The sequence below is a fragment of the Quercus lobata genome, chromosome 1, assembly GCF_001633185.2.
Source record: "Quercus lobata isolate SW786 chromosome 1, ValleyOak3.0 Primary Assembly, whole genome shotgun sequence".
Lineage (NCBI taxonomy): Eukaryota > Viridiplantae > Streptophyta > Magnoliopsida > Fagales > Fagaceae > Quercus > Quercus lobata.
Window position 1 is genome coordinate 32,735,120 of NC_044904.1, and position 71,358 is coordinate 32,806,477.

General features: G+C 36.4%; 5 protein-coding genes across 10 annotated transcripts; 2 read left to right on the forward strand and 3 right to left on the reverse strand.

Moving 5' to 3' along the window:
- The first annotated feature begins 2,711 nt into the window (after window positions 1–2,711).
- Window positions 2,712–3,756, forward strand: LOC115952717 (protein FAR1-RELATED SEQUENCE 5-like). Its single transcript, XM_031069937.1, has 2 exons — window positions 2,712–3,315; window positions 3,401–3,756. The coding sequence occupies exons 1-2, from the start codon at window positions 2,712–2,714 to the stop codon at window positions 3,754–3,756; spliced, it is 960 nt and encodes a 319-aa protein (XP_030925797.1).
- Window positions 3,757–15,598: 11,842 nt separating this feature from the next.
- On the reverse strand, window positions 15,599–16,879 carry LOC115949917 (uncharacterized protein Mb0911c). Of its 2 annotated transcripts, none has more exons than XM_031067203.1 (3): window positions 16,692–16,879; window positions 16,432–16,594; window positions 15,599–16,075 (listed from the first exon to the last, which is right to left on the reverse strand). In XM_031067203.1, the coding sequence occupies exons 1-3, from the start codon at window positions 16,814–16,816 to the stop codon at window positions 15,938–15,940; spliced, it is 426 nt and encodes a 141-aa protein (XP_030923063.1). In that variant the 5' UTR covers window positions 16,817–16,879; the 3' UTR covers window positions 15,599–15,937. The 2 variants fall into 2 exon arrangements, with proteins under 2 accessions (XP_030923063.1, XP_030923108.1); XM_031067248.1 differs by having other exon boundaries at window positions 15,609–16,075; window positions 16,432–16,576; window positions 16,692–16,871.
- Window positions 16,880–25,872: 8,993 nt separating this feature from the next.
- LOC115987383 (protein GAMETE EXPRESSED 1-like) lies at window positions 25,873–29,861 on the reverse strand. 2 transcript variants are annotated; one of them, XM_031110917.1, is made up of 7 exons: window positions 29,420–29,861; window positions 27,872–28,399; window positions 27,185–27,772; window positions 26,976–27,102; window positions 26,663–26,849; window positions 26,412–26,562; window positions 25,873–26,312 (listed from the first exon to the last, which is right to left on the reverse strand). In XM_031110917.1, exons 2-7 carry the CDS (start codon window positions 28,342–28,344, stop codon window positions 26,057–26,059), a joined length of 1,782 nt encoding a protein of 593 aa, XP_030966777.1. In that variant the 5' UTR covers window positions 28,345–28,399; window positions 29,420–29,861; the 3' UTR covers window positions 25,873–26,056. The 2 variants fall into 2 exon arrangements, with proteins under 2 accessions (XP_030966777.1, XP_030966772.1); XM_031110912.1 differs by having other exon boundaries at window positions 29,214–29,861.
- Window positions 29,862–35,411: 5,550 nt separating this feature from the next.
- LOC115987395 lies at window positions 35,412–44,064 on the forward strand. 4 transcript variants are annotated; one of them, XM_031110951.1, is made up of 8 exons: window positions 35,412–35,720; window positions 36,551–36,573; window positions 36,761–37,205; window positions 37,304–37,458; window positions 38,500–38,595; window positions 39,135–39,391; window positions 43,167–43,387; window positions 43,488–44,064. In XM_031110951.1, the coding sequence occupies exons 3-8, from the start codon at window positions 36,852–36,854 to the stop codon at window positions 43,857–43,859; spliced, it is 1,455 nt and encodes a 484-aa protein (XP_030966811.1). In that variant the 5' UTR covers window positions 35,412–35,720; window positions 36,551–36,573; window positions 36,761–36,851; the 3' UTR covers window positions 43,860–44,064. The 4 variants fall into 4 exon arrangements, with proteins under 4 accessions (XP_030966811.1, XP_030966795.1, XP_030966803.1 ...); XM_031110935.1 differs by lacking the exon at window positions 36,551–36,573 and having other exon boundaries at window positions 36,604–37,205; XM_031110943.1 differs by lacking the exon at window positions 36,551–36,573 and having other exon boundaries at window positions 36,632–37,205.
- A 10,150-nt stretch (window positions 44,065–54,214) lies between these two features.
- LOC115952727 lies at window positions 54,215–56,779 on the reverse strand. The gene is made up of 4 exons (XM_031069947.1): window positions 56,435–56,779; window positions 55,454–55,873; window positions 55,064–55,353; window positions 54,215–54,575 (listed from the first exon to the last, which is right to left on the reverse strand). Exons 1-4 carry the CDS (start codon window positions 56,777–56,779, stop codon window positions 54,215–54,217), a joined length of 1,416 nt encoding a protein of 471 aa, XP_030925807.1.
- Between the last annotated feature and the right edge of the window lie 14,579 nt (window positions 56,780–71,358).

The following is a 71,358-nucleotide window of genomic DNA, read 5'->3' on the forward strand; positions in this document are numbered from 1 at the left end:
AAATCAGGAACAATAAAAAAAATTAATTTCACTATACTCGAAAGTGTCAATGTAATTTTTTCGAATAAATTGGAGTTTTGATGACTTTATATTAATAAAAGTTCATAAATAGTAGCCATTTGTCCTCCTAAACGCGTGCAGAGGAAAAAAAAAAAGAAAAAAAAGAAAAGAAAATAAACTCAAAATGCAATAGCCGGATCCAAACACAAACTATATAACGTGATTCTAATCTATTCATGAATTTTATCAATAAAAGAAATTTCACTTTTCATATTTTATTCAAATCATTTTAAAATGAAAAATAAAATCCATCTTTATTTTCAAATGGTGCACGATAAATGATTGATTGATTGATTGATTAGGGTAACAGAATTACCTGTGAAACCAGCAATAATAATAGTCATCACCTAATGAAGCTCTCAAGCCATCCACAAACTTTATGGCTGCGTTCCTGGGAAAAAATGGCACGCTCAAGTTGACCACAGCTTTCACTCGGTCTGGCCTGAACCAGCAAAGTGCCAGGCCATCTTAGCTCCCAAGTCATGACCTACCAAGAAGACCTGGTCGATACCCAAATGGTCAAGCAGGCCAATAAGGTCACCAACAATGTGGAACGAGGTGTAGGAGGAGAAAGAGGGCGGGGCATCAGTGTCGCCATATCCGCGGAGGTCGGGGGCGATGCAGCGGTAGCCATGGGAGGACAGGAAGAGAAGCTGGTGGCGCCATGAGTATCAGAACTCAGGAAAGCCGTGGAGAAAGAGTATGACTGGACCTGTCCCTATTGACGCTACGTGCATGTTTATGCCATTTGTGGCTACTGTTGTGTGCTCTATCTTCTCCATCTTTTGATTTCTGAGTACTCAGTGTGTCTTTGTTATTCTTCTTGCTCTTGGTTTCATGGTCAGGGTCTGCTATATAATAAAAAGTGTGGGGCCTGTGGGCCTTACTTTGATTTCGAAGGTGATGTGATGTTTGAAACATTTGTATATAGTTGCTCACTCGAGCTCCGGATCCCCTCCATGGGCACAAGCCACAAGGGAAAATCCCTATCGAGCCGGCCCCTCTTTTCCTGGCGGCTTGGGTGTGCAAAGTCCCTTGCCATCCTCTCTCGTCATATGTGATGTCAAGTGAGTGGATTCTGATCCTCTCAATTTACCTTGGAAATGGAGAGTGACCATTTTACGGACATGATCTTTTTGAAAACTATCAAGGGTTTTTTGTCACGTCAATTAAAATGTAAACGCACACTTAACTGTAGTTAAACACTTAAACTAGAGGGCTCTTTAACTCAACCGGACAAATTCTACTAAAAAAAAAAAGGAGAGAGAGAGAGAGAGAGAGAGAGAGAGAGAGAGAGAGAGAGGTTACAGCTCTTTTAGGAGGGAAAAGTAAAAACCAAACGTGCACGTTCAAAGCTTCAAAGAACACGTTCAAAGGTTCAAAGAATAAGTTCAGAGCACATCTCTGTTTCTATCTTGCCAAAACAGAGGTATATCCATAAAACTTGTTTATGGTTATCTTATTTGATGTTTGATCATTTTTGTGCATTTATATTGTTGTCTTGGTGAGTTTATATTGTTGTTTTGGTGGCTGGATGCAAGTTAGAGTCTATCTGAATTTTTATTTTTTATTTTTTGAGATAAAGATTGAATCTTTATAATGGATGGATGATTCTTAGAGTCCATCTCATTTTTCTGCATTTATATTGTTGTCTTGGTGAATTTATATTGTTGTTTTGATGGCTGGATGCAAGTTAGAGTTTATTTGAACTTTTTTTTAAAAATTTTTTTTGAGATAAAGATTGAATCTTTATAATGGTTGGATGATTCTTGGAGTTCGTCTCATTTTTCTGCATTTATATTGTTGTCTTGGTGAGTTTATATTGTTGTTTTGATGGCTGGATGCAAGTTAGAGTCTATTTGAATTTTTATTTTTAATTTTTTGAGATAAAGATTGAATCTTTATAATGGCTGGATGATTCTTGGAGTATCTTTTTTATTTTTTTGAGATAAAGATTGAATCTTTATTAGTATATGGCATATTTGATTGCCTGGTCTATCCACACCAATGGTCCCTGTTTTGCCTGGTCTATTTCCCATTTGATTGCTGACATTCAAGACTTGGCTATGTCTTTTGTTTCTTGCAATTTTAGTTGGATTAGTAGATGTCGTAACTCATTCAATAGCCAAATTTTCCCTTGCTTCCAATGACTCTTTCATTTTTACTTTGGCTACTCTTTCATTTTTACTTTGTCTCTTTTTTTTTTTTACATCATATCTGTTTTGAAAACAAATGATAGGTGAAAGTTATAATAAATTTATGATCAATTTTTTCTAGGGATAATGATGACATGTTCCTTCTGATGTGCCCATGGAATCTACCCCATTTAAAGGGATGGAATTTGAAGCGAATGAGATTGCATATGATTTTTATAATGAATATGGCAAAAAGGCTAGTTTTAGTATTAGAAAAGAGTAAGTAAATAAATGTAAAAAGACTGGAGTGGTTACTTCAAGGAGATTTGTGTGTGCAAATGAGGGAGTTTAAGGCAAGGACAAGAGAGATAATAATATAAAGAATCCACGAGCAGAAACAAGATGTGGTTATGAAGCACATTTGGTTATTGTACTTAATCGAGATAGTAAAAATATGTGGTGAATGAATTTATTACTGAGCATAACCACTATCTCCACCTCCCATCAACTATACACATGATGCCATCACAACGGAAAGTGGCTGCAACTCATGCTATTGAAATTGATTTGGCACATGAATCGGGATTAAGATTAAAGCAATCTTATGAGCTTCTTAGTAAGCAAGTTGGTGGATATGATAATCTTGGTTTTACCAAGCAAGATCATAGAAACTATTTATGCACTAAGCGACAGAGAGACATGAAGCATGGGGAAGCTGCTAGCTTGGGAAGATATTTCAGTCGTCAACTTAAGGAAAATCCTTCATATTATTTCGCTACTCAATTGGACTGTGAAGAGTTGATTAATAATATCTTTTGGGCCGATGCAAGAATGATCATTGACCATAGCCACTTCGGTGATGTAATAACGTTTGATACAACGTATAGTACAAATAGAGATGCAAGACCACTTGGAGTATTTTTGGGTCTCAATCACCATAGAGAAACTGTTGTATTTGGAAGTGCACTTTTATATGATGAAACGATTGAATATTTTGTATGGTTATTTAAGACCTTAGAAGCAATGTCTGAAAAGAAGCCAATAACTATTTTCACAGATCAAGATGCAGCAATGTCAGCTACAATAAAAGTAGTCATGCCTAAGACATATCATGCATTGTGTATTTGGCATATATGGCAGAATGCTGAGAGACACTTAAGGTCATTTACTAAAAAATGAGTCTCAATTTAACGATGATTTCTTAGCATGTATTTATGAGTATGATGGTGAAGATGAGTTTCTTACAGCGTGGAATGAAATACTGGATAAGTATGATGTTCGTGAAAATAAATGGCTAATTGGTCCATTTAAATTGAAGGAAAAATGGGCCGAAGTATATGTTAAGAGAACTTTCACTGCAGAAATGAAGACAATCCAACTTAGTGAGATTTTCAATGCTGACTTGAAAGATTGCTTGCGTATTGATCTCAATATAGTAGAGTTTTTCACTAATTTTGAAAGAGTTGACAATCAAAAACGGGATAAGGAGTTAGAAGCAGAATACAACTCTAGACATAAATTTCCAAGATTGAGGCTCAAAGGCTCTCCTATGCTTAACTAAGTAGTAACAGTGTACATGCCTACGTTATTTGATTTATTTCAGACAAAAGTTGAAGAGGTAATGACACTTTCCATCCTAGAACGCAATGTGAGTCAAACACATAGTTATGTGGTTGGAGTTTTCAATCAATATGGAAAATATGAAGTCATGTGGAATCCATTAGATGAGACTCTATCTTGTAGTTGCAGAAAGTTTGAGTCATTTGGTATTTTATGTAGGCATGGTTTGAAAGTTCTTGATGTATTGGATATCAAGTTGATTCTTAATAGATATATCATGAAGAGGTGGAGAAGAGATACAAAAGATGGAAGCAGAAAAAATTGCACAACACATAACATTAAGCCAGATATTCGACTGGAATATGTAGATCGGTATCGAGATTTATGTCCAAAATGTATTCAATTGGTGAATGAGACACGTGAAACTAAAGAAGACCATAATATTCTAAGCTTAGCAATTGCAAATTTGAAAAAAAAAAAACTTTGTGACCTTAGGAATTGCAAAGCTAATGTAGAAGAAGATATCTTTAGGCCTTCCACCGATTTTGCAAACAAAGAAGATCAATTATGTGCTTCGATTACGATTGTACCAAAAGAGATAAAGAAAAGGGAGATTTATTGTAATAAAAAGCGTAGGATGAAATCATGGATAGAAAAGATGTCGAAACCAAAGGAAGGCACATCAAAGAAGCAAACAAAGAAAAGAAAAGTACAGGAGGTAATCTTATAAATTATCCTTATTTTCACCATTCTATTTTATTTTTACATATTAATATAGTATACTGTTATTGTTACTAAACAAGTACAATTTTTACAGGAAATATATGCACATGACATTATGGCACAAAAGAAAACTGAGGATATCTCTTTTGGAAATATTACTAGTTTTACACAACTTTTAATAGTAAAGATATTTACAATTATATATTTTACTTTGATATTAATAATAGTTTAAATGCATGATTTGATAATTTTAATGCTAAACTTGTGATATGTGTAATGTGTAATTGGTTTTTTTGTAGTTGGCTTCTACAAGTTCTACATTACATCAGGGAGGCTCATCAACAAGTGTTGCATTAGCATCATATTTAAAGAGTATATTAAGTGTTGTAGGCTCTAGTGACAAAATTAATGGTGCATGAGGTCTCTTGACTCAAGAAAGTGTTGCAAGTGGAGGGTGCAGGAGGTCTCTTGACTCAAGAAAGTGTTGCAAGTGGAGGTCCCTTGATTCAAGAAAGTGTTACAAGTGGAGGGAATGAGATGGTTCATAAAGTTAAGTTATTTTTCTAGTTTAGGATCATGTTTTATAATCTATGACACATGTTGAGATTAAGTGCTCTTGTTTTGTAATTTTCCTAGTTTAGGATTGGAGTTTTGATGGTCCAAAACTTAGTCACATTTGGTCACATTCAAATGTTCAGATTTTTTATTATTTGGAAAGAATACTTAACTTGCATGTCTGATGTATCTCTGCACGGTGTTAATTTCTACATAATTATTTGTTGCTGCAGAAATTGTTATATTTTTCTACATAATTACTGTTTCTGTAGAATAGGTTCGGTATTGCACATTCTGTAGTAGATTGTCCTGTTTTGTTTTAAAGGTTTTGGATGTATGTTTGTGTTTCTGCAGAAGTTGTTGTTTTCTGCATAATTGTTATGCTATTAGGAGTGGATCAATTTCCCTTTTTGCTATAGATAGTGTCCAGTTTTTGTCTAGGTAGGAGTTGTTGTTTTTATATATAAGTGTTGTTGTTTGGAGCTGTATGCATGTTGATTGATGTGACAATTTTTCTTTTGTTTCCACTCTCACTAAGGAATTTTGAGTTTAAAATTTAGTGTATGTTTCTAAGGCAAGTACCCAATGCCATCAGTGAATATAATGTATTTTGCAATAAAGCAATCTAGTTGCCATTGCACTATTTAAATTTTGAATTTGTGAATCGAATTTGAAATCCAAACGATGTTGCTTCTATGGATTTAACATGTGCAAAGCAGTTTAAGGCCAAAATGCAAATCACTTGGTTTTTGGTTAAATGCACATTCATGTGAACTCTGTGTACTTGCATTGCAAATTGGTAAGGGAGCCAGTTAATCACTTTCTTTTACATTGCTCAGCTAATCTATGTACTTGGGTTGCACCCCTATGAGTTACTTGACATTACAATCAAAATTCAATCCAACAGAGTAAACAATAAGAGAATTTAATACAAAAAAATGAACAAATATTATTAAAATGTACACTTTGATCACATAACAAGAATTCCATTGAAATAAACACTTTGATTATATGATTATAATAACATGAAACTTCTACAATTGGTGTGCTTATTGCTTGACTATACATTCCACCTCTTACTTCTTGATTATACATTCCATCCAAAGTCTACAATTTTCAATCTTAGCTTGAGCACTTCAACTTGCCTCGTGTTAAACAACTTGCCCCATCTCTTGGTATGAATGTATGATGCTTCTTTGTTATGTAAGTTCTTTTGGTATCAAAGCTTTGGGATGTATCATAGCTCCAAAGGCCCTTCCAAATTACTGATGATTAGGATCAATAAAACCTACAAGCAATATTAACAAATCTCAATCCTTCAAAATTATAGAGAAACCAATAGCAGAACCTATCCAAAAAATTGTGCAGACTTTCCAAATGGATAACCAAAAGGCCAATACAAGAACCAATCTACAAAAAGAGAGACACAAAAAACAGTCAAAAAATTCAATTATTCTTCCTATAAGAGCTTTAAAGTTCAAATACCAACCACAAAAGGGTTCTCAACAATTCATATTTTTGAAGATTGAAAATTCATTTGCCTCACCCTAAAAGCTAATGTATATCAGCAGCTAGCAGCCAGTAAACAAAAATCTAGCCATAGGCTGAATGTTTTCTATTACAGTTCATCATCAAAATACAATTATGTGCATTCCCTTCCTACAAAGGACAATTTACACACACCCAGTTCTGCAATCAGTGGCATGACAAGGAAAACAAAGAGATATTCACAATACATTCCCTAAAACGTTTCACAATAAAGTGAACAATTAAAAATAAAATCAAAATCCATGGAAAAGCACAAACATTTTACATAACAGTGAGACCGAAAAAAATACCTACAAACCAAAAAAATGGAACCAAACATTCTAATAACCATAGCATAAAACACACACAATGATCATATATATATATATATATATATTAAGAGAGACCCCAATAAAAATTTTAAGCGTATAAACTAATCCCAATTCCAAAGAAAATCAAAAACCCCAAGAAAAGCACTATCACAAAGCAACAAAAGGCATACAAACATAGATAGATTAGTTGATATTTTTCTAGCGGATGAAGTTGGAGAAAATATTTTGCTTATAGTGTTTGGGTAAAAGCTTGGAGCATAAAAGCTTGATCAAATCGTAGCCTTGGCGTAGGTGGTAGTTGTGGCACCGTGACGGCGGGCAAAGAGAGAACGTCAAACCTTGGAGAAGAGAGAGAAAGAGAGTTTGAAATATTCAAATGGGTTTGGTGAGAGAGAAACTGTTGAGTTAACTGTGGTTTGAATTCAGATCCTAGAGTTTTACATTTTAATTGACGTGGCATGTTTTTTACCCTTAATAGTTTTCAAAAAGATCCTGTCTGTGAAATGGACACTTTCCATTTCAAAGGGAAATGGAGAGGATCCGGATCCGCTCACTTGACATCACATATGACAACAAAGGATGGCAAGGGTGTCAAGATTCTACAAAGAAAGATAGAAAGGATCATGACGGAAGCAAGGATCAAGGGGAGAAGAAGACTCCCAAGTCTGCTACTTAAACGACAATATATATACTCTATACATTGTGTTAGTTTTATTTTATACTACATGTAGCTTTGCATCACTGGTGTTAGTTTTAGTAAGCAAGTGGATAACACGTGTGTGGTAGTTAGTTTTATTAATTAGGTTTTGGGGGAAATCTGGTAGATTAGTTAGTTGATTTGTTAATTCGTTTCCCTTGCTTTCCTTTCCTTGTATATATGTACACTTAGCCTTTGTAATCTTCAATTGAATGCAATACAGAAATTTCTCCAAGTCCAGAATCTTTTTTCTCTGTTTTCCTAATATGGTATCAAAATAGTTTTTAGCTTCTGCTTAAATTTCTCAATTCCTTTTCTTCCCAAAAGTTAGGGTTTTTCTTCTTCTTTTGAATCTCGAAGCTTCATCAATGGCTTCCTTTGATCAAGCTTCTGTAATCATCACCATTGATGAATCGCATCCATTTTTTCTTCATCATGCTGAAAATCCTAGTGCGATATTAGTCTCACAACCACTAATTGGAGGTGAGAATTACCCTACATGGGCGCAATCAATGGAGAGAGCTCTTAGGATCAAGAATAAGTTCTGGTTGATTGATGGATCAGCTTCTCTAACTTCAACCATGGAGAAAATTCCTCTCTTGGTTCAAAGCTGGTCATGATGCAATGAAATTGTGGTTTCTTGGATTGTTAATTGTGTTTCTCCCAGGATAGCCACGAGCATGGTGTATCGTAAGACTGTTAAGGAAGTCTGGAAGAAGCTCCAGAAAATGTTTTCTCAGGGTATTAGACCTAGGGTTTATCAATTACGGAAGGATCTTGCAAGTTTCTCTCAAGGTGAGCTATCTATAACTGAATACTTCACCAATCTTTCAATTCTATGGGATGAATTACAGAACTATGAACCTCTTCCTACATGTTCTTGTGAGAAGTGTGTGTGTCATATAAATGAGAAGATCTCAAATATTCATCACAAAGAAGTTGTTATACAATTTTTGATGGGTCTCAATGACTATTTCTCTCACATTTGAGGACAAATTTTGTTGATGGATCCTATTCCATCTGTTGAGAAAGTCTTTTCCTTGCTGATTCAAGATAAGAAGCAAAGATCAGTTGGGCATGGCAACAATAATGGTCCTTTTGTGTAGTCCACAACACTTGCAGCTAAGACCATGAATCTTGATTCCAAGACCTTCAAGAAAACTAAGGAAAAGCCTACTTGCATCCACTATAGATTGCGTGGTCACACCCTAGAGAAATGCTACAAACTCTATGGCTACCCTCCTGGCTACAAGACCAAGTCAAGGGCTAATCAAGTTTCATCTTTTGATGCTGCTCAAGAGTCTGTTGCTGTTACTACTCAACAAGGATTTCCTTTTACAATGGAGCAATGTCAGAAATTGCTTACCATTATTGGAGGGAATGATGCTTAGGCCAACATTGTTGCCATGGCAAATAATGTTGCTTTCAATCAGGCTTCATGCTCTCAGTCCACACCCCTAGCAGGTAATCTTAAGCACTCCATATTTTCTGCTAAGCTTGTGAACAGAACTGCCTTTGGTATTGATACTTGGGTTATGGATACAGGAGCAAGTGATCATATTGTCTGTTCTGTCTCTCTTTTTTAGTCTTATACTATTGTTTCACATTGTGTTGTTGAATTGCCAAATGGTGAATCAACACATGTTACTCACATTGGCATTGTTAAACTTTCTAATTCTCTTATTCTTGAACATGTTCTTTGTGTTCCTTCTTTCCCATTCACTCTTGTCTGTCAGTCAACTTACTTAAAGATTGCCTTTGTGTCTTGTGTTTTTGTCTCAATATTGTTTCATTCAGGACCTTTCATGTTGGAAGACGACTGGAGTGGGTGAAGTCCATAATAGTTTGTATATGCTACAGAAGAGTACTTCCAAGACTACACCTTCTCTGTTAGATCATCTTTCCAATCACAAGTCCTTAAAGTCAGCTTTTTCCTCTTTTGTTTCTTCTAAAGACATGTCAATCTTGTGGCATTTTAGGTTAGGCCATCCATCCTTGAGCAGAATGTCTGTTTTACAAAATGTTCTACCTTTTTTTTTATCCAAATGTACTGATGTTTGTACCATTTGTCCTTTGGCAAAGCAAAAGAGATTGCATTTTCCTTCTCAAAATAATCTGTGTAATGAACCTTTTTCATTAATACATGTGGATATTTGGGGTCCATATTCTGTTTGCACTCATGATGGTTTTAAGTTTTTCCTTACAATTGTTGATGATGCTACCAGGTCTACTAGGGTGTACCTCATTAAAGCTAAATCAGATGTTAAACATCTTTTAATCTCATTTTATAACATGGTTTACACCCAATTTGACATTGGTATTAAAGTAATCAGGTCATACAATGCTTTTGAATTCTCTTTACCTAATTTTTATAATGCTCATGGCATTGTGCATCAAAAGACTTGTGCTTATACACCACAGCAAAATTCTGTGGGGGAAAGGAAACACCAACATCTTTTGAATGTTACAAGGTCTCTTAAGCTCCAATCTAATCTCCCTTTTGCTGATTGGGGTGATTGCATCCTCACTGCCACTTACCTCATTAATAGGCTGCCTGTTCCTTTGTTACAAAACAAGTCCCCTTTTGAACTTCTTTTCCATAAACCACCTTCATTTGATCACCTTAGAGTTTTTGGATGTTTGTGTCTTATCTCTACTCCTCCTGTTCATATGTTGAAATTTGACTCTAGAGCCCTTCCTTGTGTCTTCCTTGGTTACCCCTTCAATGTGAAAAGTTACAAAGTCCTTAATCTGCATACTTGGAAAATCACTATCTCTAGAGATGTTATATTTCATGAATCAATTTTTCCTTTCTCTCCTTCTTATAAGTCTTTGTTATCTGAGACACCTTCATTGTCAATTCCTTTACCTACTTCTTGTAATCCTGTTTTTGATGATTCTTCTAGTCCTAGTTTTGTTTCTACAGACACACCTTTGAATCTAGGGACTCCTTCATCTAGTCCTTCCTCCATTTTGGTTGGTTCTTTACCAATTCCCTTGCCTGCTGATCCTGATCAGTCCACTTCCATGTCAATTGATTATCTTGCTATGTTGCCTAATTAGCCCTCTTCCATGTCTGGTGATCAACCTCTTGTGTTGCCTGATCAACCCACTTCTTTGTCTAATTCTAATCAGCCTGTTACCCTTAGAAAATCTACTAGGGTCAGTCATAAACTAGCTTACCTAAATGCTTACAAATGTAATCAAGTGTCTTCCCAGTGTCATATTCCCTAAGTTCTATCACCAGGTAGTCACTGATTCCAAGTGGAGAGAAGCTATGGCTGCTGAAATTTCTACCCTTAAAGCTAACCATACTTGGGTTCTCACTCCTTTGCCTTCTCATAAGAAAACTATTAGGTGTAAATGGGTGTATAAGGTGAAATATGGGTCTGATGGGAGTGTTGAGAGATATAAAGCCAGGTTGGTTGCCAAAGGCTTCACTCAAAAGGAAGGCCTTGATTATTTGGAGACTTTTTCTCCTATTGCAAAGTTGGTTTCTGTCAAAAGCCTCCTTGTCGTAGCTATTGTGAAAGGCTGGTTTTTATGTCAGCTTGATGTAAACAATGCCTTCCTTCATGGTGTTTGAAGGAAGAGGTATATATGGACCTTCCACTAGGCTTCCACAGCAAAGGGGGGCTTGTATGCAAACTTGTCAAATCCTTGTATGGTCTGAAACAAGCTTCCAAACAGTGGTTTGCTAAGTTTTCCACTACTCTACTCATGCTAGGTTTTACTCAATTTAGAGCAAACTACTCTTTGTTTACTAAGAAGACTTCTACCTCATTCATTGCTCTTTTAGTATATGTTGATGATATTTTACTTGCTAGTGACAACAAGCAGGCAATGGATGAATTAAAGGTTCTTCTTGATCACCAATTTAAATTGAAGGACTTAGGTGACTTAAAGTTCTTTTTGGGTCTTGAAGTCGCAAGTGGTATTAGCTTGTGTCAAAGGAAGTACATTCTAGATCTATTGAAAGAGGCTGGCATGATGGGGTGTAAACCAGCCAAGATTCCAATGGATTCTAATGTCAAGCTCAGTAAGTATGAAGGTAGGTAAAGCTTTGCAAGATCCTAGTTCCTATAGGAGGCTTATAGGAAGGCTTCTATACTTAACCATAACCAGACCAGATATAACCTTTGCTGTGAATCGTTTGACTCAATTCATGGCATATCCTAAAGAACCACACTTACATGCAGCCAATTAAGTCTTGCAGTACCTCAAGGCAACACCAGGTCAGGGTCTATTCTTTTCAAGTAAGTTAAACCTGCACTTGAAAACCTTCACAGATGCAGACTAGGCTTCTTGTCTCGACACTAAAAGGTCTATGACAGGGTTTTGTGTCTTTCTTGGTGAGTCTCTAGTCTCCTGGAAGTCTAAAAAGCAACAAACAATCTCAAGATCCTAAGCAGAATCAGAGTATCGAGCCATGGTAGTAGCTATTTGTGAGGTCATTTGGCTTCTGTATTTGTTTAGTGATCTTCAAGTCAAGCACCCTCAAGCAGCCCTTCTGTTTTGTGATAGTCAAGCAGCCCTTCACATAGCTGCAAACCTGGTTTTCCACGAAAGAATGAAGCATATTGAAATAGATTGTCATCTAGTGAGGGATAAGGTTTTGGAAGGGTATATCAGAATGTTACATGTTAAAACTAATTCCCAAATTGCAGATTTGTTGACAAAGGCTTTAAATACTCATCAATTTTCCTTTCTTGTGTCCAAGTTGAATACGGTCAACATTTATGCCCCCTCTTCCACTTGAGGGGGGGGGGGGGAGTCAAGATTCTACAAAGAAAGATAGAAAGGATCATGACAGAAGCAAGGATCAAGGAAAGAAGAAGACTCTCAAGTCTGCTACTTAAACGACAATATATATACTCTGTACACTGTGTTAGTTTTATTTTTATACTACATATAGCTTTGCATCACTGGTGTTAGTTTTAGTAAGCACGTGGATAACACGTATGTGGTAGTTAGTTTTATTAATTAGGTTTTGGGGGAAATCTGGTAGATTAGTTAGTTGATTTGTTAATCCGTTTCCCCTGCTTTCCTTTCCTTGTATATATGTACACTTAGCCTCTGTAATCTTCAATTGAATGCAATACAGAAATTTCTCCAAGTCCAGAATCTTCTTTTCTCTGTTTTCCTAATAAAGGGACTTTGCACACCCAAGCCACCAGGAAAAGAGGGGCCGATTCGATAAGGATTTTCCCTTGTTGCTTGTGCCCATGTAACCACAAGTTTCATTTTTGACTAGAGCTCCTTGTTTTCCTTGTGAGATTTTTGTCTTATACTCAGATCTTATCCAGAGAATGAGGGCCCATTTATTACTATTGTTTAAATAATATTACAATTTTTTTTCACACACTTTTTCACCCATAAATATTTCTAAATGATACAAATAATATTACTAGAAATCTCTTACCAAACGGACCCAAATGGTGATTTTGTCAAAATTTGATTGCCTCTTTATTCTAGTAATACTGAATAGTGTACGTATTTGTTGTAAAATAAAAGAAAATGGTTTGCAAGAACAAAGAAAACCAAACATTAATAGTAAGTACATAAATATCAATCTCTCAAGTGGTCATCCACAGTACACGTATTGATTAGATGATATATCTAGATCGAGTACATGTAAATGTAAATCATCTAAGTGATACAATATATCTATCTCTCTACCTTCATTTGCAAGTGAGGGTCATATACATAGCAATGAGGGGCGGCTTTAGACTTTACTATAACTTAATATATAATAGGTGAGAAATGCGGTCATTCGAAGGCCACAAAGTGTCAAGGATGAAATTGCAAATGAAGTGGCTGGGCACTGCTTAACAATATTTGATGGGAAATTTCAATCGGCATAGAATGCTGTATAAGACAAATCTTGCCACCCAATGTTATGTCTTATATCATAACAGTATTTAAATTATCTTTAAAAAATTGGTATATTACAACAAAATTGGAGAAAATGAGCAAATGCCCTTTTCTCCCGAACTAAGCAGCGTTTTGCCCCATTTTCCAAACTAATTAGGGAAATGTTCCTCTTTTATAACTCGATTTGAGATAAATCGAGTTTAAAAAAAAAAAATTCTAGAGCCCTATAGCAGCGTTTTTAAGGACTTATAGCGGCGTTTTTAAGGACCTATAGTGGCATTTTTTAACTCGACCTCCATGAAATCGAGTTATAGGCAATTTTTTTACCTATAACTTGATTTCATAGAGGTCAAGTTACAAAACGTCATTATAGGTTTCTTAAAAACGCCGCTATAAGGCCTAACTCGATTTATTACAAATTGAGTTTCAAAAAAGGGGCATTTCTCTAATTAGTTTGGAAAAGGGGACAAAGAGCTGCTATTTTTGCCCGAAAAGGGCATTTGGCAATTTTTTCCCAACAAAATTAGTGTAGTGTATATAAAAATACTTTAGACTTAGCATGATAACCCTTAGCAGGTGTCTAATTTTGCTTGTTCCCACCATTTAATGCAAATATGCCTTGCAAGGGTAATAGGATGAGGTGGACTATTTTGGACGAAAGTATAATCCTAGTAATAAATCCAAGATATACCAAATAGCACAAAGAAAATTAATGATTTTGAAAATTTGAAACTCCTTCGAGACATAATAAATTTTTTGCTCAAAAGTCTAAAGGAAGAATTTCAATGACGACTCAAAGTAACCCTACAATTATGAAAATCAATATGGGAAATTGGATTTGATGTTGCCATTATTGGCTTTTTGTTTGGACCATTATTGGCTTGTTGAATTGCTTTTAAAGTTGGATACCGATAGAAAAATGCACTGCTTGGTTTTAAATGGATGCACAACTTACATTTTAGATTAGAAAAACTCTAACTATCACCGAACTATTACACAATTTATTGGACTGTTATACAATTTATTTGCCTATGATGTGACAGTGTGAGTGGTAAAAAAAAAAAAATAGTAAGTCTAGTATAAGTGATAACAATCACTCATAATCTATCACGTCAGAATTGTGATAAAAATTGTAACAAAAAGTTGTAGACAATTTATTGGACTTTTACACAATTTATTTGCCAATGATGTGACAAAGTGTGAGTGATGGAAAAAAAAAAGTAGGTCCATATATAAGTAATAACAATCATTTACAATCTATCACATCAGAATTGTGACAAAAATTATAACAGAAAGTTGTGAAATAATTTATAGTCCTAGAACCAATCTTTTGATTATGCACTCGTTGATCAATAGTTTCTAGTCCCAGAACCCATCTTTAGATTATGCATTCGTTAGTTTTTATTGGTGGATGCACAACTAGATTCCTTTTGCTTGTCTTGGAAGTTCTTTGATCTTGTAGCTTTTGTAATGTTAAATGTCCCTCACGTTTTGTATTTTGAAATTTCGCTAAATGCTCTTTGAATTTGTTGAAACTCTAAATTCTTTTTGCTTTTGTTCTTTGCTCGTACGTGTAGCTTTTGTAATGTTAAATTTCCATCATGTTTTATATTTTGAAATTTCGCTAAATGCTCTTTGAACTTGTTGAAACTCTGCTTTGCTCTATTACTTTTGTCAAATAAATGGAGGGATGATTTCATAACAGTCGTATTCATTTCCTCCAAATAATTTCTAGAGGATGTTGAAGAGACAACTTCTCTTTGGTTTTCCATCATTTTTTTAAATTAAAAAAACCCTAATTCAAATGGAAAAAGACGTCATTAGATGAAAATTTTATTTTGAGATAACGAAGAAATTAAAAAAGAAATTGGTATTTTAAGGAATTCGACAACCAAATAACAGAAAAATTTAGGGAAGCATATTATGCTTCTGTAAACAAAAAATAAATAAATACCTTTTTTTTTATTTTTTTATTTTTATATCTCTTTTCGAAGTATATAAATAGGAAAAAAAATATATACAACAAGGCATGTAAAAATATTGATATATATGTTTTATTGGTTATTGCAAAAGGCCAACCGAGACAATATACAACATATGATATGGCAAGTAAAAGAGGGAAAAACAATTAATTCAATACGCCTATCCTGGAACAATTTGAAACGCACAAATTACTAACCTCACCATTCAAAGTAAGTAGAGATGTACACAACTTACTGATCTAACTGACATCATGGAACAAACACGTATTATTGAAAATATAATTTACTAATTAAGCCACATATTAAAGACTATAGTGATTAAAATGACAATTGCGTAGTCTCAAAAACAAAATTTGTCCCTTTTTTTTTTTGGGTTGGGGGTGTTCATGAAAATTGGAATTTGGAAGTACAAGCCACCAAGAGAAATAAAAAAATGTTGATTAGGCATGGAGCTCGATTTTTCTGGCAAAGATAGCTCTTTTTTGTACTTGATCAGTCTTGTTTGGGTGGGTTCACGTAGCTCCCAATCCTTACCACGATCCCGTCAATATCACGCACATACCCAACTTTCTGACCCCATTCTTTTTTCTCTGGCTCGCTCACCGCCACTGCACCATTTTCCACAGCCCTCTATTCCAAAAATCAACTGTTACATTACATTACAAAATATATGCATAGTAGACGACCTTCAATGCATGCCTCATCCGCCAGTGACTCAGCCATAAATGATTTTATATATATATATGAGCACCTAAGGACCTGATTTTGATGAACGTTCTTTTCCATAGATACACGAACAAATACAAAATTGATCATATTATATAGTTTGTATCTCTTAAAAGATCAGTAATCAATCTGATTTTTGGTACACTGTTTGTTAGGGAACATGCCATGCAAATACAATTTCATGAACCAAATTACAACCACTAGAGCTATAGTTTCATGCAAATCACACAAAAACTACTGCTACAACCATGCATATATACCTTGTAGGCAGCATCAACATCTGGGTACGCAAAGCAAACCTCAATTGGCTGTCTCTCGCCTCTGGAACCAGGGGTCTGAACCCTACCGGATAGATCATCGGTCTCATGTTGGTGAAGCGGAGTGAACGCTATTGTGGTCTGCCCACTTTCAAGTTCACCCCATCTACCAAAAAATTTAATCATCAACCAAACCCATTAACATATTTTGGACCATTAATCATTAAATACATTATCAGGGTTTAGATTTTATTGGTTCATACCTGTGTGATTCGTCTAAGCGACGAACATTGTGGCCAAAGGCTTTGGCATAGAAAGCTACTGATTTGGCCACGTCTTTCACATACACCACCGTGTAGGCAAATGCTGGGCTAACGTTAGACGCCATTGATGTTGTTCTTTTTACCTTTAATTTGCTGAATACCAATAATATTGTTCAACTGGCTGATATGAATATGATGGTACAAATTTGATGTTTGAGCGCTTCTTATTGTGGCATTTCTCCAGGCTTTTACACGTGGCAAGCGATTGTAGAAGGTGAAATTTGCACGTGGACTCATGCATGTTCTGAGAAGGTCATTGATGTCCACCTGGCATCAGTGCTTCACTTGGTCCAAATAGATAGAACTCAGATTTTCCCAGTTACATCCAAAATATGAACAGACTTTAATAAAGATTTTTTTCCACATCTACTAATCCTTTTGCTTTTTTAAGTTTTTGCTTGTTTGGATCTTACGTTTTATTTACCAAATCAAGGCTTTTTTATTTGAAATTAAATGGTTTGGATTTAGTTAATAACTTATTTGCTTAAAAGCCATTTTCTATATGAAGTAAAAATAGCTATCAAGCTTCCCAAAAGAACATACATTAACAAAACAAACTAACCGGTGTAAGAATCTCTCTACATTTAATCCTTATTAATATTATTTTATGTTTAAATTGTTAAACATATAAGGTGAATGTCTATATTTAAAGCTACAATTTCACATAAAATAAACCGTATGAGATTTTTTGTTACATTAAAACCCCTCAAAAATTGTGAGTTTCAGTTAGATTAATTAATAAAGTCTTTAATAGTTAAATAAGAGATATTATAGGATTCAACCATTGCCTACACTAAAAACTGATTAGTGTCTTAGTCTGATAATATAGAGCTATCATTAAGAGTAAACACCATAGGCTGAAACTCTCTTTAAAAAAAGAAAAAAAGAAAAAAAGATTAAGTCTTACATTTTATTATTGAAGTATTAATTAATAACTTAAAAGGCCTACTATAATGCATTTGAAGAACATATAAGATACATCAATCTTTTTCATTTCTTAAAAAATCTTACACTTAGGACAAAATTTAGCTACAAAATTAATTATAACCTAAGGCTACAACTTTCTTTTAAAAAAAATAACATTACTACATAATTTAAAAATTTAAATGATGGATTGCATGTTCTTTATGCTCTTAGTACATGTGTCAAATTTTGTTCCAATTGGATATTATTTATTATATGATCTATAAACTTCTATTATATGTATAATTTTAAACTACAAAAACTTGTGTGAGAGTGCTTTTTTTCTTAGTACACAGGCCCAAGTGGAAACAAGGATCTTGGGCCCTTTACTTGTTGTTTAGTGGACTGTGCTTGGTTTACCGTAGCTAAATGGGGGCTGATTACGAACCAAGTTGTGCGCAAGTCACATAAATCTTCTCAAGGCAAAAATGCGATTCCTCCCCGAGCGTATTGTCATGGGATCCCGGGCATACTGTCATGGGATCCCGGGGCGTACTAGGCCTGTAAGAGCCCAGAATGTTGATTCTCTGAACTATATGATCTTTCTTCATGTTTATTATGCAATAAAGTTTTGTCCTTTCCCTTTACCTCTATAGGTACTACATAAAACACACTATATAATACACATATCTTCAAATAATTGTTAGTTTCTTAGATTAGGATATATATTTTAATACATATACATATATGTAAATGAATTTCATGAGAATAATTTAGCCACGAGGATCCTAGCCCTAATTCTCTCAGACTTAGTGCTTTTGCACAAGACTTGTGGGGTTTGGAACTCAAGTCCGAGTGGTTTTGCTTGGGCATTACCTTTCAAGATGGTTAGGTGAGAAGGATTTTTGTGGGAGAGAGAGATATCTGATATGTGTATGTTTTGGCATATGTTTTTTTGGAGGCTAATTATGTCCAAGACCCAAGTTGAAGTGAGGACCCCGGTAAAAGGACTTAGTTTTTGGCTGAGTAAAAGGAAAAACTAACAAGCAAGAATATATGTATCGAGCAGCAAGAAGTAGTAAAGGAAGATAATATAATAAAGAAATACGCGAAGTAATTGTTAGAAATCCTCAAATCAATATGAGATATTTCATTATTTTTCTTAATTGTGGATTACAATGTGCTAACTAAGACATGTTACAAGGTCTAAATAAGCTCAAAAATTACAGACTTAGATGGTTATCTAAGCCTTTAAGACTTGCAAAGTTTGAATCCCTTTGAATTCAAGTATGTTCTATAGTGGCTATTTCTAGGATACTGGGTGCTGTTTTCTGCTTTCTTTGAGTTTTTGACAGAATTTTCTCAACGATTCTTATTTTGATTCCCTATTTCTGAATCCTCTTTCAATGTTGGCTGTCTTCTCCTTTTATAGTGTCATTTTAGGGTTTAGGATACCATTGATTCCCCCCCTTTGGCTCCCTGGATACCAGAGCTTCTGTTATGCCAGCCATTTTTGATAGCTGATTCTTTCTCTGTTTCTCATAGTTTTCTTCTTTTAAATCTGTTTTCCTAAAAGCCACTTACTGACCTTCCATTCTAGGGTGTCCTTGGTGATTTAACCTTCACCCTCTCTTCTTTCAAGACTTTTTACTTTTCAGACTCAGCTTTTGGTTGTCTTTCCTTGCTGTCATTTTTCCCAAGTGAGCGGAATCCATTTCTGCTGGGCTGAAGGTTTTCCCAACCACTTCCCTTTATAGTTCTTCATTCTGGGTTTCTCGATGTACCAGCTTTTTGTTCATGAATTGTCACTTTCCAAGCTTTCTAGTTCTTTGCTGCACCACTGGGTACTTGAGAAGGACATATCTATTCTTCATTTCTTGTATTTCGTGGTACCCCTCTTGAGCTATCTCAATCCCACATTAGCTGTGCTGCACGTCCCAAGGATCCTGGGCCTCTAGCAGCCTCTGGGTATCCCGACCCAGTTCTTTCACTGGATTTTGCTGGATTTTTTAATGGCCTTTTTTGCTGGAAATCTGAACATACATAGGACCTTGATGTTGATTCTTCTTGCTGCACGAATTGTGCCTTCTTTACTTTTCATGAAATGGGCTTTTCTTGTGAAATTTTGGACCTCAACAACTTGCAATTTAAATAATTTATTGATGACATAGTTATTAATTTTTAATTTTCTAGAAATTTTGCAAGTATGGAGGATATAAGAAGAAAATGTAATTCAATGATTGATTGTCAAAATTCACTTCCAATAAAAAAATATTGAGCAAAGTTGTAACCTTAAACTACAACCAGTTTTAATTGTAGCTAAAATTTTTCCTTACACTTATACAATAGTCTTTAAAATCAATATGAAGCAAATCTTCTTTATGTGTTACGATCTATTTCTCTTCTTTTAAACCAATTTTCGCTCCCGTACAAATTTTGATGAAATATATATTAAAACTCAACACTATAAGATTTCTTGGTAGAAAATTCTTTGTTGTACTAAATTAACTTACAGCCATTAACCATATGATCACTTCAATATTTTGGTGCTATTTGGAAAACAGAGAAAAGAGGATTTCGAGCTTGGAGAAATTTCTGTATATTCATCTATCTGATCTGTACAGAGACTAACTATATATATATACACCTGGTAAAGGAAAAACAGGGGAAACGGATCAACTAACTAATCTAACAGATTTCCCTTAAAACCGGATTAATAAAAACTAACTTCCACACACGTGCTATTCACGTGCTTACTAAAACCAAACACCAGTGATACAAAAACTAACACAGCTTATGAAGTTGTCGTTTAAGCAGCAGAGTGTATAGCTGTAGTTTAAGTAGTAGACTTGGGAGTCTTCTTCTTCACTTGACCCTTGCTTCTGTCATGATCCTTTCTATCTTTCTTTGTAGAATCTTGACACCCCCCCTCAAGTGGAAGAGGGGCAAAAATGTTGACCATATTCAACTTGGACACAAGAAAAGAAAATTGATGAGCATTTAAAGCCTTTGTCAACAAATCTGCAATTTGGGAATTAGTTTTAACATGTAACATTCTGATATACCCTTCCAAAACCTTATCCCTCACTAGATGACAATCTATTTCAATATGCTTCGTCCTTTCATGGAAAACCGGGTTTGCAGCTATGTGAAGGGCTGCTTGACTGTCACAAAACAGAAGGGCTGCTTGAGGATGGTTGACTTGAAGATCACTAAGTAAATACAGAAGCCAAACTACCTCACAAACAGCTACTGCCATGGCTCGATATTCTGATTCTGCTGAGAATCTTGGGACTATTTGTTGCTTTTTAGACTTCCAGGAGACTAGAGACTCACCAAGGAAGACACAAAACCCTGTCACAGACCTTCTAGTGTTAGGATAAGAAGCCCAGTCCACATCTGTGAAGGCTTTCAAGTGTAGGTCTGATTTACTTGAAAAGAATAGGCCTTGACCTGGTGTTGCCTTGAGGTATTGCAAGACTTTATTGGCTGCATGTAAGTGTGGTTCTCTAGGATATGCCATGAATTGACTCAAACGATTCACAGCAAAGGTTATATCTGGTCTGGTTATGGTTAAATATAGAAGCCTTCCTATAAGCCTCCTATAGGAACTAGGATCTTGCAAAGCTTTACCTTCATACTTACTAAGCTTGGCATTAGGATCCATTGGAATCTTGGCTGGTTTACACCCCATCATGCCAGCTTCTTTTAATAGGTCTAGGATGTATTTCCTTTGACACAAGCTAATGCCACTTGCAGCCCTTGCCACTTCAAGACCCAAAAAGAACTTCAAGTCACCTAAGTCCTTCAATTTAAACTGTTGATCAAGAAGAACCTTTAATTCATCCACTGCTTGCTTATTGTCACTAGCAAGTAAAATATCATCAACATATACTAAAAGAGCAATGAATGAGGTAGAAGTCTTCTTAGTGAACAAGGAGTAGTCTGCTCTAGATTGAGTAAAACCCAGCATGAGTAAAGCAGTGGAAAACTTAGCAAACCACTGTCTGGAAGCTTGTTTCAGACCATACAAGGATTTGACAAGTTGGCATACAAGCCCCCCCTTGTTGTGGAAGCCTGGTGGAAGGTCCATATATACCTCTTCCTTCAAATCACCATAAAGGAAGGCATTATTTACATCAAGTTGACATAAAAACCAGCCTTGCACAGCAGCTATGGCAAGGAGACTTTTGACAGTAACCAACTTTGCAACAGGAGAAAAAGTCTCCAAATAATCAAGGCCTTCCTTTTGAGTGAAGCCTTTGGCAACCAGCCTAGCCTTATATCTCTCCACACTCCCATCAGACTTATATTTCATCTTATATACCCATTTACACCCAATAGTTTTCTTATGAGAAGGCAAGGGAGTGAGAACCCAAGTATGGTTAGCTTCAAGGGCAGAAATTTCAGCAGCCATAGCTTCTCTCCACTTGGGATCAGTGACTGCCTGGTGATAAAACTTAGGTTCCTCAGTGGAGGAGATCATATTGCAGAAGTGTAAATGTTTAGATGACAACTTGTGGGAAGACAAGTAGGAAGACAAAGGATGGGCAGTACTAGAGGGAGTATGACATTGAGAAGATACTTGATGACATTTGTAAGCATCTAGGTAGGCTGGTTTATGACTGACCCTAGTAGATTTTCTAAGGGTAACAGGCTGATCAGAATTAGATAAGGAAGTGGGCTGATCAGGCAGCACAAGAGGTTGATCATTAGACATGGTGGAAGGTTGCTGATTAGTGAACACAGCAGGATGATCAACTGACATGGAAGTGGACTGATCAGGATCAGCAGGCAAGGGAATTGGTAAAGAACCAACCAAAATAGAGGAAGGACTAGATGAGGGAGTCCTCGGATTCAAAGGTGCGTCTGCAGAAACAGAACTAGGACTAGAAGAACCATCAAAAACAGGATGACAAATAGTATGTAAAGGAATTGACAATGGAAGTGACTCAGATAACAAAGACTTATAAGAAGGAGAGAAAGGAAAAATTGATTCATGAAATATAACATCTCTAGAGATAGTGATTTTCCTAGTATGCAGATTAAGGACTTTGTAACCTTTCACATTGAAGGGGTAACCAAGGAAGACACAAGGAAGGGCTCTAGAGTCAAATTTCAACCTATGAACAGGAGGAGTAGAGATAAAACACAAACATCCAAAAACTCTAAGGTGATCAAATGAAGGTGGTTTATGGAAAAGAAGTTCAAAAGGGGACTTTACACAGATTATTTTGAGAAGGAAAAGGCAATCTCTTTTGCTTTGCCAAAGGACAAATGGTGCAAACATCAGTACATTTGGATGAAAAAGAAGGTAAAACATTCTGTAAAATAGACTTTCTGCTCAAGGATGGATGGCCTAACCTAAAATGCCACAAGATTGACATGTCTTTAGAAGAAACAGAAGAGGAAAAAGCTGACTTGAAGGACCTGTGATTGGAAAGATGATCTGACAGAGAAGGTGTAGTCCTGGATGTACTCTTCTGTAGCAGATACAAACCATTATGGACTTCACCCACTCCAATCATCTTCCAACATGAAAGGTTCTGAATGAAACAATATTGGGACAAAAAAACAAGACACAGAGGCAATTTTTGAGTAAGTTGACTGATAGACAAGAGATTGAATGAGAAGGAAGGAACACAGAGAACATGTTCAAGAATAAGAGAATTAGAAAGTTTAACAATGCCAATGTGAGTAACATGTGCTGATTCACCATTTGGCAATTCAACAACGCAATGTGAAACAATAGTATAAGACTGAAAAAGAGAGACAGAACAGACAATATGATCACTTGCACCTGTATCCATGACCCAAGTATCAACACCAAAGGCAGTTCTGTTAACAAGTTTTGCAAAAAATATGGAGTGCTTGAGATTACCTGCTAGGGGTGTGGACTGAGAGCATGAAGCCTGATTGAAAGCAATATTATTTGCCATGGCAACAGTGTTGGCCTGAGCATCATTCCCTCCAATCATAGCAAGCAATTTCTGGCATTGCTCCATTGTAAAAAGAAATGCTTGATGAGTGGTAACAGGAACAGATTCTTGAGCATCATCAAAATATGAAACCTGATTAGCCCTTGGCTTGGTCTTGTAGCCAGGAGGGTAGCCATGGAGTTTATAGCATTTCTCTAGAGTGTGACCACACAATCCACAGTGGCTGCAAGTAGGCTTTTCCTTAGTTTTCTTGAAGGTCTTGGAATCAAGATTCATGGTCTTAGCTGCAAGTGTTGTGGATTCCACAAAAGGACCATTGTTGCTGCCATGCCTAACTGATCTTTGCTTCTCATCTTGAATCAGCAAGGAGAAGACTTTCTCAACAGATGGAATAGGATCCATCAACAAAATTTGTCCACGAATGTGAGAGAAAGAGTCATTGAGGCCCCTCAAAAATTGCATAACAACCTCTCTGTGATGAATATTTGAGATCTTCTCATTTATATGACACACACACTTCTCACAAGAACATGTAGGAAAAGGTTCATAGTTCTGCGATTCATCCCATAGAATTGAAAGATTGGTGAAGTATTCAGTCACAGATAGCTCACCTTGAGAAAAACTTGCAAGATCCTTCTGTAATTGATAAACCCTAGGTCCATTACCCCGAGAAAACATGTTTTGAAGCTTCTTCCAGACTTCCTTAGCAGTCTTACGGTACACCATACTTGTGGCTAACCTGGGAGAAACACAATTAACAATCCAAGAAACCACAATTTCATTGCATCGTGACCAGCTTTGAACCAATAGAGGAACTTTCTCCATGGCTGAAGTCAGAGAAGCTGATCCATCAATCAACCAAAACTTATTCTTGATCCTTAGAGCTCTCTCCATTGATTGCGCCCATGTAGGGTAGTTCTCACCTCCAATCAGTGGTTGTGAGACTAATATCACACTAGGATTTTCAGCATGATGAAGAAAAAATGGGTGCGATTCGTCAATAGTGAAGATCGCAGAAGCTTGATCAGAAGAAGCCATTGATGAAGCTTCGAGATTCTAAAGAAGAAAAGGAACCCTAACTTTTGGGAAGAAAAGGAATTGAGAAATTTAAGCGGAAGCTAAAAATTGCTCTGATACCAAATTTGGAAAACAGAGAAAAGAGGATTTCGAGCTTGGAGAAATTTCTGTATATTCATCTATCTGATCTGTACAGAGACTAACTATATATATATACACCTGGTAAAGGAAAAACAGGGGAAACGAATCAACTAACTAATCTAATAGATTTCCCTTAAAACTGGATTAATAAAAACTAACTTCCACACACGTGCTATTCACGTGCTTACTAAAACCAAACACCAGTGATACAAAAACTACATGCAGTATAAAATGAAAACTAACACAGCTTATGAAGTTGTCGTTTAAGTAGCAGAGTGTATAGCTGTAGTTTAAGCAGCAGACTTGGGAGTCTTCTTCTTCACTTGATCCTTGCTTCTGTCATGATCCTTTCTATCTTTCTTTGTAGAATCTTGAAAGGTACCCCTTACCTCCATGTTCCTATTGGTCTGAAGCCAGTAAGCCACCCCGTTCAAATGGGATTCTGGGCCATTATGGAAACCCATCAATTGTTTCAATAATACTAGTATATAGATGATGAAGGGTTTATTTTCAAGAACATGAAACTCTGCCCCAATTTTTTTTCAAGAATTCTAAAATTCCAATAGTAAGAGTTCTTCAAATGAAAGATGCTGGTTATATTATAGCAGATATGGTTATGGTTACGTGGAGAAGCAGTGGTTCTGGAGAAGATAGCGCAAGCAAAGCTGATAAAACCAGTGTGTGTGTGTGTGTGTGAGAGAGAGAGAGAGAGAGTGTGTGAGGCAGAGAATGAATGAAAAGCAATAGGGGAAATCTCTGTTTGCTAACTTAAGCTTTTAAATGTAATTTGGCTTGAGGAATTGTCTGGGTGTTTTTAAATTAGACTTATATATATATATACAAAAGGCGGCAGAAGAGAATGTACAATATGAAACTTATCTGGGTGTTGCACAAGTGACTTCTCAGTATTGATCAAGAAATATTAATGGACCTTATTAATAGAATAGATCTCTTGCTTATTAATGGTCAAATTTAGTTTGCCAAAGAACTTCTATTTCATGCTTCTCATTGGAAGCCCTGCACCCACTCCACTCACATCCATCTAAAAAATAATATGAAAATGTTTAAATAAGACAAGGATAAGACAGGAGTTTAGCAAAATCTTTAAACGCTGTATTTTTACCCCCACAATCAAGTAGCATCAAAAAAATTTCTATTGAACATAAAAGTTTACCAAATTAAGAAACCAATACATACACTGTTTGATCTGAAAGTACATTATCGTAAATTTTTGTTGGAAACTAATACTAGCACTAAGAAGATTGTCGAGTTCATGGAAACTAATACTAGCACTCTAGAAGATTCTCAATGAACTCGACGGCTGCGTAGATTATAACGTCTTGTATTTGAAGTGGTCATGATTGAATTTTCTCCAACTTCTTCTGGAACTATGAAGTCAGGGTCTTCAAATTTGCTTACATCTTCCGGTAATTCAGTGTCAATCCATGTTGACCAGTTTACATCACTATCCATGTCCCATGCCAACTCCTTGTATCTTTGCATGCCATTAATCTTCTCAATTAATGTTAGTAGCATCTGATGGTTCAGCACTTCATAGTCTCTGCATGATTTACAAAGCACTCAATTAAATTTGGAATCTAGAAATTAATCTTCTTAGTTGTTACCCAAATTTTTATTTTTTTTCATTATTTCAGCATACCTGTATGTGTATATGGCATGTAGAATCTGAATTGAAGCAAGAAGCAAAAAGAGTGACCTGACCAAATTTATTATCCATGATTTTTGTTCAATATTATCATTCGTTGCAAGCCGAAGTATTGCAACTTCAATGATGAATGTAGCACAAAGTCCTGCAGAAAAAATTAATTTTATGGTAATATTGGTTTCCAAATTTAAAAATGATATATATATATATATATATATAAAATAAGGAAAAGTAGTCAGACATACCGATATATAGCCAGGGTCTGACTTTGTATGTTTGCTTCGTGCTAGTGAACATGTAGATGATAAAGATTGATATACAGTACACAAAGAAAGCTTTGATTAATCGTGATTCAAGCAGCATGGCATTGTGCAAAGCAAACAGCTTATCTACAGCAATAAACATGCTTGCTTGCTTTGATTCAAAAGATTCCTAAAAGCAGAGATGGAGATTCCATATGTCAAAATAATGAATACTAATCCAAGCAACTTCTTTGCTTTTATCTTAAAAAAGAAAAAAAAAAAAAAAAAAAGGTACAGTTCATAAGAAAATGCTAACCTGAGCAGCCAAAATTGACTTCGAATTTTCCATCAAGTTGTCATGAACTCTCTGAATCTGTTCTTGCCGCCGAAGAAGCTCTTCCTGTTGTCTGTGGCCATATTCAGCTAACTGTTGCAGAGTACTCCTGTAATTCATTAGTAAGCAGAAAAATATTCACTGAGATTCAATGGTTTTAATTTAATTTATCATTTAGTTTCCTATTTTACCTGCTCTCCTCCAGTGCTTTGGATTGAAATTTAGTTAAAATTTGAAGACCCTCAAGTGCTGTGGATTGCCCATCTAAAAGTTGTTGCTGCTTGTCTAAGGAAACCCCTGCCATAATCCCAATGTCATCCGCTTTGCTTTGCAGACTTCTCATCTTCGTAGACATTGCATCGCCAACTTTAGTTATCCCCTTCTCTAATTCAATGGCCTCATTTCTTAAATTATCTATTTCTTGGCCCAAAATGTTGTAAGAATCTTTAAGAGTTGCCATCCCATCCACCAAACTTCTTCTCATTTCCACTTGTCCTTCTTGCAACTCTGATTGAGAAGCTGCAAGCTCCTTTGATTGCTCATATAAAACTTCTGAATGCTTGAGAACAACATCTATATGATCTCCTACATCCTTAGTTGTTGAAGCTACTAGTTGAATTCGAGTATCAATGGAACTCAAAGAATCATAAATTTCATTTGAGTTCTGCAATAGAGATTCTGTTTTGCCTTCTATAATTTCTAATTTTTCTTCAGCGAGTTGGGCTGAAGTTTTCAATTCATTCACCAATCTCTCTGTTTGTTGCTTGAATGCGTGAACCCTGAAATTAGCATCCAAAAAAAAAATAAAACCTATGTTTTTAGGTTCATTTAGACAAGGAAAAGAAATTATTTAAACTATGTGAAGAAATAACACTTACTGTAACTGATGGCAGATGGAGTTAGTTTCAAGATAGAATTCAAGATAAACCTTATGCTCATCTTCATTTAAGTTCTTTAAGCATTTAACCATGGCAGATTTTGGGTCACAGAAAGGAAAAGGTGGCCTGCCACAGTCCTTTTGAAAACAATCACCAAGATGCCAAGCAAATCTAGATCGTTTCTCTTCCACCGCAAAAATCTCTGAGCATCCGGCAAAGAGATGCTGGTAAGCATTTTGCCAACAAGAGTTTGTACCAACCAATTTCTTCTTAGCACTTTCTACTAGCCTTTTTCCATTCGGATCATTAAAACCTTCCATGGAGAATTCAGCAAGGCCAGAATTATCCTTTGTAAAAGAATCTTTCTCATCAAACTGATTCTCTGCAGGAGGAGAGAACCAACCCCATGACTGGCACTTCAATGAAAATGAGGTTAAAATTAACAGAAGAAGAAGATGACGATGATGACCCATTTGAGCTTTACACTGAATGTTTAAAGACTCTAGTCGTTCACCCAAATTATAAAACCTGCGCACAGTTCAATTATATAAACTTAGGCTTCCACTACAAACTACATCCACAAACACATACATTGATATGTCTCACTCTGCATATATATTAGCTGGATGGAGACCAACAGACTTGGGGGGCAAGAAAAGAAAGCAGAAAAATTTTCAAACCGAAAAGGACAGGTTGAAAGATAAAGTAGTTTAAAAAATTATATGTAGAAGGGCAACAAGTGGACCTAAAATTATTAAAATAATCATTTTTTATAAATATTTTCTTTCTTTATTTTTCTAATTAACATCAAAACATGTCCTCGTTAAAATACCAGAAATGACAGAAAAGCTTAGGCATGCAAATCAAAAGAGTTCAGAGCCTGCAGAGAACCCAAAAACAAACACGGGAAATTACACAATTTTCCGATGGTTTGGGTCGAGTTTATATTCAATACCAATTAAGGGTTCCAATTTATTGTTGTAAATATTTATTCCAGTCTTCTACTCCCACTAGTATAAAATAAAATAAACAAATGGAAAAAAAAGAAAATCAATTAACACGCACCGCCCTCATATTTTTTTTCCATCTGAATTGTTTATATATTTATTCATTGCATATTCGCACTCAAAATTGATAATCTCAAATCGAACATCTAAAATTTTGTGCCACTCAAGAAAACAATACACTAATTTTATTTAAGACACAATTTTGTGAGATGAAACAATATGAAAATTGTGGTTGCTGATAATGTATCTAGTGCACTAATATTGTATAATTTCAAATAAGAATATAAGAATTGCACGAAAAAAACACACAAAGAGAGAGAGAGAAAGAGAGAGACCTTGGTTGGGAATGGGAATGTTGTTATGATGAAGAAAGAGTAAAACCTCTGTGAATTGTGTTTGGCCGAATTTTTTAGCCCTCGTGTTAAAAGCGAATCAATGAGACACGACACACACAGACATGTTTTAGAATTATATAGGAAGCCGACATAACTCTTCTAAACAAGGAAAATTGCTAAACCATATCATCAAACGGTGCATTTACCTCCAAAAGGCGCGTAACGGTTCGTGTTCATTTCGGTAGTTGTTGACTTGTTGTTTGATATAGGGGTGAGCAGTGACCCAACCTCACCGACCAAACCGCACCGAACTTTGGGCCGACCGAAGGAGCCGATGCCGGTGAACCGAACTTGATGACCCTTTCGACGCCGGTGAACCGAACTTGATGACCCTTCCGACGCCGGTGCCGACCCACAAACCGTACCGACCGATTCATATATATTATATAGAGATAGAAATAAGGGAAAAAAGAGAAAATAAATGCTTAGTAAATTACTAGAAAGAAATCATCCTCATGCCCCCCCAACTCAGAAGGTAATATTTTTTAGGTAGATTACACCTTAGCGTCGCCATTGATGCTTCAGTCTTCCGTATTTGCAGAAGAGAGAGCCAGAGTTAGAGTAGAGCTGATGAAGAGAAAAGTAGAGAACAATGATCCAAACAGAATAAATGACAGTGCCACGTTTTGTGGTTATTGTGAAAAAAAAAAAAAGAAAAAAAAAAGAATAAGAAAAAGAAAAGTGCCACAACTTGCGTACGGTGAGTTGCAATGGATAAATGTGTGTTTTCGTATAATCCAAGGACACATTTTTACCGCTTACAATTTGTTATGTGGCGAGTTGTGGCACAAGGTTGTGTGCAATTATATGCTACTAGCACAACTAAAAAAAACAGGTTAGAGAACTGGAAATTGATCCTCTGTTTAATTCTGGCCATGGATCTGCACTAACGGCGAATGGAATGGTGGAGATGAAAGCCCGTATCATGGATGGAAATGGAAGACAATGCGGTGCCGTTTCGGGTTTGACCACGGTCAAGAACCTGGTCTCTCTTGCCCGACTCAAACGTTTTGATTTCTAAGTTATCCACCATTTTTTTTAAAAAAAAAATTTATAAAGCTTAGAGTGCCACGTTGATCTGAAAAAACAGAAACAGAAAACCACTACACGTTTTTTTTTTTTAACAAGTCCATGGTTAACAAAAAAAAAGAAAAAAATAATAAGAATACTCCTCCTGGTCTATTTGGATACCGCTTATTACTAAAAACTAAAAACATTGTAGTAAAATAACTTTTAAATGTGTGAATAGTACCGTGGAACTCAATTTTAATGAAAATTTTGCTGAAAAAAGTATTTGTGGGTCTCGTAAATAGTACACAGGTCCCACTAACATAAACGTAAATGCAGTTAAAAGGAACTTTCAACTCTATCCAAACTCATGCTAAGTTTACCTAAATGAATATGAATTATATACAATAAAACACATGGTATAAAATTTTTCTTTCTTATAATAATTATAAAAAAAAATATCTTTTTAACTAATAGTTAAAGGTTGTGTACATATGATTTTTATTTATTTATGGTATTATAACTTTAAAGTATGAATTATTGCTCTATTCTCAGGTAATTTGGTATTTTCTAATTAATTTGTGATCATACTGATGTGAATGCTCTAAACTTTTGTGGTTTGCATGATTTACACTTTCCAATTGGCTTGCACTAGTACTGACTTTTTTTTTTCTGTCTCTAAAGAACTAATGCTAACTTAACTTAAGATATTGATAATATAAAATATAAAAATATTTCTAATAAGATTTATTCATTGTAAAACATTTATTTGGTCAAAAAAATTATTATCTTATTATTATAGTTGGACCTAATTGTGATTGAGTAATGAGTCTAATGACTAATATTTTTTTATATATTTCAAACCGACAAAACCAATGAAACCAACTGCAAAAAATCGCACCGCTATCGGTCGAAAAACCGATACTTGTCAGTGTGCATCGGTTCTGGTTATGGGAAAACCAATTCCTATCAGTTCAGTGATAAATTTAGGAAAAAATCACACTGATCAAACCGTGCACACCCCTAGTTTGATGGGCAAGAATTAGGTGTTGTTCCTTAGGTTCCCTTTTTAAGATTCTGCCATGTGAATTTTTTCTCATGGGATGGAAATGTATTCTTTAATTAAGTAGCCACATGACTGAATCTTAAGAGGGGAATAAAAGGAACAGCACATAAGGTACTGTACCTAAGTTTTGTCCTAGTTTGATATACCTTATCATACTAGTTGATATTTGTCGTACCGATTAGTGAACCAATACCAAAAAAAAAAAAAAAAATGTACTGGCCCAAATATTGGATGTATCGAGAAAATGGGCATTTTAGCCGGTAAATCAAAACTAGACCGGCACAAATTATAAGAAGTTTTCCTTATTCTTCTCTCGCTAGGCATTAGACCAAAACCTCCATCTTCTTCTTCTTCTTCTTCTTCTTATATTCTCTAGATTAGCATAATTGTCTTCTTCAATTTCTCTCTGCCAGACCAACAGCCACTATCGCCCATATTTGTTTGATGAGAAATGCTAGTCTTTCTCGTTCTTGAGTGGGGGTTCGTGGCATAGACTTGGGGATTGTTCTTTTAGTTTTATAAGGGCCGGAGCCTTTGATAAACAAGGAGCGTTTTCCTTTCTCCTACTATTAAAATGGGCTGGTTGGATTATCAACTACTCCCCACCCATCAGCGAATGGGAGCCCTGCGAGTTGTAAATGGAGCTCCAATCTCAAGGCAAAAGAGTGAAAGTGGGAATCGACATAGGGCAATGTAAAGGCCATTCTTTAAAAGAGAAAGGTGAAGTCCTCCGTTGGTTTTACCTCCGAGAAGTGGGTTGGAATCTGCCCCTTAGCTATAATGTTCCAGAGCTAATGCTAACATCTCTTATCTCATTTTTCCCCACGCGTAGATGTCTCGCCGATCTTGCTCAAATCAGGCTTGCACCAACTTGCTTTCTCTTTACGCATTGGCTTTAACTTGCTTTTCTACTTGATTTTAACAAGGAGCATTGCTAGTGTCATAACTTGTGGTATAACTCACCTATGTGACAAGTTGTGGTTGGTGGAGGGGTGATGGTGAGTACATGTGAGGACACCCCTCCACCAACCACAACTAGCCACATGGGCGAGTTGTGGCATAAGTTGTGCTACAAGTTATGGCACCTTATCCTTTTAACAAGAGCTGAAGAGCTCTTTCCTCTGTGTGGGCCCCATTTAGCAAGTTGACCTTGAGCATATTGGGCTAAAAAATGGCTTGGGCATGGGCTGGATTCTTTGCAAATTATATAATCATTGATTATATGTATAGATATATGGTAGAGACATGGGTGTTTAAAAAAAAAAATTATAGAATTTTAATCTATGTGTCTGCTTTGTTGATTGCACTTTTTATCATCAGATTAAGATACCAATTAGTTTTGGTATAGGTGAGAATTGAATCTTAAATCTCTTATTCAACCATAAAAAACATTGGCTTGCTTTTATAGAGGATGATCGACTATTTGGATTTGATTATTTTTAATTCATATATTATATAAATATTTAATGGTAATCCATTGACAACTTTCTTCATATAGATCATCATGTAATTTATTTCTTTTATTTTTTTGGCTACCTTTTCTTCATATATAAGGTTGGATTTAAGTTACACCAATATCGTGGGATACACAAATTTAATAAGGTAATAGTGTCATGTGTCATATCCGAGACCGAGGAGGCCACACTGTAGAGGAAGAGCTTTAGAAATGGGGTTATCCTGATGTGTCTAAAGGGATGGTAGCTGCCACCACATTTAATGCACTCCACCAAACCTCCTAGCCGTATTTATGTGGAGAAAACCCCTGAATAGTGTTGTCTTGGTAGCTATAACTCACAAAAGATTTGGGAAGGCATCTGATGGGATAAGCACTTGAGTAGTGGCCTACATGATCAACAAATGGAGGGCCAAGATCAGTGGAAAGAGGCTATATAATATAAGAGATCCTCCTGAAAGAGGGGGAAGGTTCATTGAGAATCCCAAAGAGAGAAATACTGTAGCAAATCGTTCTTGAGATCAATCTAATATGAGTATTTGCCCTTGGACCTAGGCAGAGGACTAGTATTCTTCTTTGTTCCTTGTCTTTTTCTTCTTCAACTGTGCTAGGTTATTTGATTCAAGTTCCATCCTTTACAAATTGATTGTATTATGTCAACTCATTCTTGGCACTTACAAATATAACTTTAAACAATATTACACCACTTAGTATTTCTTTATTGGATGCAAATTTTAATAAATCTATCGTTAGATTAGATTTTCTTCTTGTACTTTACATGCTTACAAAATTTCATGATGATCTAAGATCGATAATTATGTCATTAATTAAGTGTTTAAATCTTAATTGTTTTTTAAAATTTAAAAATTGTGCATAAAAGATGGCCTTCTAAATTGAATAGCAAATGACATCCAATTAGCACAAACTTGGTGTGCATGTTAAGACCATATAATTAACAGTATAATTTTTGAAACATTAATTTAATAAAAATTTATTCAGTATTATAACATTACTTAAAATTACACTAGTCATTAGGAAATAGAAAAAGTGGTCAATTTTACCCCAAAAATCTCTAACATTAGTAAAGCTAACATTGTCTAAATATCCATTGCTATTACAATAACCGTGTAAATATACACAGTTACTATTTATTTTGTATTTCATATTTTATTATCTCTCTCTCTCTCTCTCTCTCTCTCTCTCTCTCATTCATTAGATATGCTCTCCAAACACAGAATCCCCACACATACTCATCATAAAATACTTCTATACAAATTCGCCCCTAAACAAAAATCTTACACACAAACTCAACATCAAATACTTCAATTACACAAACCTATAGTCAAGACCAAACCCACAAAGAAAAACCCATATCTCAACTATACTATTGCAACGAACACAACCACTGCCACTATCGGAGCTTCGACCAACTCCACTTCACTCCAAAGCCATCACAAACATCTAGCAAGAAATTGACTTGGGCAATTGAGATATGTGTGTGTGTGTGTGTGTGTGTGTGTGTGTGTGTGTGTGTGTGTGTTTTATTTATTTATTTTTTTAAATATTTGACTTTGGTATTTTTTTTTGGGTTAGATTTGATTTGGGTATTTGATATTTGAGAACTTTGTGGTTTGTTGGGATTAATGATAAAATGTATAGGTTTTATTTGGGCGTTGCATTGAGCTTTTGACTGGCTTCTTTTTATTTTTTTGTGCTCGTTTGGCATTAAGCTTGGTGATTTGGTTGAGGAAGAAAGAGATATAATTTGGGAAATTTTTTTTTTAATAAAATGTAGTATGAAATAGATATTCTGATGTGAGATGTTTTTAAAAATGGTTGTGTAAAATAAAAATAAATAAATTATTATGATAAAATAGACAAATTTTTTTACAGAGACCAACGTGAATGAGCTTTAAGGTCTGTTTGGATACTGCTTATTACTGAAAACAGAAAATACTGTAGTAAAATAATTTTTAAATATGTAAATAGTACCGTGGGTTGAGGAAAAAAGAGATATAATTTGGGAAAATAATAAAAAAAATATTTTAATAAAATGTAGTATGAAATAGATATTTTGATGTGAGATGTTTTTAAAATGGTTGTGTAAAATAAAAATAAATAAATTATTATGATAAAATAGACAAATTTTTTTTATAAAGACCAACGTGAATGAGCTTAAGGGGTCTGTTTGAATACCTGTAACAAAATAATTTTTAAATATGTGAATAGTACTGTGTGACCCATTTTTAATGAAAATTTAACTAAAAAAGAGGTTTGTGGGTCTCGTAAACAGCACATAAGATCGATTGACAGATATATTTTTCAATTGTAGGCGTGATATTTTAGCTATTGTAGTCGTGGGTCCCATGAACTACAAACGCCAGCCGTAGATGTTAATTTACAAAGCAGTACCCAAACGAGTACTCAGCTTTGTCTCACGATTGGACACAACCTAACCACCTTGAAAAATAAATAAATAGAAAACAAAAACACGACCACCGAACACGTATCAAAGTGTAGCAAATTTGGCTGTTAAAATTCTGTCTTTCAATAATAAAAAATTGACTAATAAAAAATAAAATACTCGCCGGTCAAGTTTTCCACCGAACACGTATCAAAGAGTAGGCGGGCTCAGAGAGTCACGTGCGGGCCCGCCCACTCCCTTCTCTCAATTTCTACCGTTGACAGACTGTGAACGAATAAACAAAGACGAATCTTTCTCTCACAGAAATGATCCCAATTCATAATAAAAAGCTCAATAATAAATACAACACCGAAAAAACCGATATGGCAACACATTCTCTCTGTCTCTCTGTGTTTCGCAGAGTGCCAAATCTACCAAACCCTAGCTCCATGTGATGTGATCCTCCCAATATAGAAATCGCTCTTTACAATTTCGGGACTACGTGAAGATTTCCAGGTCTGATTATCCTAGTTCGCTAATTTCTACTTCGTTTTGTTACTGGTTTGAAGAATTTGCTTGGTTTGTTTGTTATTTTGATTGAATTATTCTTGGAATAAATCGTGTAATTATGAATGCATTAGCATGTGTGATCGCGAATTAACACTGACATTGGAGCTTCTTGTTAATCGTACTCCGCTGATTGTACATAGAATGCAAATAAATTAGTGTTCTTTTTTTATTCTTTTTTTTTCCCCACTAAAAAATGGTTAGGCTTTTGGTGTGTTGATTATAATATATATGTAATTTGAGATGTTTATAAGTTTAAATAACTATTTAGCTTTGTGATTACTAAATGTTTCTGATAATTTCTGGCTTTCTTTCTCTTTCTTTGAACAAAAGAAAAAAAAAAATTTAATAGGAAATATCTTAAGTTTTTCATTTCTGTAGTATTTTCATTGTCTATTGTAGTGGAAATAAAGATTTTTATTTATTTAGTTTTTTAATCTAGTTGCTACACTGAAAATTTATTCTTAATCAAAAGTTGTGCTAATGAGCCACACAGCCAAGAGGATAATTATGTGTGTAAAGAATTATATATTGACATATTTGGATTTATCTCTGCAAACTTGGTAAGTGCTTTCAGAGTAGTTGATGAATCAAATCATTATATTCAATTCAAACCATTTAGAGAATTGTTCTTTCTCATGCGAGTTAATTGTCAGTTTAGCTTGTTTAGGTATTTTCATGCAAATATAAGAATTGAGTTTGTGAGAAGGAAAATGATGCACACTTTCCCTTAATACTCTTTGATATTATTGCATGTTATATCGCCACCTTGGTCAAAGATGAGTGAGGGCCTGTTGTATATGTAAGTTTAACCAATTATTCTATTTTGCAGGTGCTGATTTTGTCAATCCTTTTATCAGGCTGATAATTGTACTTGCTTTGTTAACCAAGATTATAGGCTAGATATTTAGCACCCTGAGATGGGTGGCTCTGCGATTTTACTGATATCAATGTATCATAATTAAAGTAACTCCTTGTGATGATTCCAGGGGTTCCGGCAGTTTAAGTAAATAAATGGTCAAAGTTACTCTGTAGAGTACTGGTGGATTGAGAATCGTGAGCTTGTTTCAGCTCTTCTAAATGGGTGACTCTTTGAATAGTTCTCAATTGAGCGGAAGCTCTGAAGCAACTAGTGCCGTACCTGAGAAAAAGGTGTATAAAGGAAGTTTAGTTGCTTCTTGCCATAGAGCTTCTCCACGGAATGCTTTTAGGCACATAGCTTCAGTAAGCCATGGTATATTTGGAAGTGATGCAGTCAGTCATGCAGCAGTGTTTTTACTCAAAGTTGCTGCATTGGAGACAGTACGGAGGTTCTCGATGGCCAAATGTCCATTTGCATGGCATGGTCTTCAGACTCTGCAAATTCTTTGCTATCCACCATTTAAGTGGATTCAAAGATGGGCTCCCTTCAAGAATTTGGTGGGAGGCATGCAGGTATGTCCATTGCATGGCTTTCTATTTCTTGTCTTCTCCAAATTCTTTTAAATTTGCTGCTCTTCAGGTTTTTTTATATTTAAATATCATGCTTTCAGGCACTGTCAAGGCCTATTCTAGTCCTTTCAATTGCAACAGTTTTCTCTGATCAATTTGAGTGTAGCAGTGGAACCTCAGATGGTGTCGGTGATTCTCATACACATTCAGAACAGCATTTGGAGCAGTCCTCTGAACAGTCTAATCTAGATACAAGGTATATAATTAAGCAGGATGGTGCTTATAAGTTTGAAATTTTGTCTATTAAGAAAACTAAAAGATGACTGTTGATGATAGGCAATCTGATTTAGTTCAATTGCTATACTACTTTAAAGTTTATTAGGATCAGCTTAATTTGATTGACTGGAATTGCAGATTTCTGATGATGTTTGAGGTTCCTACCTGAACTGTTAAGATAGTTGACTTGAGTGACAACGCCCTTTTCATATTATTATAGATTGTGAAGTTTTCGTGTTCGCATTGAGAAATTGTTCATTCCATTTTCAAATTTGGTCAACTCTTGGGATCTCATGTTATTAGAAAGTTGGGATTTCAATGTCAACTCATGAGATTTGAATATAGAAGTCAATGATTGGATCTAGAGCTGGCTGAACTTGACCAGACTTTTCATAGTTCTAAGGATTTGATTTGACTAGGTAATATATTACCTGGTGTTGGATTAGATACCTAAATCCATTTGAGCTTTTTATAGCATATTTCATAATAGAGTGACTAAAATTTACATTGGCCGTCAATCAACCACAACCCCCCTCCTTTTTTGAGTCTTGGGATTGGCTATGAACAAAATATATGTCATTAAGTATAGACATGCTGAGTTACGCAGCATGTCTGATTGGTGTCCTGTTTTTGACTTTTTTCTACTTTTTGTTGTTCTAATCTTTTTGTTATGCTTGATCATTGTAATTTACGATCTTGATGTACTTCTATCTATGTACACTCCCAGTGTACCTAGGTCTTTTTGATTAATGATATTTTGTTATTTATCAAATATATATATATATATATATATAGACATGCTGAGTTATATTTATGTATACACACATACATTTTTATACACACACTAGTCGGTAACACATGCAATGCACCAGAAAGTTTAACATACTAGAAATTTTTTTTCTCTCTTTCTGGTGCATTGCATGGGTTACAGACTAGTGTGTGTGTATATATATGTGTATGCGTAAATATCTTTACAATTTATTTTCTGAGTTATTTATTATAGTTTTCATTTAATTTCCAGGACTTCTGATGGATCTTCTCAAAGTTTGGCATCTGAAACTTGGTTGATACAACTATATAAGGAGCTTGAAATTCGAGGGATTACTTTGCCAGAAAGGTGATTGGGTGATTTTCATATTTGAACAATTATCATATGACACACTTAATGTTTCTGTTTTTAATAAACACAGAGCAGAAGGATTATGATGTAAGCACTATCCTATTAAAATTCCTGTCTTTTATTATATAATACTAATATATTGTATAATACTTCAGTGAGCATTTTATTTTTTGCATATGGGTTTGGTATTATTTTGGCAAAAGTACATTTTAGTCCCTCCAAGAATGGGCCCAATATCATTTTAATCTCTTATCTAAAAAGTTACAATTTACACCCTCCACTACATAACCTTCTCCAAAAACAACATTGTTTAGAAATTTATATATATACATATATATATATATATATATTTATATTTATATTTATATTGGTAGTTTAACTGAAAAAGTCTCTTATGCTTCATCTCTTTTACGTAAAATAACCTCTTAGGTATGACTCTGGGAAATAGCATGATGTTTTTTAAGTTAGCATATTTATATTTGAATTTCTTGGCTTCTCTTGCTGCAGTGGACCATGACATAATTGTGTTTATGCAGAATTAATGAAGATGAGCTCCATAGATTTTACAGTGCCGCTAATGGTGACTTTACATGCTTGCTCTCATCAATTAAGAAGACAATCCGCTGGAGGGAGACTTATGGAATTCTTTCAGCACAAGAACTTGAGGTTTGGTCGGATATGGTTTTTTGGCATGGATATGATGTGAGGCATCAACCTTGTCTCATAGTACGGCTCGGACTTGCTTGTGCCACCTTGAAATCTCATGACAAACCTCGCTTTGCTCAAGCAATCAGTATGTTTTCTTTCCCTCTCTGGTAAATGTTTTGGTCACCATGTATCTCCTATGGTTTCTTCCATTTTCTCCCAATTGAAAAATAAGGAAGTGACCACATGTCAAACTAACCTCTGTTGAGTCTAATAATATCTTAATATATAGTAAGAGACTATATAGGACCGTGTCCCATCAAGATTCAAGATTAATAGGGCATCACTCATTTTTTAATGTGATAATGTCTTTATAACAATTTAAGTTTTTGATAAGTTAAGAATATCTTATATAAGATTTATAGTGAAGAATTATGATAAGATGCTTTTTAAAGGGATAAAAAAAATGGTTTTTTTTAGCTCATTTTTTTATTATCATTTATTTTACAAATATAAGTGTTTGTATTTGCGTATATGCCATAGTTCATTTGACCCGTCAGGGTGTAGCCTAGTGGTTGGAGGCTGGAGATGAACTGTAGACCCAAACATACTAGGTTCAATCCCAACTAGGATTTTCCTTAGATTACCCAATACAAGGTTGTGGCCCCCGGGGGGGGGGGGGGGTCATGTATTGGTGATTTACTCCACAGGGGTGGGTCCAATGTCATAAAAAAAAATGATATATTTCACTTGTTTTAATAAATTTATTATTACTTGTGAAAAGAAAAGGTTGAATTGTGCTAGCCTATATGTTGTATAGATTTGTTTGCACTTGTTGGATGAAAAATGGGTGAGTCCCTATCAAGTTCCATAGGATGCGCCCATTTTAATTTGCTTTATCCAACTTGTGGTCAATATCATCAAGCCTCTTGCTGAGCGTAGTCCGTGACAATGATCTGTTCATTGATGGAAAGCTGTTTTATATTTTAGAGCACCAGCCCATCAACAAGCTTTGTTCAGTACCACTCCTGATATTGGAGAGATTTAGTCTTTAGTTCAAGTAAAGAACTATAGATTTGGCGGTCAATTATATGGCATTCAAAGCATCATTGGCTCAGTTAGTACGTCAAGTTTGACAACATTTTTTTTTTTTTTTTTTAAATAGAATTTTTTGATAATGTAGCAAACAATTGTTTGGAGCAATTAATAATTTTTTTTGGCAAAAATCACTCTTTGCTTCTCAACTTTTAGGGCCTGTTTGGTTGGGGTGATTTGGGAGAGGATGGAAAGGGGAGGGGAAAATAGGGGGAAAAATGACTTTTTAGGGTGAACTATTCAATCTCCTACGCGATGCCCGTGTATACTATAAGTTTATTTTGAAATAGTTGATAAGAAATTGTTTTTATGACTAATTATAATACTTAGTTTATTTTGAAATAGTTGATAAGAAATTATTTTTATGACTAATTTATAATACTTACTAAGCACTATAATATTTGAGGACTAAGCTTCAATTATTCACATGCCATTAGATAAAGGGAAAATTTAAACTTGTTAAGATTAATATAATTTAGAATATGCACATATAATTACTTTTCTAACTAGTAAATACTTAATTACTTAATTAAGTTGGTAAATATAATTTAGAATATGAACATATAATTTAGAGTAAATTGTTAAATACTTAATTACTTTTCTAACTTAAGAACATAATTGGTGTTATATATGCAAGTGTAATAGTGAAACTGTTGACCATCTATTCCTTCATTATCTTGTTGCTTTGGAGTTGTGGGATATGATTTTTGGTTTATTTGGAGTTTGTTGGGTTATGCCAATGTCTGTTGTTGAGCTTTGTGCTTGCTGGCAAGGTCGATTTGGTTGCCATCGTAATGGATATATATGGATTGTTGTTCCTCATTGTATGATGTGGTGTATTTGGAAAGAAAGAATAGTAGGTGTTTTGAAGGCAGTGAGCATTCTGTGCCTGATTTCAAGCATTTATTTTTTATAATCTTATTGGACTGGTTCTCAGTGTGGAGAAACCAACCCTTTTCTTCAATTTTGGATTTACTTGATTTAAATAATTTTTGTATTTGATATGTGCACCCCTGTATACTTCCTGTTTACTTGGGTGTCTCTTTTTTTTATATCAATAAATCTTTATTAAAAAAAAATTATTATTCTTTTTACATTCTTGATTGCTTGTTAAATTGTTTTTGTTGGATATTTTTTGAATTTGCTTTATTCTCTAAGAATGTGTCACATGGTAAAACTTTAGGCTACTAAGGTTAACAGGCGAAGATGGCAAACTTTAAGTTTAGTAGTGACGTAGGACAACCACACTATTTCAATGGAACAAATAAACAACAATAGAATCAAAAATAAACCCTAGGAGTTAGCACCTAAGGGTTGCTTGGAGTCAGCACCAAGCAAAACTGGAGTTGGCACCAGTGTAAAAAGAAACACACTTTTTTTATAATTCTCAAAACTGTTTTACAATAATCAGAAAAAATGCTTAAATAGCTAACAATAAAATGCATAAAGCCTAATTATTAAATGCTCGGGTTTGCTTAATCTCAAGCCCAATTACTAACAGGCTCCATCCATAAGACCACAGGTTGGGCTGTCTTTTTTTTGTTCTTCCTCCCATACATGCATATAATTGGGAGCTTGTACCTTGTGTCCGGATCAAGTGGACTAAAGTGAAATTAACCAAACTTATAAGGTGTAAATGGTTTGTCTCTCACACACACAAACAGAGAATGATGCAAATTCTTTGAACTTTATTAATACATTGAAATAACACACACACACACAGAGAATGATGCAAATTCTTTGAACTTTATTAATACATTGAAATAACACACACACACACAGAGAATGATGCAAATTCTTTGAACTTTATTAATACATTGAAATAAATGCATCTGCCATTTTTGACATAAATATTAATTATTGATGAGGTGGAAGTTTAAATGAACAGAATGTAGAACCTCTTGTTCTCCCACATGAAGACCCTACTTTTATATATATAGATTGATTGATTGATTTCATTTTGGTCTTTACAAAATTAATTGTGTTAGTTTAGTTCTTTTTTTTAAAACCATGTTCAATATTACCTTTGTAGTCGTCTGATTCATGGGACCAGCTGATTTGTCTAATAAAATGCTTATGTATCACTCCATTACAATAATAATAATAATAAAAAAAAAAAAAAAAGAGTTTAGGACATAAAATAGACACTTTAACAGCTTATGTGGCACAATTTAGAGTTTTAGACAAGTCACAAATTTTTTTTAATCTCTTTTTTGTTTCTCCAGAAAGTTCAAGAAAATCAAAGAAAAACTAATTTTGTTCAAGACAACCAAGTACCAACAACTTCCAAAAACCTCTCCCTAATAAAATCACATTTCTAAATCAAATCCCAATCGATACAGCACAAAACACAAATTCCAGATTCTCTATTCGTTTCCTTTTCTTTTGTTCAAAGTTTTTCTTAGCAACCAAACAGACCTCCAAAACGAGAGGAAAACTACAACCCCAAGTTACCATCAACTCAGTAATTTCTGTGATTCGATGACAACATGAGTAACATTAAAACATGTTGAAAAAATTGGGAATTAAATTGACCCAATTAGTTTTCTGAAACTAAAATGAAATTTTCCCTAAAAGTTGAGAACCAAAAATCTACTTTTTGCCTAATATTTTCATGTGCAACTTCCTGCTATTAATATATATTTTTCTTGTAAGTGAGGAACCCAAATTAAGGCTTTACTATCAGATGGTTTTGAGTCTTTTTAAAACAACTCATTTACATTTGTCTCAAAGTGCAAAATTCTATTATTTATGTATTTATTTTTATCCTATTTGTCCCATCAGTTTTCCATGTGGTATTGTAACTAATTCAATGGTTATAACTACAGTATCTCAGATAGAGCATGGAGTCTTGCGTTTAGTTGATTCAGAAAATTCGAAAATTACAGTTTTGGTGGATTGTGAAGGGCTATCTCCTTTGAAAATTCCAATGCAAATGTTGAGATCCTGTTCTTACCTTCTGCAAGACCACTTCCCAAACCGTCTTGGCTGTTTGTTTGTTATTCGTCTTCCTCCAGTTGTTCGTGTTATTGCTAAAACTTTTATTCAAGTAAGTTTGTCCGATTGGTCTTTAAATGTTTGATGTTTTTGCTTTTCAGTTTCTCTTGTATGAGCTTTGTTTTGATTTCAAATCTCTGGCTGTTTCTCAGGTTCTAAAGCCCATCACTCGGAAAAAGTTGAAAATTGTAGGGGAGATGTACAAGAAGGTTCTCTCTGATTACCTTCAAGAATTACCATCATATCTTGATGGTAAATGCACATGCACAAAATGTTCAACCATCAGCATCTGTTTTAGGCAGCAGCCTCTTACAAATAAGATGAACAAGTTTGAGCATATCGCAGTTGTTAGTGATGGTGAGGATCCACCTGCACCGTATCTAGCTGATGGGATTGATATGCACCTAAATGGTAACTGTGACCAGGTGTTGAGGACTGCCATAATAAGCATGCTCATGTTGTGGGTTTTCATAGCAGTTATTGCTGGCTTATATGATCCTGAAAGCCGTCCCATGCCTCATTGAGGTAAGAGTGGACCAACCTTTTCATTTCTATTGGCCCTTTGTTCTTCCTTAAGGTAGATATATGTGTGTTATACAATCCGCCTTTTACAAGATTTTGGTTGCTTTCTTTATAATTATTTGATAGCTGTAGTGCCTTATATAATATTCTCTGTAATCAGATGTAATTTTTTTCATAGAGCAAATAGCTGTTAGCTTCTTTCCCTTTTCTCTCTCTCTCTTTTTTTTTTTTTTTTTTTTTTTTTGAATTAAAGTTTATAATAATCTATGGGTAATATATTGCATCTAAGTTACTGGACCTGAATTTTACCCATAAGCTATTTGTCCCCATCAAAGCTGTATTATTGATGTAATGGAAGTGTGCAAGTGTAGTAACTTTATATTTGATGATTTTTTTTCAATGAATAGTATCTTTTTATTCTTGTTTACAATCAAATCAATATATATACATTATATTGATCATGACCTTATGAGCTGTGTAATCATGGGTTATAAAAATTTTGAGATATACGTACGCCATTGCAGCAGCCTTCACATGTATCAAATCACTGCAGCCTTCACACGTATCAAATCACTTAGGAAATTTCTTTTTATACATGTTTATGGACAGTAGTGGTATGCATGGGTTTGGTTAAGGAGTTTTTTCAACCCAATCCATCATGTTAGGTTAAAAAAAATCCAACTCAACCCAACCCATCACAGGGATTCACCCTAACCCAACCCAACCCACTTGGATCTTATTGGGTCGGGTTTGACAATTTTTTTTTTTTTTTTAAATTACTATTATTATTATTATTAATAAATTGAGTATTAGAATAACACAACCACAAATAATCAAGAGCGTAACACTAAGAACTTAGGATTTAAGTTTTATTTAGGAAGAAGGGCAAAAAATAATAATAATAAAAAATAAATAAATTCATGACCTAACTCAATCCATCAACCCTTACAAACCGACCTAATCCAGTAGGTTGAGTTGGGTTGAGCTAGTTTTGGCGGGTTCGTTGCACACCCCTAATGAACAGTTTCCTCTTAGCGTATTTATAATGAATTTACCTAGCAAAAATAATTTGACTTGGCTTTTCTCATTTAGCCAAAATTTAAAATATAATTAAAAATGAGAGAGAGAGAGAGAGAGAGAGAGAGAGAAGTGTGATATATAATCATAGATGGATCTATGATCTTGAGCACCAAAAAAAAAAATAGCACTAAAAAAAACTGCAAAATCAAAGTGGTAAAGACAAATCGAAGCCTTTGGAAGCTCTTTCTGTGGTGGTGTGTGTCGACCACATCAACAAGATCATCCTTCTTGAAAATGTCATCAAACACAAGCAGCCGGCTAGGTTCAAACTGTTCCATAGGCACCAAATAGAATTCCCAAAGATGGTGCATGTGGATGACACTAACCTTTTGTAGATGACCCAATTCTCTAGCTTTGTGAGCTTGTTGTCCTTCGCTCAGCGGTATTAACCTGAACGAATGTTGCCAGGGACTGGGACCACCTTGCCGTTGGGCTCGAGGAAGTTCATCATGCCCAGCTTTGTCCGCATTACTCCTATGTCCGCCTTGTATAACTCATTCTCACCCCTAACCTATTCCTACTGCTATTGGTATTGGGGACATTTCAGATTTGGGCTTTTTTTTTTCATCCAACAAATATAGATGATGTGACTTATTATGACAGTAGGCAATATATGGGTGACATGTCAACACCTATCTAACACTTAATAGCGAGACTACCATTAGAGATAGATGGCAAAGCTCTTATGAAAATGGAACTAATAAAAGTGTATTTTAGTGTGTGTGTATATATATATATATATATATATATAAAAAGTTATCTTGGATAACTCACTAACTTAGTCACTTGGACAATTAAAAAAATAAAGTTGATATAATGTGACCAGTCAAGGATTAAAATTTTAAAGAGATTAATAGTAATTTTAAAATGTATTAATTTGTTTGTATACACATACATATATATATATATATATATATATATACACACAATTCAACCATGCTGTCATGAACTTAAAGCACAACTTAAATCATGAAAATATTAATAAATACTCAACTAGCCTCTATTTGTTTGAGAATTGATAGAATATGAATATCTACTGAAGGCTACTATTGCAGCTTGAACCCCCACTACAACACTTTGTGCATGGGAGTTACCACTTGGACTAAGATGTTTGGTATTGATTTAGCTTTAGGCCTAGCCAACTAGTCACACAATAATAATCACATATAAGATTGGAAGAAAAATTCGAAGTTTAAAGAAATCAAGGAAAAGAGAGGGGGTCAAAGAGGAAGGAAAGAAACTAAGAAAAAGACTCACATGCAACTGTCGGCAGTAGTGTGTTACTTATCTCAACTATTCAAATGTTATGTGTATTTCTTTTTTATCTTCAATCTTCAATGTTATGTGTAAATTTTTGAGGAAGAAGAAGAATAATGAATTATTCACTTTTGTTTCTTTGCCAAACATCCATCTTCCACCTCAACCCCAAAGGAATGTTTTCCCCCTAACGAGGAAGGAGCAAAAATCAAAATCCCTTTTTTGTTATCTGCTTTTATTTTTTAGGTAATTTTAAAATAATTATATGTTCATCCTAATTTTATGAGTGCCTAATTAATATAAGTTGTTGGTATATACAATTTATCAATATTAGGATTGTAATCCTATTTGAATGAGTGTGCAGTAATACTAGATACTCTAGACTTCCTTATAAAATTATATATTTAAAAAATAATAATACTATATACATACATACATACATTCATATATATATATAAACATTTTAACAGGAGGTAATATACATATATATTTAATTTTTAAAAGACATTTGGAATAGTTCACATAAATAAAATTATATAGTCAATCTTCTTTTTAAACCAAAAAAAAATCTGCAACAATTGCTAAGGCACACAAGAAAGTCTAGAAAAGGGGATGCGTTACTGTGAATATAAACTCACTTTTACACCAGGTGGATAGAGAGAGGAACAAGCTGTAATTTGATTTAGCCAAATCATCTTTTAATCAACGGTTTGATAAGAAACCCAAGGGTTGGTTAAGTGGTTCTTAGATCCTCATGATATCCTGGATTTGAAACATCTTGCCAATATCTTGAGATCACTTTTAAAGGATTATTTCCTGTAATAACCTAATGTGTGTGGGACGGGGGACTACAAATATAGGAGAGAATGGTCAAATACTTTGAGGCCACCCTGAGGGATTTCTCCCAACTTTAGTTAGACTATTTCACTCTCTGGCCATAGAACATTCTAGACACCCAAATTGACCAATAGTGTGGCAGATGAAATTTAAAATTTCTAAATTTATGGCATGTACCCTTAAAACTTATTGAACCTATCACCCAAGTTCTCGAAGGGACCTTATGGCATGCACATGCTTTAGTTTTTAGAGAGCAAAAGTCCTTTTTCCACAAATTTCTAAGATTAAAAAAAAAAATTACAAATTGTTAAAAGATAAATTAATGCTATTTGCACACTTCTTTTTAATTACTTTTCTTCATTTAGGTACACAGTTGTTTTTCATAATTCTAATGTAGGTGGATCCCAAACTAAAAAGGAAGGAAGCCCAATAGCTTGGCCTTAACAGGAAGAATGGCAGATACTAATTCAAACTGAAGCTGATCAACAACTAGTCGGAGGTAGAAAATGACTTGCTTTTATAGGGAAGACGAGCAATGGCACCATGTCATAAGAAGAGGGCAGATCTCTTCATCCAACTACCATCGGCTGGCAAAGATTATTGCAATCCGCAAAGCACTGAGCAGTGCTGCAACATTGGCAATTTCTGCGAATTGTCATCCTTACCAGCATTGGAGAAATTCATCAACACTGGAGAAATAAAGAACATTGGCCTTGGTGGTTTGAAGCAGTATTAGTAGATATACACTATTATCCAGCAACACTCCATGTTAGTTACTATTTTTGAAAGTTCAAATATGTGTATAAACACCCTTGAACGTTTAGACCCCCAATTTACAAAATAACCAATTCAAGTTTTATGTCAAACAACTAGTGTGCGGAAAATGAACATAAGCTACAAACAGAATTGGAAATCAAACTAAGCCAATTATAAATCACATCCACAGCAGAAAATAAAAGGCAAAGATAAAAAGGGAAGGAAGATGCAAACACAAAGACAACACGCGATGTGTTATCGAAGAGGAAACCGAAGCCCTCGGTGTAAAACCTCTCCGCCGCCCTCCAAGCAGTAAACAATTCACTAGAAAATATAGTTGGGATACATGGACAGCAATAGACCCTCCAAGCCTAATCTACCCAGTGCACCTAAGGCCTCCAAGCTTCTTGCTCCAACGAGGTTGCGCCGAACCTTTTTCTTTTCTAGCTTCCCGGATTCCGCTACTAGACCGTAGTATCAACCAATGAAGATTGGTTCCTTCCTAACTGCTTCCCAGAAATCCAAACAGCTCTCTCATAGTGATAAAAATGGTGAGAACAAGGTTTGGTAAAATGTCTCTCAAGGATTTGACAATGGAGATGAAGAGAGTTGAGGAATTTGAAGAGACTCTAATGTATAGATTGTGGGTGAATCGATCTTGTTTTTCTTTAGGGTTTCACTTTCAAAATTATCTCTGGAAGCTCTCTTACATTTGTGGGTAAAAGGGGTATTTATACTGGAATGGGAGAGGAATATGAAACGTCAGGATTTACAAAATAGGGGTGGCTCGCGGCTTGACCTCACGACTTAGTCAAGTCGCGAGATCCAGTCGCGAGATAACCGTATGGCCAATTGTTCTGTTTTGTCCTGTAGTGCTCCAGCTAGCATGACTGTTCACCTTCCGGCATGCTTGGCACGTGTGCTGCGTTTGGCGGCTTGTAGCCGCGAGTCACCCGCGAGGCCAAGCCGCGAGTCTCTGTTTTCTTGCACACTCTTGAGCAAACTTCACTCTATCTCACTCACTACCCTTACAACAAACCCACCTAAATATAGGGTTACTAAATGCTAAAATACAAGCAAATTTGGCACGGAATAAAGCCAATTAGATGGTTGAATAAATTCAACCTTACAATTTTGAAACTTAAAGTTCCTAACATCATGTTAACTGCTAGCAGAAACCTAGCTTCTAATAGTCTAGGACAACAAGGCACATGCCAAATTTAACCTTTGTAATTCCTTACCTTTTTACCTGGTTAAAAATAAAACTTATTAACCTCAATGGCAACCATCAGGCTAGAAGTACCTTACTATATATTTTTTTTTAAATTGCGGTCTTTTGCCCAAAATCTTTCTGGATAGACAGAGTAGCCACTTTAATATGTCACCCAACATTTTTTTTTTTTAATTTTTTTTAAGAGAATTTCAACTTATAGCATTTGTCTTTGATGATAATTCTTTATAATCAGACCAAGACACCAATCAGTTTTTGGTGTAGGCGGAAAATAAATCCAAGATCTCTTATACAATCATCAAGGATTTTACCAATTAAGCTAATTGGAACCCACGTCACCCAACTTCTAACATGACTTTTCTCTCTCTCACTCTCTCTCTCTCTCTCAAAAAAAAAAAAAAAAAACTTCTAACATGACTTTGTCTGTTGTTATGAAAAAATCTTATACGAGTCATTCGCAACACAACCGTAACAAAAATAGCATATTATAGCGACCATTTCAGAGGAGTGGACCAAGAAATTAAGAATACCACGATTTTATTGACCTAACAATATACATAGATCCGGTTTCAAAAAAAAAAAAAAAAAAAAAACAATAGAATTAGATCCTAAATGCTCCTCAATCTTAATATTTTGTATTGGTGCGTCCCAATAACTTAGAAGATGAAAAATAAGATAGATGCACCCCAATAACATTAAGAGAAATGTTAACTAATGCTTTAAAGGTACTAGTTCAGAAATTATTTTTAAAAATATTTTATAAAAAAAATGATAAAACAATTAATTTTGTTTATAATTTTTTATATTTCCTATTAAAGGACATTGTATCCTTAAAATTGCAGCAAACAATTGAAACTTTACGTTATAGAAACAATTGGTAAAGTAAGTTCAAGCAGTATAAGAACTCATCTCTACGTCCGAATTCCCATAGAAAATGACATAAGTATTGATTTCTACACAAAATAAAGGGTTGATTAGTGAACATACTTGAAAAATCTAATTAGTGAATGATGATGTTGAAAATCGTCAGTAAGCTACACAGCTCTCACGTGCTTTAGACAAAACTTGCACAATAAAGAAGAAAGAAAACCCTACAGAGAGTACCGGTGTGGTACTGGCCAAATACCCTCCGAATGTCAAATTAGAGAGTGTTCTCAACTCTAGAGTGCCAGAGTTGGGGTAAATTATGCGTATCTTGTTTTCTGAGGGCTTGGGGTTTTTATAGTAATGTAGAATCGACTCCTATTTCTTGAGCAAGAAGATATTTCCTTGTGGGGAAGATCCTAATAAAAGTACATATTTTATAGGATTCTTCCTATATAGGGATTCCATTAATCGTAGGGTGCACGTCATTTCCATTTGGGATTCTTGGAGTTTACCCAAGCCATGGGGGTGCCATGTGGCCTTAATATCCGTCACTCTAGTGTCCATGTGCTTAGAATCCGTCCACTATGGAATCATCTGTTCAGTGTGGAATCATCCGTCCACTATGGAACCATTTGTCCGTTGAGGGATCCGTTGTCCTATTCATGCCTTATGAGAACCCATTATTTCAGTACCGTCGCTTATGGCAGGCTTGTTTGAACGAGTTCGTCTACCTTATTTTTATCCTCTTCAGGTGCCCCCTCACTTTATGGGTTCGTCGCCTAATTTTAGGACGGATCCGTGGAGTGACGGTCTAACCCTAACTTCGGGAGACGTGTTCTGATTAACAGGCTAGCCTAGGGCTATTAATGCAATAGGGGCACATGGCATGTTTTTAGTGGTTAATTGCTAGGACTGAAGCATCCCTTCGTCTTCCGTGCCGTTCCCCCTATATAAATGCTGCTCGTCCCTTTCATTTTTTTTACTTTTCGCAACCAATTTTTTGATCAAAGAGCTACCATCCTCTTCAGCAAACCGTTGTACCATCTAATTAGTGTGATCGTCAACTACAATTTATCCGTCCCCTCGCTTCGCACCGTTCACCCATAAGTATCCTTCTCCTTATACTTAATTTCCCCTCCTTTTTCTATTATTTACTTAAATATTGCACGCCCGTCACCTGTATAGACCTGTAGAGTCTTAGGGTTTTTACCCGTCACGTGTAGGTGACTGATGTCTAGTGAGGCATTGAGTGAACAATCGTGGGTTCACGAAGGAGCAGGCTATAATGAGGTGTTTCTGTCAGGTCAAGGTGACCCTGGCACCTCCAACAATGAAAGGGTTCCATCAACCAACTCTCCTTCCATGGGGGAGGACGAGGACCTAGATGTGGACGGGTCGGAGAATGATTCCAATGATGACTTGGCTGGTACTGAACCCCCATTCAATCCGTCATAGGCCCTGATGGGCTTAGGGAGTTTATCATGATTCCGTTGTGGATAATTAATGACTTCAATTCTTCTATCAAACAAACACACTTTAATACGCTTAGGGAGAAATACTAGATACCCGTTAACATACCAATCCGTTTACTCTTTAAACGCGAAAAGTGCTATTATAAGGGTGTTGAAGACATCGGGGTGTATGAGCAGATGCTAAAAGCGGGCCTGAGATTCCCTCTTAGTGCCCTTCACCGTCATCTTCTTTAACACCTTGGACTATTCGTCACCTAAATCTCTCTGAATGCTTGGAGAGTCTTCCTAGGTGCAGAAGTTCTGTACGGGGTAATGTCCGACGGGGCACGAAGGATGATGGTGGAAGAGTTTTTCCATTGTTACCATCCGTCCAAGATCACCCAATCAAGGGGCATGTACAATTTCGTGCCAAGGAGTCCGTCGCTTAGGTTAGTATGCGACACTCCTAACTCAAATAGAAACTGGAAGAGTTGTTACTTTTTCATCCAAGGGGACAATTGGATGTGTCATCCCGATGACTAGGAGTATATGCTTGTGGACAAAACTTGGGTTATAATGCCCCCGTCCAGTGTATATCCGTTCATCTTAGATCTCTATTTCCTACTGTTTATTTCGTCCGATATTCTAACCATCTCCATTTTCAACTAGGAATCGTCCAGAAGTCACCCTGGAAGAGTGGAGCTTTTTGGAAAAGATCTTCATGACCACCAAGCTATCGGAGAGGTCATGGTCGAAGCTAGTTACCTTGGACACCCTCCACTGGTACTGTAACAGTCCTGAACCAATTGAGGCTGCCTGTTGTTACGACACATAAGTCCATCAACGTAAGTCTATTGCCCAATATTTGCCTTTCTTTTTTGCATTTTAGTAGTTTATCTTTTACCCGCCCATCTTTATACAGAAATGGAAGACAGCAAGAGAAGGGCCTTTATCAAGCAACAAGCTACTGCTAGGAAAAGGCTGTAGGGAAGCCTTCCTCCTAAGACGGTTTAGGCTAATCTATCCACCAAAAGGAAACTATCCGAAAAGGTGGACCGTCCACCTAAGAATCCAAAGGTTGTGATGGGGTCAACTGTTGGTGAGACCCCTGCCACTAGCAAGTTGCCCCCTAAGCCTAGTCCAGGGAAGGGGAAAGGACTGATGAAGGACCAGGTTCCCATCACCGAGGAGCGCCCCGTCCTCCTTCGTGAAGATTCAAGCTATGCCCTCAAGCAGCTCTCGTCTACTATTAAGGACGATAAGTATTTAGACTTAGGCAATCATGCTACAGAGGCCATGGGGGAGACGGGCCTCTTCAACTTGGCACAGGTTCGTCTATCCGTCACTTGTATTTTTTTTGTCCCAATGTTGTCTTGTTCTAAACTTCGTCCTTGATTTTTGCAGGGGGTCCTTCTGATGAAAGGTCTAATGGACCGTTGTGTATCCCAAAAGACGGTTGTGGGCCGTCTAAGAGAGAAGTTGGGTGCTAAGGAGATGGAGGTGCAGGAGCTGCTGGCCTGGAAGGATGTCTAAGTTGGGAAGCTTGACTTGACCAAACAACTCTTAAAGGAGTTGGAGGCACAAGTTGAAGCACTGAATGAAATTTTGAAGGACAAAAAGGGTGAGGTCACAAAGGTAAAGGGTTAACTCTGTAAGGCTAAAGAGGACGCGATTAGGGAATATCGTGACTCCGACAACCTCCTAAGGGAGCTTAGCGGCTCCTTTGCTAACGGTTTTGATGATTGCTTTCGTTAAGTCAAAGCCTCTTTTCTGGACCTAGACCTTTCCCACATCTCTATTGATGTCGTAGGCCAGACTCCATCCCGTCCAGCTGACTCTGAAGAAACCGATGAGCTCTTTGCTGAGGATATAACTGTCGACCTTCAAGGTGATGGGGAGGCCACTCCTGCTGAACAAGAAAAATCCGTCGAGAATGGTACCTGTCAACCTGGAGATGTTCAGATTGTTGAGGAGAAGAATGAAGAAACCCCTGACATCTGGCAGTAGTTTTTACTTTTTACTTTGATTTAGTTTTTCTTGTTTAAATGTAAAGATCCTTCAGAAGAACAGTATTTATGTTAATTTACCCATTGCCTATTGCTTTTGCATGTAGACATTTCCCTTTATGGACCTTTATAACATTTTGATTATATGCCTTACAATATATATATATATATATATATATATTTACAAGATATCCATCTATTTTGGACTTAATATCTGTAGATCAACTCTTGGGATGAACCCTCTTGTGAAAATATAAGCCATTGGTTAGGATGAATCCGTCCACTGTGGACTAAACAAATATAAGTCAACCATTTAGGACAAACCCGTCCAATTTGTGGGTTTTATAAATAAAAGTCATCCCTTTAGGGTGAATCCGTCCACTTTATGGACTAGATAAATATGAGTCATCCCTTTGGGATGAACCTGTCCACTTTATGGACTTGTTAAATATAAGTCATCTCTTTAGGATGAACCCGTCCACTTTGTGGACTTGATAAATATAAGTTATCCCTTTAGGATGAACCCATTCACTGTGGACTTAATAATTTCAATTCACCCCTTTGGGATGAGTCCGTCCACTTTGGATGTAATAATTTCAGGTCACCCCCTTGGGATGAGTCCGTCCACTTTGGACTTAATAATGATTATGTAGAAATGTAGGTAGCATACACATGGCATTTTTGAATAACTCCTCTTATTGTGATAAATACGCTTATAGAAATTGTTTTTTGGAAAATGAAAAAACTACCCATTAGGCTTAAAAGAAACTGTAGATAATAAAAATTTAACTAAAAATCAATAAAATGGAAATGAGGAGTATTGTTGTCCATGTTGTTGTTTACTAGTAGTACTTCTTCAAGTGCTCCGTGTTCTAGGGGTGGTGAACCTTTTGCCCGTCCAGTGTCTCCAGGTGGTAAGTTCCCTTCTTATGCCATGGTGTGATCCTATAAGGTCCTTCCCAACTAGGTCCTAGCTTTCCTTGGGAGGTGTCTTTTGTGGCATCTGTTACCCTTCTCAGGACAAGATCTCCAACCTGGATGTCCCTATGTCTGACCTTGGAGTTGTAGTGCTTGGCCATGAGGTCTTGGTACCGTGATAACCTTTGCTCAGTCGTTTCTCTGACCTCGTCCACCAGATCAAGTTGCAAGCACATAGCTTCGTCATTTCTACCCTCGTCATGGTTTCCTACTCTGTAGCTTGTGAGTCCCACTTTAGCTGGAATGACCGCCTCACTTCCATATGTTAGTCAAAACGATGTCTCTTCTATAGGTGTCCTTGCCGTCGTCCTGTATGCCTATAAAACGCTTGGCAATTCCTCCGGCCATATACCCTTTGCCCCCTTGAGCTGAGTCTTGATGATTTTAAGTCCATTGGCTTGAAGGTGGGCAGGTTTAGTGATTCTTGATTCCTAACTGTGAGCAAAAGTCTCTAAATGAGTCATTGTCAAGCTGCTTCCCGTTGTTAGAGACTAGCACTCTAGGTATACCGTACCTGCAAATGATGTTTTTCCGTACGAAGCTTCGCACATTTTTCTCCGTGATGGTGGCCAGTGCCGGCTTCTACCCACTTGGTGAAGTAATCTATACCGGCCACCAAAAACTTTAGCTATCGAATTGTTGTTGGGAACGGACCTATGATGTCTAATCCCTACTGTGCAAAAGGCCATGGGGCCGTCATTGGAGTGAGTTCTTCTGTTGGCCGCCGGATGAGGTTGGCAAACCTCTGGCACTTGTCACACGTTTTGACATAAGCAATGGCATTCTTCTGCCTGGTAGGCCAATAGTATCCCGCCCAGATGAGTTTGTGCACTAACGACCGTGACCTAAAATGGTTTTCGCAGACTCCTTCATGGACTTTTTGCATGACATATTCTGCCTCCTCAGGGATGAGACACCTCAGGTATGGTTGGGAGAAGCCCCTGTTGTATAGAATGTCTCTAATCAGAACGAAGCCCGTTGCTTGACCCTTCAACTTCCTTACAGCCTCCTTATCGTCAGGCAGCACGCCATCCTTCAAGTAGGAGGTTATTGGTGTCATCCAATAGTTCTCGAAACCTATTTCTTGCACACTGATGCTCTATTAATAGTGAGATTTGAACAAAGGATAGTACCTGACTGGGGATGAGCATATGCTCTGCTGATGCAGCTTTGGCAAGATGGTTGGTGTGCTCGTTCTCCTCCCTTGGTATTTGAACAAACTTTGCTTGGAGGTCGCTTACTCGATTCTTCACTTGCTCAAAGTACTTCTTCATCCGTTCATTCTTGCATTCATAGTCGCCATTAACCTGACTGGTCACTACTTGAGAGTCACAATACACGACCATATTTGCAGCTCCTGCTGCTTTGGTGAGATCCAGTCCTGCTATCAAAGCTTCGTACTCTACCTCGTTATTGGTCGTAGGGAAATCAAGACGGACCATGCATTCAACCTTGTCCCCTTCCGGACTGTGGAGTACCACACCATCTCCGCCTGCTTGCCTGTTGGAAGATCCGTCCGTGTGGATGCTCCATTGTGGGCTCTCTTTTGCCCCCTAGCATTCCATGAGAGTGAATTTTGTGATGAAGTCAGCGATTACTTGTCCCTTTATAGTCGTACGTGGTCGATACTATATATCGAATTCGCTCAACTCAATCGCCCATAATGCCTTTCGTCTAGCAGCTTCATAGCTGCTCATTGCTCTTCGTAGAGGCTTGTCTGTTAGGGCGATCATAGTGTGTGCCTGGAAATATGGCTTGAGCTTTCGTGTAGCAGTTACTAATGCAAAAGTGAGCTTTTCCATCGAGGGGGGGGGGGGGCGGTATCTCTCTTCCGCTCCTCGGAGTGCTCGGATTTTGAAGTACACAAGTTTCTGCACCCCATTCTCTTCTCTAACTAAAGCCGCACTGATAGCGGCTGGGGAGACGACTAGGTATAGGAATAATTCTTCCCCTGGTTTGGACGGGCTTAGTAATGGCGGGGAAGAAAGATATGCCTTTAGGTCTTCAAATGCTTGCTAACACTCGGTTGTCCATTCAAAGGACTTTTTCAATGTGTGGAAGAAAGGCATGCACTTATCCGTTGCTCTTGAGACGAACCTAATCAGTGCAACTACCTTACCGTTCAAGCTCTGTACCTCCTTGACGGTCTTCGGCAGTGTTAACTCCATTATGGCTTGTATCTTATCCGGGTTGCCCTTAATACCCCTTTGGGATACCATGAACCCCAAGAATTTCCTTGCCGTCACCCCGAACGCACACTCGCTGGGATTCAGTTTCATGTTATAAGACCAAAGGGTGTCGAAGGTCTCTTGGAGGTCATTTAAGTGGTCGTCCTCCCATATGCTTTTTACCAACATGCCATCCACGTAAACTTGCACATTCCTCCCAATTTGATATGCGAACAATTTGTTCATCAGCCTTTGATACGTGGTGCCCACGTTCTTGAGTCCAAACGGCATCACTTTGTAGCAAAAGAGACCTTGGCTGGTGACAAATGAAGTATTCTCTTAATCGGCCTCATCCAGCTTGATCTGATTGTAACTGTAGAATGCGTCCATGAAACTTAGTAGTTGGTGTCTTGCTGTTGAGTCCACCAAGATGTCAATCTGCGGGAAAGGATAACTATCCTTGGGGCAGGCCCTGTTTAGATTCGTGAAGTCCACACACATCCTCCACTTTCCGTTGGCTTTCTTGACCATCACCACGTTGGCCAGCCAGTCGGGATAGTACACTTCCCATATGAAGTCTGCTTCTTGTAATTTGCAAACCTCATCAGCTATGGCTTTGTCTCACTTTTGTGCAAACACCCGTTTGTTCTATTGAATGGGAGAGAATAAGGGCCATACGTTCAACTTGTGGACTATGATCGATGGATCAATTCCGGGCATGCCCTCATGGCTCTAAGTGAACATATCCTGGTTTTCCCTTAGAAATGTTGTGAGTGCCTGACGAATTGGCAGGCTAACCACAGTGTAGATCGTGGTTTTTCGTTTAGGCCTAGAATTGTCAAGGAGTACTTCTTCCAATCTTTCCACCGATTCTACCACCGTCTGCTATTTTTCTATATACATAGTCTGCAAATGATCATCCATTTCTAGCATGGCAATGTAGCATAGCATTCACACGTTGCCACTTAATCTCCTCTTACCTCTCCCATTCCGTACTCGGTAGGAAACTTGATCATCAAATGATAAGTTGAAGTTACGGCCTTCCATGAATTCAAAGTAGGGCGACCCAATACGGCATTGTAAGCAGATGAACAATCAACAACTAGGTACGTGACATCCTTGGTGATTTGTTGAGGGTAATCACTAGGGCTGTCCAAACCCATCCGAGACCCGACCCACCTGGAGGATCCGACCGGAACCGATCCGAAACCGGCCGACCCGACTATTCCGGTTGTCGGCGGCGGGTTTTCTCCCCACAGAAACCGACTCCGGCGGGTCAATTTCGGTTTCTATCCCCCAAAACCCGAAAAACCCGAACCGACCGGAGAAAAACCTAGATTCCGGCAAGAACCCCAGATTCCGACTAGAAAAATTCCAGAATCCAGCGAAAAAAACCCAGATCTCGGCCAAAAAATCCAGATTCAGGCGATATTTCACGTAGATCAGGCGAGATTTTGACCGGATCTGGTGAAATCTCATCAAATCCAATGAGATTACCGCCGGATCTGGCGAAATCTCATAGATTCCGATGAGATTTTTGCTGGATCTCGAGTTTTCTCACTGTTTTCTAGAGTTTTCTCCCCGTTTTCTCAGAACCCAGCGTCGACCGACCCGCCTGCCACCCGTTGAAGTTTAACCTGGACCAATCCGTTTACTCCGGCGATCAGCGGCGGTTGAGATTTTCCAAGACCCGATTCTGTCGGGTCGGTTCTGGGTTGAGCACAAACCCGACCCGAACCGACCCGTGGACAGCCCTAGTAATCACCGACTGTCACTGGCAAAGTGACTGCTCCTAGGGGATGTACCCCTGTTCCTTCGAATCCAACGAGTGGTGCGTTGGTTGGAATTAGCCGTTCTCTCAATCCTCATTTGCTGGAATGCCGGCTTTCGTTGTCCACAAGGACTTGGTGTGTGTTGTAGTCCCTTACATGTATGCTGACCACAAGTGCATCGTCGTGTGGGTGATGGAGACGTCATGCATCTTCCACTGTGAATCCAATTACAAGGTTGTTGATTCGTGCCATCTTTGGGATGAAACTTGTCAATTGGACATTCTGAACCATCCGAAGGTAGGTCTTACGCGCCTTCTTGGACAAACTGGAAGCTACATTGCCCCTTTAATCATCCTTATGTCTCCTAAGGGTGGCCTAGAGCGCTCATTTTCTCTCTGGGCAGGTTGCTCTTGAGGCTGGTCCGTCCCTTCCTTACCAATGAACCTTTGCAACTTCCTTTGCTTGATAAGAGCTTTTATCTGCTACTTTAAGTCATAGAAGTCGGATGTATCATAACCGTGATCACAATGGAAACGACAGTACTTGTCTCTGGACCTCTTGCTATAGTCTTCCTTCAACTTGCCAGGGAATGCCAGGGCTCCTTTGTCCTTGATTTGCATCAGGACTTGATCAATCTAGGTGTTCAGAAGGGTGAAGCTTGTGAATCTTTCGATGGGAGGCTTAAAGCGTCTATCTTCCCTTTTATCTCCTGTCCTGGCTATCTTTCGCCCCTTATCCTACCATGCTTCCACCTGTCTTTCTCTCTTCTTAGGCTTCTCTTCGTGAGCCAGAAGTGCATCTTCCGCATTCATGTACTTAGTAGCCTTGTAAAGTACATCCGACATAGTCTTTGGATCGTTTTTGTATAAAGAAAACAGAAACTTACCCTTCCGTAACCAATTGGTGAATGTGGCCACAAGTATTTTATTGTCGATTTTGTCAATCGAGAGCGGCTTCTTATTAAAGTGTGTTATGTAAGATCTCAACATCTCCTTCTCCCGTTGCTTGATGCTCATCAAGCATGCAGTGGACTTCTTATACTTGTGCCCCCTATAAAGTGCGAGGCAAACTGTGCGCTCAATTCCTTGAAGGAGCTGATGGAGTTGGGCATCAGTTTGCTGAAGCATACCCGTGCAAGACCCTTCAACATAGTTGGGAAGGATGGGCATATGATCTCGTCTGCAACGCCTTGCAAGTGCATGCAGGTTTTGAATGACTCCAGGTGGTCTAAAGGATCCTTTGATTTGTCATAGGCTTCTACTTGTGGCATATGGAACTTCTGTGGTAGAGGGAATGAAGTGATAGGTGCGATAAAAGGCGAGTCCGTCCTATGGACTAATTCGTCGAAGTCACTTGACACACGTCCACTAAGGGCGTTCATCATGAAGTCCATTCTTTCATTCATCACTTGCATCTTCGCGACTATGTGTGGTGGCGCTGTTTCTGTGATGGATGGGTAGCTGGTATCTTGTCGCTCATGTCTGCTTGGGGTGTTGCTGCCTTCCGGTCTTTCACGGTCCTTTCTTTCGACACTGGTGCCTTCTTGCTCGTCTTTATGACTGTTGGGCCCAATATCCCTTTGGCGCAGCTGCTCCTCCAAGTCATGGTTCTATTTAGTGAAGCGTTCTACTACCGCAGCTAGTGTTTGCACTTGTCTTTCAAAGGCAGCAACACGTGGTTCTTCGTTATTGTTGGTTGCATTGAACGAGTAAGTACCATGCAACTATTGGTTTGGGAAGCGGTAGTAGTCTAATCTCGAGTTCCCCACAAACAGCGCCAATTGATGATGCTGAAAATCGTCAGTAAGCTGCACAGCCCTCACGTGCTCTAGACAAAACCTACACAATAAAGAAAAAAGAAAACCTTAAAAAGAGTACCGGTGTGGTACCGGCCAAATACCCTCCGAAGGTCAAATTAGAGAGTGTTCTCAACTCTAGAGTGCCAGAATTAGGGTAAATTATGCGTACCTTATTTTCTAAGGGCTTGGGGTTTTTATAGTAGTGTAGAACCGACTCCTATTTCTTGAGCAAGAAGATATTTCTTTGTGGGAAGATCCTAATAAAAGTACATATTTTACGGGATTCTTCCCATATAGGGATTCCATTAATCGTAGGGTGCGCATCATTTCCATTTGGGATTCCTTGGAGTTTACCTAAGCCATGGGGGTGCCATGTGGCCTTAATATCTATCACTTTGGTGTCCATGTGCTTAGAATCCGTCCACTATGGAATCACTCGTCCGCTGAGGGATCCGTCATCCCGTTCATGCCTTATGAGAACCCATTATTCCAGTATTGTCGCTTATGGCAGGCTTGTTTGAACGAGTCTGTCTACCTTATTTTTATCCTCTTTAGTAACATCCAAATTCCCATCTTCAGGGAAAAAAAAATCCTTTCTACAATCAATTCATGAACCAATAAACCATGAGTCTTGAATTTGGAAAAGGACGACAGGGCAGATCATTTCCTTGTGTTCCTCTGGCCTACACAAGCAACAAAACCAACTTCAATTGGAGCAACAGATCGTCCAAAACTGCACTGCAATAATAAAAAATCAAAAGAATAAGAATAACATCAAATTAAATAAATAGGCAAAAACATCATTTTGGTCTCTATATTTTAGGGTCTAAGTCAATTTGGTCCCTACATTTTAGTAACAGTTAATTTGGTCCATATTATTTTTAAGTTACATTTAATTTGGTCCCTACCGTTAATTCACTAATGGAAAATATCTACGTGGTGGTTTGCATGGTTGGTGCAAACATGGCTAACATAATAATATAATATTAAACAATTAAATATTTAAAAAGCCACCTAAGCATTTTAATTTAATACAGAACCCCTATAAAAAACTGAAAATATTAATTGAAAGAAAAAAAATTATTATTTTTTAGAAAAACCTCTATTTCTTTTATTTTTTCTTTTGTATTCTCAAAACATTTTCTTAGCTACTAACCATAATTCCCAGCAACACAACAATCTAAAACTAAACAATAATCACACAGTTATTTAAACTCAATTTTCTTTTACAATTATCTATTTTCCTAGCAACTTCACACAACCATCAAAAACCACCACAGTCGGATTCAAACATTTACAGCCACCATCAACATCCAAACCATTAAAGGTTGAACCAAGACTGAAATCCTCAACCATCGGAAATCAGTTTTTCCATTTCTAATCCAAGAAAACATTTAAAACAGCGAGGCCTAGAACCGTATCTCTACCGCCGATATCAAACGGATGAGACCCACTTCTCCTCCTTGCGTTGCCCACGACGACGTTCTCCGCGTCTGCTGTTCCCCTTGGGTATCTGCTATCGAAGCCTCGCACGAAGTCACTGATGTCCCTTCTTGCTCCCCCATGCTCAACCTTGGTTATTGGAAATAAATATTTGGATTTCTACGTGTGTGTGTGCGAGAGAATGAGAGAGAGGGGCAGGGAAGCTTATATTATTGAAAATAGATTGAATTTATGTGTGTGAGAGTAAATGAGATAGAGAAAGTAGAAGGATGGAAAAGAAAATAAAAGAAATTCAATATTTATTTAAAAAAAATCATTTTCTTTATTTTTGTTCTTTCAATTAATATTTTCATTTTTTTTATTATATAGATTTTGTTTTAAATCAAAATGCTTAGTTGGACTGATCCAAAAAAATATATATATGCTTAGGTGGCTTTTTAAATATGTAATTATTTAACATAATATTATTATGTGAGTAATGTGCGTGCCAAAAATGCAAACTGTTTGCCATGTAGACATTTTTCGTTAGTGAGTTAAACTAAATTGACTGTAACTTGAAAATAACAAAGACCAAATTGACTGCTACTAAAATGTAGGGACCAAATTGACTATGACCCCAAAATGTAAGGACCAAAACGGTGTTTTCGCCAAATAAATATAGAGACCTAGCACATTCACTAATAAAAATATCCAGAAAGTTGCACCCAGTTTTTATGACACAAGATCATATGAATATTGTAATCCAGTAAATCAAATACCAAAAACACACACAATTACACACCAAAATCACAATATCAAAAGTATTTAATTTCCATGAAATTCAATAGTAAATAAAGCCGGACCAAACTTTTCCTCAAGAAAGCCTCAAATACCAGCCAGAGTAGTCCATAGTCAATCATGTATAAGATAGTCTAACAAGGTAGGAAAATCATCCATCACAGGCCTTCTCACCAGTAAAAGGGTTGATAAGTATACGGGAAGTAGGAGATCAAGGGGTTGGTAAGTAGTTAGGAGGTAGAAGGTATTGGCAAAATTCATGTTTGTATCTCATACAAAACATACACAACAGAAAATTAACGGATCTACTTTATTTGCAATTGATAATATGTACTATGTAAATTTCAGAATTTAAGAACAAGAGAGCGTACCTTGGTGCAGTGAAATTCAAAACCAAAGATTAGAAGTACTTGGGAACGCTCTTAATCTTCACTCAAATTCAACTTATGCCCAAGAAGTGTGGTCTCTCAATCAGTTTATATGTATGTGTTCAAAGAAGAATAAGAGAGTAGCTTACACTCATATACACACCATTTCATTCTCTTACAAAATTCTATACGTTTCTCTCCTTATAACTGATTATTTAATTGGACTAACCTTTTGGACCATTTTAATTGGGCTTTAGTATGTGGCTTGGAGTGGGACCAAAAGGGAACAAATAAGACACTAGCTCCAATGGGTTTTGGGCTTTTATGTCAACTCTTGACAAGCCCAAAATTTCCATTAATTATATTTAATACCACTATATAAATATAATTGCACTCTAGGCCTTATTACTAAATTATATCCCAAGACTTTTGTTGAGGTCTAAAAAGGGTCATAATGAAATAAGCCCAAAACAGAAGAACAAGTCAAGCCCAAAAGGAAAAATTTAGGCTAAGCCCAAAGTAATAGATACGGAAGACCCATGGGGGAATAAAAGAAAGGCCCAGAGGATCCTGAAGCCCAGAAAAGAAAGAAGCATCCACAAAAAGAGACCACGGCAAAGTATAAAGAAGCAAGGATCCTCAATAAGCGCAGATCCCTTCAAGCACAAATAAAAAGGAAGACTGGGACAGATCGATAGAAAGAAGACAGAAGAAGAAAAACAAGAAATAAAAGCAAAAAACGCGAGCGACCTCTCATGGCACAGACAGAAAAAGGGCCTCGGGGAACCAGGACAAGGAAGAAGAATGGTAACAAACGACTTTCAAAAATGGCAGAACAGGATTCCGCCCAAATAGGAAAGAAAGGGAAAAGAGGAAGACGCCAAAAATGGGGATGCCGAGAAGGGCATACCTCAGCACGTCCCAAAGAGGATGGCCAACCAGAAGCTTTTGAAGGAATCAGAACCAAGAGAAGGAAAGAATGAGAGAAAACGGAAAAGGGACTTACCGAGACGATGGGGACAGAACATGCTCTGTTTGCAAAAGAACAAAACAGGGGAACCAACGGTTCCCCGGGACGCCCAGAAAACTCCATTATAAAAGGAGGGGATGGGTTGTGAAGAAGGCAGTGAGAAAGAAAGAAAGAAACGCAAGAAAGAAGAAATTCTCTAGGAAAAACTATCAGAAAAATCTGTGCAGAAAGAAAATACTAAGGGAAAAACAAATACTGCTTCCCGATATCTTGTAAAGGCCACTATTGCACATACTCGGATTCAACGAGAATCAAACTTTGCAAGTTTTGAAGGCTGAAATAGCCATTCAAGACTGCAATTTTTGAGCTTGATTGGACCTTATATCACGTCCTAGTGAGCTTTCTGTAATCAAACAGATAATGTATTAATGAAATACTGTTTCATAATTCCCAGGATCCCCACAGCACTATTTTTTTTTTATCGTCTTGCTAATCCTGTTTTTCTTTCCTTCTGAACTTACGTTGTTAATTTTTGGCACTCTTCGATATCCTTGTTTGTCATTTTTCTGTATATTGTCAGGAGTATTCTCTGCATTCACTTGATTCTTAAACAGCTCGTTAGCTGCGGTGAGTCAAGGCCCGGCCCACCAAATCCTTCCTTTTCATTCAGGCCCGGGATCCTTGGGCCTGAGTATCCCGAAAAAGGCACTCTCACAACTTTATTATATATACAACCCCTTCATAAAATATTCGTAGTAATATAAAGTCATGAATGTTGATTGCCACTTTGAAAATTACTACATCTTAATCCTTGAGTACTCAGTTTAATCCTTTAAGTTATTCATCATATATTTATGAAATCCAATTTCATTAATATATACCTTAGTAACTCCTTACTAAAACGGTTAGGCCTAACACTCTGAATAATCAAACTCATTAAACTTATCTCAAGGAAATATTTTATATCTGCGTTAAGAGATTATGAATTCCATCTTGAGAATATATGTTCCTTTAACACTAAATGTGGTTGCCCAACATACTGCGGTTTTGATCGTGACTTCAGATCTCACTCTTGATATATCAAAACAACCTACACTTTATGACCAGGTTCATTATTCTCTCAAGATTAAGAGTTGATATAAATAGAGATCGTGAGATTTATTATTCATTTGACAGTCGTTTGTAGAATAATAAATCTCACAGTGGTCCAGCTCAATATTTCTTACACTTAAAACATAGGAAGAATTATAGATTATTCACTTGTGATTTAGCCCGAATTTAACTTACCCACCCATGATTTAAAACTTTACACCTTGCCCACCTGTGATTACCACCGTTACTCTTCTGTTATCCACCTCTGTTAAAAAGAAGGGTAAATATGTATTTTTGCATCATTTTAATGTTTCTCTCCCCCCAAAACATAAAAAACATAAAAATTCAAGAGAAAACAATATCAAAATGTGCTATTGGTGAAAAAAAAAATTATGCAATTCCTTAGAACTTCAACTTGTATTTGAACCTATCATCTCAACCACAAACAAACAACTAATTATACATCTAAAAGCATGATAAAGCCGTATGAGAAAAGAAAAATAACAACTTAATATAAATCCAAATTTAGATCCAATTTTTATAGAACAATGAACTATTTAGATACAATTGCTCTAGCAAAAATTAAAAAAAGAAAAATGAAAAAGAAAAGAAAAGAAAAAAAAAAGTCAATGATAGTTATGGACTCCCCAAGAGTGTATCAATTCTAGGAGAGACCCATGAAAAAAGAGTTAGTGATAGACTCTTTTTAGTTCCTTTCTAGTACACTCTTGGAGTTTTAATTTTTATCCAATTGATACACTCCTGGATAAAAATTAAAATTCCTAACCTAACTCAACAACATTCAAATAAATCAAATCAAATCACATACTCCTTGTGTCCCCGCCAACAAAAATTAAAAACCCAGAATAGTTCAAAAACTAAAAACCCAGAAAAATTAACAAACCCCAGTCTTACCGTAATAAAAAAAATTTAAAAAAAAAAAAAACTAATCTTGCTTTGGAGTCCATTGCAATAAATAAATTAAAAAAAAAAACCCAAATAAAACCAACACAATTTGCAAACCCACTCTTCACTCTCTTCCACCTCAAACCAAAAAAAAAAAAAAAAAAATCAACGACAATCACAATGCCCATTCTTCTTCATATTCCTTTGTCACACCATTGCCCATGCCCAACACCATCTGACCGCAACTTAGCCAACCCAACAATGGAATCAACCACAATCAACATTTACCAAACCAGATCATATCAAAATCCAACCAAAACTCCTAAATCAAAAATAAATCTCAAAATGCCAAAGAAAAAATATACAAAAATTGCTTGCCTTTGATTCGAGTCATTGTTGTGCTTGGAGAAGAGCCTCACCATCAAGACATCTTAGTTGTTCTCGTGGGTCTCTCTCGTGCGCCGAAATGTTCTTTTAGATTGAAAATATGGGCTAGTTTCAAACTCTAACTCTCAAGACCCATAAAGCTATGCCTCAGATTATTAGCAAATTTCAATCTAATGGCTTTTCAATGCAAGAAAGGGTGGCTTGTTGCTTAGGGGTTGCAACAGGCGTAGAGAGAGAGAGAGAGAGAGAGAGAAATTTGTTTGCGTAAAGTGGTAAATATAAACCATTTTTAATCTTGTGTTAGTGTTCTCATTGAAACTCTTAAAGCCTTCAAATATTTTTAAAAAAATCACTTTTTGATCTTGTTTTTTCTAATTTTGTTATATTTTTGTGTTTGTAACAGTATAAGTGATGGGGTAGGTAACGACAGACTAACGATGGTAATCATAGGTAGGCAAAGTGTTAAGTTTTAAACCACAGCTGGGTAAGTTAAATTCTGGCTAAACCGCAGGTGGATAATCTGTAATTTTCCCTAAAACATATCAACTAGAAGTCTCCACTTCCATGATCAAGACAAATCATCTTAGTTGATATGTTATAGTTTTCGCAGATGAAATGCCCAATTTCATCATTGACTACAAACTAAAATTCTAAGTTTACAAAGAACTTGTGACTTATATCTTCTGTGACTAAATCACATACTATGCATCTCATGGACTATATGATAATGTCAAAATATTCATGTTACCATTATTTTAGATGATAATAAAACAACTTTATTAATCATAACATATTGTCATACATAATGTCATACATAACATCATATAATAGGATTTAAAGGGCACATATCCTAACAGATGGTGATTCTTAAAATTCTTTCATGGACTATCCATGGTCTAAATGATAAAGACAAGAGGCTGTGAGTGAAAAATGCTCTCAAGGTGTGGAGGGCAGATATTGTTTGCTTGCAAGAGACTAAGTTGGAGGTTATATCTAGAGCAGTGTTAAGAAGCTTGTGGGGAAGCCCGTTTGTTGATTTGGATTTTCTGGTTGTGGAAGGGGCATCAGGAGGAGTTTTGGCTCTATGGGATAGGACGTCCTTAGAGAAGATTGAATTTGAAAGAGGTTGTTATTTAGTTTCCTATAAGTTCAAAAATGAAGATGATAATTTTTTTTTGGGCTTTTTCTACAGTCTACAGCCCTAAATCTAATAAAGACAAGAAGATGTTATGGGAGGAACTTACAAGAATATATGTTGTATATATAGGTATATACATGGATAGGTTGTAATAATAATGTTTGAGTTTGGAGAATATTGTTTCATAAAGTAAAAATTCAAGTTCTGGAATTTTCTAAGTGAAAATTCGAAATAACATTTTTGATCAATGAAGCCTTGGCTTGATCGATCGAAATGGTAAAGAAAAAATCATGGACTCTCTAGATGTCTCGATCGCTACTCAATTCCTGTTCAACCGATCGAAAAGAGCACTCGATTGATCGAAAGTAACTTTCGACCGATCGAAAATCGTGAATCAAGATTTTCTGTAGAATTTTTAGATGACTGTTCAGAGAGTTTGAAGAGGTTTCAAGCCTAGTAAACGGTATTATGAAACATTTTAACTCTTCATACGTGCCTTTTGATGAAATATAACCTTATGGGTATAAATAGTGGCTTATGTTCACTTGAAATCCTGTGGTCATTCTCCAGAATTGCTATCTATAGGACCCAACATCTTGGTTGTATCCTGAGGACAAATTTGCGATAACCCTTTAGCAACAACAATGTGGGGGCAAATATTGTTTAAGGAAAACAATATTGTGCCTCCAAGTTATCTATTTTCTATTTGTCTTTTGTGTTAACCTTGTTCTTTCATTATTACTTTGTATAATATCCCCAACAATATATAGTTGGTGGGAGGTGCCTTGGTGTATAGGAGGGGATTTTAATGTATTTAGAATTCCAAGTGGGTGTTCAAATGATAGGAGAATGTCCCCTGCTATGTGGGAATTCTCAGACTTCATCTCTGAACTCAGCTTGCTGGATCTGTCATTGTCGGAAGGTAATTTCACTTGGCCTATAGCCCAAGAATCCCCATGTATGTTTCGCTTGGACAAGTTCCTAATTTCAGCTGACTGAAAGATCAATTTACTTCTATAAAACAAACAATGCTTCCTCGCATTATTCAAAATTGGCCTATAGCCCAGGAATCCCCATCTTTTCTTTTAATATTTTTTTAGTATGGACATGTGTTCAAAATTGGCCACGTGCTCTCGTTGTTTCCAGTCCAATGCACTGGAAGTATGGAATACTATATCAACAAGTGTGTTTATTCAAAGATTGTTAATGAGAAGGATGAGGTTTTGCTGATGTGGATGCTGCTCATTACGCCATCCAGTCTAATGATGATGATGCAGCTCATGCTCCTACCCTAATAGATGTGATAGCCTGCCTCCAGGATCTCATAAACGCACAACACTCCAATGGTGAGACCTTGCATGCAATTGCTGAGTGTCAAAGAGAACTCGCTAACACATTGAATGTTATTCTGGATAAAGTTGCTGATTTGTAGAGCCAATTTTCTCCTCTTGCTAATGCTTAGCAATTACCCTTTGTCATTCGCGACATAAAAGGGAAATGAGTAGCACATATGTTTGGGGGAGTAGGAGATATCTTTTGAGTTTAATGTAGTTTGAATTATGTGTTCTTGTTTTTTGTTGGATATCAAACATTGTGCTAGTCATTTCTTAGTATTAAATTGGTATCTAATTGAAATTTTACATAGTTGTGCTTATTCTGTTTTATATACTTGCATTGTGAATTGTGATCCAAGTTTATTTGTAAACTACTTGAGCTGAAACTTATATTGCATGCTATTATTTAGCACAAAATGCACATAACAAGTTTGTTCATGCTTTTATTGGTTTCTCAGGTCGGTTATTCTTTGATAATTCACTGTAACAGAATGGATTAGAGTTTGCTATTTTGTTTTAATAGTTGTTAAAGGGAATCTAAGTTAGTTACATAAAGGAATGCTCTCTAAGCTTGTATAAATATTTTAGCCCATTGTATTCATTCATTAAGTGAGCAATATAATTTTAATTTGTACCTTACAATTCTCTCAGTCTCTTCTTCCTCTAGCTCTCTATCTCTTTCTTACTCAATGTTTGTTTTCTATACTGGTTTATCTGCATTTCAACTCCATATGTAAAAGTCCATTTTCATATTTATATTGAATCGATTCAGAGTACTGGAAATTAGTAACATGTGAAGCAAGCTTCAGAAACCGGTCATCACATTCAAAACATAAAGAACCCCTGACATTCAAATGCACAAGCTCCATGCAACCCTGCAGAATTGTCTCTAAACTCTTACGATCAATGCATCCATCCCTCAGCTGTAAGTACTTTGTATTTGGCAGAAAGGTGACAATGGCTGACGCTATTTCTCTCCCATCATATGCTCTATCAATCTCTAAATGACAAAAATTCTTGCAATGAAGGCTGATTTCTTCAAGTAGCATGTGGCTCGTATTTAGTGATTTGGACTGTTTTTGGAACTCGAGTTTGTTAAACTTGAGTTCCAACCCAAAATCGAAACTCGTTTACTCTTGGATTCATTTGACGTGGATTGAAAAAAAAAATGTGGAACTTGAGTTTCCACACGATTGGAACTCGAGTTTGCTAAACTCGAGTTCCTAGGAGATTTTTTTTTCCCGCTTGGAACTTGAGTTCCTTGCAGGTAATTTTTTTTTTTTTTTTAAATGGAACTCAAGTTTATACACTCGAGTTCTACATGGTTTTTTTTTTTTTTTTTTTCAATCCACATTAGATGAATCCAAGAGTAAATCGAGTTTGGGAAACTCAATTTTGGGTTGAAAAATAGTCTAACTAACTAAATAAGTTCATACACATGCTAATCAGTAATCACCGAATTTTAACCAAAAAATGTACTATTTCCAAATTTTGCCTACTTATGAGTATTGGCAACAAAAGTAAAGAATAGTCCCCCTTCTTAGGTGAAAAATATAAAGCCTTCAACGCAGGGCACTTGGAAAAAATGAAATACATCAATGTGAATACTTGAAAACAGATATGCACTTGCAAAGATTAGGGAAGCATAAAGGATGTGAGAAAAAGTACATTAATGGTTGCCATTCATGCAAACTTAGGTTTAAAATTTGTCAAAATCATTCAGGACTTATACCAACTAGCCTTTTAGAATTAAACACTTAACCATGTGTAGTTTTAAATAATGTTACATTAAGTAATAACTTTTTATTAAATTCATATTTTGAAAATCTTACTGTTGAATTACATGTTCTAAATCTTCTTAACATGCATGTCAAAGTTAGTGTCAATTGAATGTTATTTACCATTTGATTTTTAAACTCATCTTTTATACATAATTTAAATTACAAAAACTTGAAATTTGACATTTGATTGATGATATAGTTATTAATCTTTAATCATCTTGAGAAATTGCAAGTATAAAGGGTATTTAACAAAAAAAATTAATTCATTGTAAAAATTTGCATCCAATAAAAAATATTTAGTAATGTAACATTACTTAAAATTACACTAGAAATAACTTGAATTAATATATATAGAGAGAGAGAGAGATTAAAATTACACTAGAAATCTCTCTCTCTCTCTCTCTCTCTCTCTCTCTCTCTCTCTCTCTCTATATATATATATATATATATATCCAAACCTCAGACGTTAGATCCACAGTTCAGGTACCCAGAACCCTGAAATGGTCTGAAGTCACATTCCCAGCACATTGGACTATAGATAATGAGAACCATCATCTACAGATCCAAAACCCAGTTAGAAACCCAGATCTAGATTTTGTCCAACAGCTAGACGATGGAATGGTTAGACTTAGCTTTGACCAATCTAGGTTTAGGTCACCTTTAGAGTATGTTGAACCCAGATCTACGATAGGTCTGTACCAGGAACCAAGGTCTAGATCCATAGATCTACGCCAACCCTTTAGGCAGCCGACTATCCACCTTAGGGATAGACCTGCATCCCAGTGTAGTTTGTCCAGAACACGAGCACCCTTTCCCACATCTAGGAGAGACCTAGATCCACATTTTCAAGGTGTTAAGAACTATTCCCAGGTTAGTACCCCTTGTTACACAGCCAAGCAAGACTCAGTTGCTGATCAAGAAGAAGACAACACTAGTCAAGACAGTCAAAAGCCTCCTTCACCATCAGGAACTGATATGAGAAATCCTATTCAGCAGGAAACTGAATATGACTATTGTTGAAGGCTAAAATTTCACAAGAAAGCCCATTCCATGAAAAGTAAAGAAGGCCCAATTCAAGCAGCAAGAAGAATCAACATTAAGGTC

Coding starts and splice junctions, on each gene's coding strand:
- LOC115952717 (XM_031069937.1), top strand. CDS start 2,712: ATGATGCCATCACAACGGAAAGTGGCTGCAACTCATGCTATTGAAATT. Junction 3,316..3,400: donor TAAGACATATCATGCATTGT/GTATTTGGCATA, acceptor ATGATTTCTTAG/CATGTATTTATGAGTATGAT.
- LOC115949917 (XM_031067203.1), bottom strand. CDS start 16,816: ATGGCGTCTAACGTTAGCCCAGCATTTGCCTACACGGTGGTGTATGTG. Junction 16,595..16,691: donor CGCTTAGACGAATCACACAG/GTATGAACCAAT, acceptor ATTTTTTGGTAG/ATGGGGTGAACTTGAAAGTG. Junction 16,076..16,431: donor ATGTTGATGCTGCCTACAAG/GTATATATGCAT, acceptor TTTTTGGAATAG/AGGGCTGTGGAAAATGGTGC.
- LOC115987383 (XM_031110917.1), bottom strand. CDS start 28,344: ATGGGTCATCATCGTCATCTTCTTCTTCTGTTAATTTTAACCTCATTT. Junction 27,773..27,871: donor TCCATCTGCCATCAGTTACA/GTAAGTGTTATT, acceptor TGCTAATTTCAG/GGTTCACGCATTCAAGCAAC. Junction 26,850..26,975: donor AGTCAATTTTGGCTGCTCAG/GTTAGCATTTTC, acceptor CTCTGCTTTTAG/GAATCTTTTGAATCAAAGCA.
- LOC115987395 (XM_031110951.1), top strand. CDS start 36,852: ATGGGTGACTCTTTGAATAGTTCTCAATTGAGCGGAAGCTCTGAAGCA. Junction 38,596..39,134: donor GGGATTACTTTGCCAGAAAG/GTGATTGGGTGA, acceptor GTGTTTATGCAG/AATTAATGAAGATGAGCTCC. Junction 43,388..43,487: donor TTGCTAAAACTTTTATTCAA/GTAAGTTTGTCC, acceptor GCTGTTTCTCAG/GTTCTAAAGCCCATCACTCG.
- LOC115952727 (XM_031069947.1), bottom strand. CDS start 56,779: ATGCCGTTTGGACTCAAGAACGTGGGCACCACGTATCAAAGGCTGATG. Junction 55,874..56,434: donor TACAGAGCTTGAACGGTAAG/GTAGTTGCACTG, acceptor ATGGAATGCTAG/GGGGCAAAAGAGAGCCCACA. Junction 55,354..55,453: donor ATATGCTCATCCCCAGTCAG/GTACTATCCTTT, acceptor TCCTACTTGAAG/GATGGCGTGCTGCCTGACGA.